This window comes from Mustela nigripes, chromosome 12 (genome assembly GCF_022355385.1).
Source record: "Mustela nigripes isolate SB6536 chromosome 12, MUSNIG.SB6536, whole genome shotgun sequence".
Taxonomy (NCBI): Eukaryota; Metazoa; Chordata; class Mammalia; order Carnivora; family Mustelidae; genus Mustela; species Mustela nigripes.
In genome coordinates this window covers 110,039,850-110,111,938 of record NC_081568.1, presented here as the reverse complement: position 1 = coordinate 110,111,938, position 72,089 = coordinate 110,039,850, and the positions used below count along the sequence as shown (strand labels likewise).

The window sequence follows — 72,089 nt, the reverse complement described above, 5'->3', positions numbered from 1 at the left end:
TCCCTTGCCTTTGGCGTTGTTCCTAGGAAGATGTTGCTGCGGCTGAGGTCAAAGAGGTTGCTGCCTGTGTTCTCCTCAAGGATTTTGATGGATTCCTTTCTCACATTGAGGTCCTTCATCCATTTTGAGTCTATTTTTGTGCGTGGTGTAAGGAAATGGTCCAATTTCATTTTTCTGCATGTGGCTGTCCAATTTTCTAGTCCAAAACAATTTCATATTAAGCGTCCTCCATGCTTAACAAATACTTGTTGGATGGAAGAATACAAAATTCATTCATTTACTGTGGTTGCTCATAAAAAAAGAGTGTTTTAAGATTTCTTGCTATTTTACTTAATTATACTATTACTAGGATGGGGACAAATATATTCAAAAGTCTCTTCTGAAGGCACAATCTTAAAAAAAATCTCATGATGCCACATATATTTCATAAAGAAAGAAAATGCCCTTGCTTAGAAATACTGGCCTACTGATTCTCCTCCAGCTTTTCTGTTAACCCTTTCTCTTTTTATGTGCCTCCTCTTCTTTCCATCTCTTACATGTAAAGGATAATGTTCATTTATTTTCCTTTAGTGAATTCATTGACTTTTACATGTCAAAAAGGAATTACATAATTTTTTAAATTTTTTAAAGTTACATAATTTTTTAAAGTTTTTAAACTTTTATTTTAAAGTTTTGTTTACTTAAGTTATCTCTACACCCACCATGGGGCTTGAACTTAACAACCCCAAGATGCATGCTCTTGTGACTGAGCCAGCCAGATGCTCCAAGAGTTACTTAAATGTTTATGTCTCCTTCTCTCACACACATGCACTCACCCAAACTGTATCACCAGTTCTGACCTTTATCCCATGCTCTGAGTCTGCAATTTCAGTTGCACAATGCTTCAAACATGTCAAAAGGCAAGTCCCAAATAGAATTCCAAAACAACTCCACTGTATTCTATAGAAATTATTATTTCTGTCAATGGTACCATTTTCTTAGTCTCTCAAGCTTAAAACCTTGTTATCTCCCTTATCTCCTTGATACATTTGGCATCCACCTACAATTAATCACTAAATCCCATTGGTTTAACTTCCTTAATCTCTTGAATTGGTCTCTTCTGTTCCATTCCCATGATCCCTTCTCTCATTATCTCTCAGCTGAATTATCATAATGGCCTCTTAATTGGTCTTCAGTCTTTCTCTACTCCAATTTTGTCTTCTGCTACAAATTAGTCTTCCTAATGCACAACTCTAAGCATATCACCTTGCTGCTCACAAAACCCAGTAGCTCCCATTTCTTAGAGGATTAAGTATGAACTATTTTGATTGGGATATATGATCTTTGTCTGAATCTTTCATAGCATATGCCCCAGTATCCAGCCAGAGTGAGTTATTTCCCACTTCCCAAGAGAACTCTAGGATTACCTGCCTCTATTTCTTTAGTTTCTCTCCATCTGGCAGGTTTCCATTCCACAGCCCATTTCTTATCTTTTTCCATAAAAATACCCTCAAAACACTGCACAATTGCTCTAGGCTTCTAGAAGACTTTTTATTCATGTTTTTATCATATTGCATTCTCTCTCTTTGCTGAATGTTTACTACACTTTAATTTCTTCTCTTAGAACAATTATCATATGTGACTTTATATTGTGATGATTTGTATACTTAACTGGATATCTCTGTTAGGAAAGAAGACAAGTTTTTAAATCTAGTCACATTCTTTTTTCCTTGCTCACAAGACATGGTATTGTATTTTGCATATTGTAAAGCCTTACAAGTATATGTTCAATCAACTTCAAGAGGTGTTTGTGGTAATTCTGAAAAATCAGCTATATTACTTCTACATTGAAAGAAACAGCACTGTTAAATTGGCGACTGTGCTGACATCAGCCAACAGTTACCCAGGACTGACTCAGAGAAGGGCAGTAAAATCAAAATGTACAGTAATGTTCACTAGGAAAACTTAAAAAACAGGAACTATGCTTTCTGCTTCCTTTTCCACTTCACATAGAAGCTAATACAATGTTAACCATACTGTGATTAATAATTCCTGATAATTTATATAAATGATAATGTTTGCTTCTAAACTTTTTCAGACAACAAACCTTCATTATTTTGAATCAACTGATCAAAGTCCTCAAATATCCAAATTTGATTTTCAATCCTCTAATGAGAATTACTAAAGTCATAACAAAAAAAAACCCTAATTTTAGCAATTAAATTGCTGTAAATAACCTCTAGGTAGTAGGTATACACAAAGCCAAATCTCTACCATTTTTCTGTTTACCATCTATTTGTCTTCTGCCATCCTGCTATGCATGAGGACTGTTGTGCATAATGACTATCCTGGGGGGCTGCCAGACCCTTCTTTATCAAAGACAGATTGATTCATAAAGCACATATGTAAGGCATTTATTTTATTTTACTTATTTTGAAGTAAACTCTACCCTCAATGTGGGGCTCAAACTCACAACCCAGCCCCACAACCCTGAGATCAAGAGTCACATGCTCTACTGACAGAGCCAGCCAGGCACCCCTACTTGACATATTTTAGATTTTTAAAAGCACACGTTCACACTAAAAAGTGTTTATAAATAATAGAGTCAAAGAGACACCACAAATCATCTCTGTAAGTTCAAATTACAATGACTTACCAAAAAATTAAAACTATAGCAAGCTCTAATTGAGAGCTTCTCACCATTTCAACCACAGTTGGAGTGGTAGGAAGCCTTAAAATTTTAAAAAAAACCTCTGTAGTTGTTTGGTGCCACCAAATGAATAGAAGTTATTGGGTAAAGCATCTTAGTTATTTGTAATGGTCCTAGGAATGGATGGATGTATAAATACTTATGACATGCTTAAGAATGACATATCTCAGGGGCACCTGGATGGCTCAGTAGGTTAAGTTTCTAACTCTTGGTTTTGGCTCAGGTCATGATCTTGGGGTCATGGGATTGAGCCCTGTGACAGGCTCCATCCTCAGCATGGATTCTGCCTGAGAATTCTCTCTCTCTTTCTCCCTCTGCCCCTCCCCTGCTGGTTCTCTCTCTTTCTCAAATAAATGAATAACTTTTTTTTTTTTTTTTTTTTTAATGGCATACTTCAGTTATAAAGCTGGGTAGGTAAAACTCCAGGTCTGTGGTGAGAAGGTTGAGCTCTTTCTCCTCCACTGGATATCTTGAGAAAGGAAGGATAATTGGATTAAACAAACATTGATGAAGTGTGACTTAGGGAAATAGAACAGGAAGAATTCTGCCCTTCTGCTGTCTCAGAAGAATTCATTTTCATTTCTGGTTTCACCCCTAACTAACTGGAAGTACACTGGCAAAACATCTAGATTCTGTGGGCCTCAGTTTCTTCTTACACTATACAAGGATGTTGAACTATGTGATCATCATGGGCTCTTTCTGCCTCCTTTTTAAGGAGAAACAGTCAATAAACTCATAATTAGGAATATAATTTCAGATAACTAATGCTGTGTAGAAAATAAAGGGGGTCAAAGGAGTGACTAGGAGTAAGGAGATGACCTTTAAGCTGAAGTGAGGCATATGAAAACGTGGGGGAAGCATGCTAGGGAGAACAGGAAATGCAAAAGGCCCGAGGCAGACAGAAGGCCACCATGGAGGCTGGGGTAGTAACGGGAAATGAGTTTGAGGAGGTAAGGTGGTAGAGTTTGAATTTGAGTGTACTACTATGGATAAAGGCACCCATTAAGGAGTTTGACGCTAGAAAGTGATCTGATCTAATGTAAGCTTTAAGATAATTACCTGAGGAGTTATGTGGGGAATAGACTGTAGAGAGGCAAGAGTGGGAGTAGGTAAGGGAGAAGCATGAAGATGGTCGTGTGGACTAGAGCTTCAGTAGTGAGCCAATGGTGAGGAGCAATTAGACCTAAAACTATGTTTAGGGGAGAGCAGACACAAGATTTGCTAATGGATTGGATGTGAGGAAAAAAGATGAATAAGGATGCCTAATTATTGGTGTGTCAAATACATGGTTTTATCTATAGTGATTAATTAGTAAATGGGCTTGTTGGTAACTTGTCACAATTCAGTTGTATATGTGGCTGGATTTCAGTGGTGATGTCAAGGTTGAAAATGGAGAGTTGGGAGACCTCAGCTTATAGATGGTACTTAAAACCATGGAACTGGATAAAATCTTCAATGCTTTCACATTCACCTTTTTATTATCTACCTGCAGAAAAATTGGATCAGGTACATTAAGTAATTCTTATTAAATTGCTTACCATGGTATTTTGAAGTTTTTTATGCTAATTTAATGAAGCGATACAGATAAGGAGAGAAGCTATGAAGTGTGCTTCTGAAAATACATGGTTTCAGTTGTAGCTTAATTTAAGACTTCACTGTTGGTGTTTTATAACCTCGCAGTATTTTCCAAGCATACCTTCACCTAATGTTTTCTTTATCCAACTGAAAGGGAAGACACCAGTTTTATCATCTAAATTTACTTTCATTGTATCCCATTACCATTTAGATTCTGATCTATCCAAAGCCAATTGATTTCCAATTAAGAACAAAGTTTTCTTTAATTTTCAATCCATTTAATTAATTGTTTTAATTCCAAACTTAACAGAGTTGCAGGAAAAAGCTTGGTTTAAAGTTTATTCTTAATGAAGAAAACAGAAGATTGCAGAAACTAGAAACACAAGCTTCAGTCGTTAACAATAAGGTCTTTCTCTTTTATAATAGAATCTTGAGTAGCACCCTTATTTCCCCCTTTTGTTAGGATTCTACGATAAACATTTAAGTCGGCTTTACATTAAAGGTACAAAAGACAAAGGTTAGTTCCTTAATAGACAAAGTCTTTATAAATCAGTAAATAAGTAAATAATGTTGCATAACCCAACAACAACAAAAATTAGACAAAGCATAGAATTAGAAAGTCCATATAAAAAGAGATGTCTAACTTCAATTGATGCCCACTGTACTTGGATCTTATTTTAGAATAATGAAGTCTAATTCAGAGAAACCTGACACATAATTCTTCAATCTTCTGTAACCGGTCATACATTTCACTTGCCTTAGTTCCCTTAACCATTTCTCTGAGTCTGCGTTGTCCTCCTCATTCATCTCTGGTTTTGATCATGATCAGCGGAATCACTTTAGATCTAAGCTGAAGGAAAGTAAGGCAGTAAAAGTAGGAAATATTGCTGGTCTTAATTATCAATCACCAATTCTGAGCTCTCTCCTGAACTTTTGACTTTTTTTTAGACATTTTCTAAATCTTCTCTATGCTATTATTTTCCCACTTTCTCATTACTTTTTGAAATTTGTTTTCAGTATTTATTCTTACTGTCCCTTCTGCGTCACTTTATATATATAAAAATGTTGAAGCCTTTCTTGAAATTTCCTAAAGGGATGGGTGCCTGAGTGGCTCAGTCAGTTAACCCTCTACCTTCGGCTTAGGCCATGATCCCAGAGTCCTAGGATGGAGCCCCAGAGTCTGGGACCCTGCTCAGTGGGGAGCCTGCTTTTCCCTTTCCCCCACTTGTGCCTTGCTTTCTCTCTCTCTCAAATAAATAAATAAATCTTAAAAAAAAATCCTACAGGGAAACCCAATTAAAATGACCACTGAACACTAATTAATATGTAAATATTTCCTTGAAAGGTGGAATAGAAATGTTTTTGAAAATTCATACCAAGGAAAGGACTTTCAAAAATGACATTATAGCATTGAAAACTGGCAGTTGTATTTAATACAGATATTGCTTCTAGCAGGTAACAGGAAAATTGCTCTTAGAATAAAAACATTTCTTTGGAGAACATCTTAAATTGCTCTTAAATATCCAGAAGCTAGATGTTAGAAGCTCAGAAGCTAAAAACTTATTTTTTCCTCAAAAGGGAACAATAGATTGATCAGAGTGAGCCTGCCAGTCAAACCAAGTCTAGTTTGAAGAGGGAAGTGAGGCAGTTTCTTGGTAGAAGACAAGGAGTTAAATGAGGCAGTTCTTTCTCTCTCCTCTTTACAAAGGCACTTAACTAAATTAAAAAAAAAATTTTGTTGTTGTTGTTGTTGTTGTTGTTAAGTTCTCCTTTGATGTCATTCTACTCTATCATAGTATCAGATCCAGTTTTGGGTATTTCTAACTTTTTAGCTATGTGGTGACTAACATATTTCTTTATTGGCTTACTAACCGGATTTAACAATCTCGAATAGATAGAGCAACCTATGGACAGAGACGTGTGGTAAGAACAAAAGGTTTTAGCAATAGCTGCTGCAATATTAGGTCCAAGGATGGTCTTCATGTGAACAATAACATTACAATATATTGGACCACATATCATTCTTCTTTTACACTAGAGGAACCAACATCTAAGACAGCTGATCAGCCATTACCTGGGACCCACTCTCTGACAGTGGTACAGTGCTGACTCGAGCCAGGATCCTGAATTGGCCACCTCACATGCAGTAGAGGCAGATGGACACCACAGTCCTTAGGTGAATGCTATACCTTTGAAGCAGAAGCCACCTTCCCATGAATCTAGCATTTACCCAACTGACAAATCCAGACACTGGCAGCTAGTCTGAAACTCTTGGAGATGTTTTCCTAAAAGGAGACAGAGACAGTTTGGCTTTGAAGGACCTACCCTATGTCTCTTCCCCTGAAACTCAGAGCCCAAACTCAATGCTGAGCTGGGTTCCCTTCTTGGCAAAAAACATTTTTTTTTTCCATTAAGCTCTCAACCTTTTATCCTTAGCCTTTATGTTTCATATTTGATTTTCCTTCCTTCAGAGTCATAAATTAGTGGCAGAATTAGCTAGGTTGATAATTATTGGTTAAAACACAGACTTTGCAAACTTGGGGTTGAAAAAGCATATCTTGATATACCAAACTTAAAAGCAACCAAAGCATGGCTTTCTTTTAGTGTGAAAAGAAATTATTTTTGGAGTTAAGAAACTATTAAACTGAATCTCTACCAACCCACTCTCAGATAATAACCCATCAGAAACAGCATTAGGAAAAAATGTAAAAGAATGTTGATGGAGTATGTGGGCTGAGGAAGACTTGGATAAAACACAAAATGTATCCATTTGATGCAAAATAGAAATAACTATTAATTTGAACCATTTTTTTAAAATCAAAAGCCAACTCTTCCATCAAAGTGCTTTCTACAGTAAAGATGGAAAAGTGGACTTATTTGAAATACTTGAGAAATTAAAAAGAAAACTCTGATTTCAAAGAATGCAACTTTTTCTTATAACTTTTTAACGTATTATGCACTTCTGTACCCCAAAATTTATATTCTTAGAAAGATACTCATTGAGGAAGGTGGTCCAAGATAGTGACATTGGAAGACCCTGATTTCATCTCCTCCCACAGACATTCTGAATCCACACCTACACACACAGCAATTCTTCCTGAAGAATTGAAGGCTGACTGAACAGGTTCTGTACAGCAAATGAAAGAGGGTCCACACAGAGAAGGGTGGAAGAGACGGAGAAATGATATTGATGGAAACCCCATCCCACACATACAAGGACAACTTTTGTTAAGAAGGGATATCATGAAGGGGCCCATGGAGATCTCACCTACTCTGGGGTACAGGGCAAAAAAAACCCAAAAAACAAAAAACCAACAAACAAAAAAAACCCCACAATGGTATAAAAGGCAACTAAACTATAAATGAAGGAGATCCATTTACTAATCATAGATCATCTGCCAAGTGGGCAGTGAACTGCTGGTACTCACCATGGTTGGAGGCGCTGGAGAGTGCCATCTTTTTTTACTTTCGCCTTCTACTTTGATGGGATATATGGGAACAGGGTGCAAGAGCTTGAGTCAGCCTGCTAGGGCCATATCAGTGCACCCCAGGTCCCTGGAATACACCAGCTCCAACCATTCCATCAAGGTTGTCCTGGCTTGGTGAGCTCCAGGCCCCACTGCCCATAACTACTGCAGGTCTAGCTAATGCAGTGAAGCAGCACTGGCATGGTATGCCCCATGATATCCTCAGCCCATGCCCACATTAGCTCCAGCCATGCCACTGGAGTCATCCTGACACAGAGCACCCTGGAGTCCCCCAGCCCAAGCCCACTCAAGCTTGGAGACCCTTGGTGTAGAATACCACAGGAACTCCCCATCCACAACCACTGCAGCTCCAACCATCCTGCCAAGGCGACCCTGGGATAGCACATCTTAGGATCCCAGATTCTGCCTGCACTAACTCCTTGGCCAACCAAGACAGCCTTAGTGAATGGCACCCTGGGACCCTCTAGCTCATGCCCACTTTAGCTTCAGCTGGTCCTTCAGGGCAGTTTTAAAGAGGAAAAAGGTTTTTACCGCATGGCAACAGGACAAAAAAGAAACTTAGGTCGTTTCTCCAAGGAAATTTCTTGGAAATAACATGTTCACTTAATTATGTGAATTTAAATGTAATCTAAGTGTTTTAGCATATAACCTGTAAGGCTGTGTGTGTGTGTGTGTGTGTGTGTGTGTGTGTGTGTGTGTAAGTATCCCCCTTACCCTAGGACATTTTTTTTGAAGATCAAAACAATGTCTAAGACATTGCCAGAAGAAACTATTTATTACATGAAAGAGAGTTATAATTATATGACACCTTAAAACCTCGTCTAATTATTAAAAATATATTTTTAAAAATCTGAAGATATGAGCCTTTTTTTAGATTTAACATTCTGGAGTATAATCTGTACAAAACAAAGTCTTAAAATCTCGGTGTTTATAGGGTTAAAGAATCATCTAGTCCTCTATTATGTTTGATCTATTCCACAAAATGTCTCATCAAGCTTGTTCAAGTTTCTGTTTAAACAAGTCCAGCGAACGTTCAAAACATGGATACCTGTATTCAGCTATGTGGTACTTGTTTCATTTTTAGTCTCTGAAAATACAGTCAGTTCTCATTATTTGTGGATTCTGTACTTTAAAATTTGCCTATGCACAAAAATTAATTTGTAACCTCAAAATCCATACTCATAGCATTTTCACAGCCATTCATGGACCTGCACAAAGGGGCAAAAATTTCTTAATTATAGGACATGCTCCCTCCCAGCTGAGGAGCAAAACAACACTCTGCCTTCTTGTTTTACCTCAATCTGTAAACAAGTGTTCTTTTTGGTGATCTATTTAGAACCATGCTTTGGGATTTTTGGTTATTTCATTTTCTTTCTTTTTTCTTTTCTTTCTTTCTTTCTTTCTTTTTTTTTTTTTTTTTTCATTTTTGTGGGGTTTTTGTTGGAGATTTCATTTAAAACAGCCCCCGGTCTTAATGTTAAACTGTGGTCAGGTGTTCCAAGCACAGGCTGTGCTGTACCTTATAAGAGAGAATATAACTGTTAGGAAAGCTTCATTTAGGCAAAATGTAGAGTGCTGTTGGCCAGGAGTTCAATATTAATGACTCAACAGTATATATTTAATATGGCAACTTTAAACAGAAACACATAATACAAAGTTATTATTGATCCGCTGACAAAAAGTTGTAAACAGTGACTCATAGGAACCTAACCCTATATTTGTCATAGTAACAAAGATTCAATATTCACTATGGAACGTTCAGTTTTTGTGGCAACAATTATAGAACATTCACATACTGTGACTCCTGAGAATGGACTGCACAAAAAAAGCATATCACAAATAGCCAGTATAGGAATGAGTACTGAACTTTCCTTTGTGTATCTTAGTAGATTCAAATTACAGTGTAGAACTTTAGATTCTCACTGCTGAAAGAATGCATTTTATGGTATCACTTATAATTTCTAATGGGAAAAAAAATTACAAATCATATTACCTATGATTATTATTCCTGTCAATAAGACTTCTACTGTGCTTTTTTTCTGTCAATAATTCTTTTTTGCAAAAATAGCCATAAATTATAGCCCACTGAAGTGAGTTCATAATCAACCCCCATGGAAGTGATATAGAAACAGCAAAACCATATTAACCCTGGCTAGAAAATGAGTAGTGACATGATAGAGAAATATGACAAGAAGACTACTTTTAAATCATCGCTGAAATTTGTAATTTGTAATGTTTTTCTAGCATGAGAACAATGGCAGTTCTTCAGAAATAACCTTCACAACCCTCTTTATTCATTTTATTCTGAATGTACATATAGAGTATTCTGGGTCAGAGACAGATTTATAGTAAATTCTTCACAGTAAATAATAAGTATATTGGGCCGCATTTGCTCTAGTCCTTACCTTTAGAGTAGTACAATGAGAGACATGTCAATTGTCTTATGTGAGTGGCCAGACACCCACGGCTGAGATGAGAAAAATTTATTTTTCTCTGCTTATAAAAAGGAAGAAGGCATTGGTCCCCCTCCCCTTTTGTAAATAAAATCTCTCCAGGAGCCATATAGCCCCTGCATGTCTCAACTTGTAAAAATTATCTACCTAGAGAAGTCTTCAAGTTTTGGAGCTTCATCCCTTTTTGACATGTAAATCCCTACTGAGATGGCCCTCCAGATTTCCAGGCACTTTGGGGTCTAAGCTCGGGACCTAGTCCAAGCTCTGATCAGTTGATTTTCTTGGAAGATAGGAGAAGTTTTAGTATTCTTTCAAATTAGAGAAATTAAGTAGACAAATGATTACAAAACTAATTTTCATGGTATGTGAGGTGCTTTTTATGTTCTAAAGAGAAATGAGAACAAACATTCTCTGATTTTATAGTTTTTAAGCTTCTGTGGTCTAAGAGCTAGAGCAGGAGCATTGAGAAATCCAGGGAAGTTTTATTTCCCCACACTTATGGTCCCGCCTTATAATACAGGTCTCACCTGAATAATAAAAGAGTTAAGAGTTAGACTAATTTGGCTAAAGAAGAGTTTACTTAAATAAAAATAGAAATGATGAGCCTGAAAAGGTAGCCTGCATATATATGCTTCTGAGAACTAAGAATGTCAGGTCAAGGATACCCTATTATATTCATCCAGAAGTATTATAATGACTTTCAAGGCCTTGTTATTCAAAGATGTCTATATATCCACTGCAGATTTCTTTTTTTTTCTATTTATTTTATTTTATTATGTAATGTTAGCCATCGTACAATGCTTCATTAGTTTTTGATGTAGTATTCCATGATTTAGTGTTTGTATATAACCCCAGTTATAACTCCATGCAATAAGTGCCCTTCCTAATCACCAGGTCAACCCATCTCCCCAACCCACTCCCCTCTGAAACCCTCAGTTTGTTTCCTAGAGTCCATAGTCTCTCACAATTTGCCTCACACTCTGATTCCCCCCTTCATTTTTCTCTTCCTTCTCCTAATGTCCTCCACGCTCTTCCGTATGTTCTACATATAAGTGAAACCATATGATAATTGACTTTCTCTGCTTGACTTACTTCACTTAGCATAACCCCCTCCAGTTCCATCCATGTCAATGCAAATGGGGGGTATTTATCCTTTCTGATGGCTGAGTAATCCACTGGAGATTTCTAACAAGTGTCTGGTATATTCAAATGTGAGAGAGGCTCAAAGCAGTAGTAAGTCTCTAGCTAAAAAAAAAGAACTCACCTGTTATAAATTCTGAAAAAGCCATGGTCTTTAGAAAAGGCTGGGGACTCTTACTCCTTGAAGTCTGATACAAATTTAGTATAATAACTTAAAGTAATTTAACCACATGGACCTAGCCCAGAATGTGTCCAAAGGGGACAAACATCTCCTCAGGCTTGGCTTCTGCTGTCACCTTCACCACACTTTTCTCTTGCAATGACCTCTAGGAGTTGTCATTCAAACAAACTGTAAATTGGACTTGGTATCAAAAGGAACAAGTGAAATTTCAAGTTTTTTTTCCTTTAAAGGTTAAAATAAAACTCTCAAATTTAGGTTATGTTCTTATTCCATTAAATGAAGTTAAATGGAGATCTAAATATCAGCTATAAAATTTTTCCAAATGTAAATTCTAATCCAAATTTCAAGAGGGATGTGAGATTCTCTTGAGGGACCAGGGTTTTATGAATATAAATTTTTGGTATACTGTGTGCCAAAGCTTCCTTCTTCTGTAAACAGAAAGACTAGCAGAATATAACATAAGAAAACATGAATTTATCCAAGGCTTTAATCTTTTCTTCTTGAATTTAGTTCATAAACACAAAGACACGGTGATCTGCTTTTGCCTTGAGATTAGACTTGCTGATGGGAAGAAAAAAAAAGTTGCTCTCTAATAAAATCCATATCCTCAAAATATTGAGGTAAAGAGGAAAGTGGTCCAAGATGGTAGTGTAGGAAGAGCCTGAACTCACCTCCTCCTAGGGACACACCAAATCTATAGCTATATAGGGAATAATTCCTGGTGAAAAAGAACTGAAAACTATCCACAACAAAGGATCCACAAAAGGGTCACATTGAGATGAATAGGAGAGGCAGAGACCAAACCCCCCTGCCCGAGTAGAGCAAACCACAATAGAGATTGACCTCACAGTTCTAGAGATTTTTCCTGTGCAGTGAGATGTTTTCACCCCAAATCAGGCAATCCAACCCTTGGGACTTGTATTGGAAAAGACAGGGCTCTAAAAATGTCTGACCTTAGAAAACAATACGACTGGGGGTGATAGGGAAGATGGTGGACAGGTGGCAGACTGAAATGACATCAGATCCTAGGAGTTCAGCTCCATAGGTATCAAACCATTCTGAGCACCAACAAACTCAATAGGAGATAGAAGAGAAAAAGAGCAGATAAACAGAATTAAAAAACCTTTTCCTAGGCCCAATAAGAAAAAAGAGAGAAGGCTCACATAAAATCAGAAATGAAGACAAAGAAATCACAAATGATATCGCAAAAATATAAAGGATTATGAGACTAATATGAGCAATTATATAGTAACAAATGAGAAAATACAGAAAAAAATAGACAAATCCCTAGAAACGTACAATTTTCTAAGCTGAATCTTGAAGAAATAGAAAATCTAAATAGACTGATAACTAGTTGGGCGAATGAATCAGAATTCAAAAATCTTCCAAGAAACAAAAGTCCAGACCAGATAGCTTCACTGATGAATTCTATCAAATATTCAAAGATTTAATACCTATCCTTCTCCAAATATCCCAAAAAACTTAAGTGGAGGAACTGCTGCTATGTTCTTTTTATGGGGCCAACATTACCTTGACACTAAAACTAGACAAGGACACCACACACACACATACTCACACACACGTTACAGGCCTGTATCTATCCAATATATATGTAAAAATTGTCCACAAAATATTAGTAAACTGAATTCAATAAACATTAAAAGTATCATGCATCATGATTGAGTGGAATTTATTCCAGGGATGCAAAGATGGTTCAACATCTGCAAATCAATCAGTGTGACATACCACATTACCAAAATGAGAGCTAAAAACCATATGATCATCTTAGTAAGTACAGAAAAAGAATGTGATAAAGTTCAACATCTGTTTATAATAAAACTCTTAACAAAATGGTGTAGAGACTGTACCTCAACATACTATATTGACAAACCCACAGCTAACATCATACTCAATAGTAGGAACTTAAAAGCTTTTCCTCTAAGATAAGGAAAAAAAGAAGGATGCCCACTTTTACCACTTTGATTCATCATACTATTAGCAGTCCAGGCAGAGCACTTAGGCAAGAAAAATTTAAAAAGGCATCCGAATTGGAAATGATGACGATATTATATATAGAAAACCATAAAGACTTCACAGAAAAACTATTGGAACTATAAATTAATTCAGTAAAGTTGCAGGATACAAGACCAGAAATCTGTTGTGTATCAATACACTAAAAATGAACATCAGAAATAAACATAAAAACAACCAACCATATTTATAATTGCATCCAAACAAATAAAATACCTAGGAGTAGATTTAACCAAGGAGGTAAAAGACCTGAACTGAAAGCTGTAACAGTGATGAAAAAATTGAATAAGACACAGATAAATGAAAAGGTAATCTATATTTAAGGATTGAAAGAAACAATATTGTTAAAATGTCCACACTACACAAAGAAAGCTATAGATTAAACATAAGCCCTGTCAAATACCATGGCATTTTTTACAGAACTAGAAAAAATAATCTGAAATTTTATGGAACCACAAAGTATACCAAGTAGTCAAAGCAATCTTAAGAAAGAAGAACAGAGCTGGAGATATCATACTCCCTGATTTCAAATTATGCTACAAATCTACACTAATCAAAAAAGCATGGAATTGGCATTAAAGCAGACACATAGATCAATGGAACATAATAGAGACCCCCCCACCACCACCAAAAGCCCATATACATATGGCCAACTAATTTACAATAAAGGAGCCAAGAACATACAATGGGGAAAGAACAGTCTTTTCAATAAATGGTGCTGAGAAAACTAGACAGCCATATATAAAAAAGAATAAAACTAAGCTAAGATCTTATACCATACACAAAAATCAACTTAAGAGGTATTAAAGAGGGGCGCCTGGGTGGCTCAGTGGGTTAAGCCTCTGCCTTCGGCTCAGGTCATGATCATGGGGTCCTGGCATCGAGCCCCACATCGGGCTCTCTGCTCAACGGGGAGCCTGCTTCCCCCCCCCTCTGCCTGCCTCTCTGCCTACTTGTGATCTCTGTCTGTCAAATTAAAAAAAAAAGAAAAATCTTTAAAAAAAAAAAAGATGTTTTAAAGACATGAATGTAAGACCTGAAACCACATAACTCCTAGACGAAAACTTAGGCAATAAAGTCCTTGATATTGCTCCTTGCTTTCAATTTTTGTATTTGACTCCCAAAGCAGAGGCAACAAAAGCAAAAATTCACAAGTGGGAATACATGAAACTAAAAGCAGTGGAAACAGCAAAGGGAGTCATAAACAAAACGAAAAGGTAACCTACTGCATAAGAGAAAATATTTGCAAATCATATATCTGATAAAAGATTAATACCCCAAACACATAAAGAATTCAGACAACTTAACTGCAACAAGGAAACAAGTAATCTGATTTTAAAATGGGTAGAGAATCTAAACAGATATTTTCCAAAGACATACAGATATTCAACAGGCCCATGAAATAATGTTTAGCATCACTCATCATCACAGAATGGCAAGTGAAAACCACAATGAGATATTACCTCTCATCTGTTAGAATGATTATTATCAAAAAGACAAGAAATAACAAGTATTGGAGAGGATGTGGAGCAAAGGGAACACTTGTGCAAGTTGATGGGAATGTAAATTGCTGCAGCCACTGTGGTAAACAATACAGAGGTTCCTCAAAAAATTAAAAATATGGGGCACCTGGGTAGCTTAGTTGGTTAACAGTGTCCAACTCTTGATTTTGGCTCAGGTCATGATCTTAGGATCCTGGAACTGAGCCCCACACTGGGCTCTGTGCTCACCTCAGAGTCTGCTTGTCCCTTTCCCTCTCTCTCTGCTCCTCCCACGTTCTCTCTCTCAAACAAATGCACAAAAATCTTTAAAAATAAAAAAATAAAAAAAAATAAAACTACTATATGATTCAGCTGTATTACCTTTGGGTACATACTAGAACAAAATGAAAACACTAACTTGAAACCATACATGCACTCCTATGCTAACTGCAGCATTATTTACAATAGCCAAGACCTGGAAAGAACCTTAGTGCCCATCAATGGATGAGTGGTTAAAGAAGATATGATAAACACACACACACACACACACACACAGAGGAATACTATTTAGCCATAAAAAGAAAATCTTGCCATTTTGTGACAAAATGGAAGAATCTTAAGGGTACCATGCTAAGTGAAGCAAGTCAGACAAAGACAAATACTGTATTATTTCACTTTCATGTGAATCTAAAAAACAAGCAAACAAAGAAAACAAAATTTATAGAGACAGAGAATAGATTGCTGGTTATCAGAGGGGGAGGAGATTGGAGAGTGAACAAAAAGCATGAAGGGGGTTAAAATGGATGGTCATGGAGGATAACTAGACTTACTGTGATGATCACAAATATCTAATTATTATATTTTACACTGGAAATGTATATGTTATATACCAATTTTTACTGCAATAAAAAATTGAGGTAAAGAAATAGTGACTGTATTTGTTATGTCAATTGCTCATATGGTTATAGCAGTTCACATGATATTTGTTTTATCCTCACCTGTAATGTAGTTTGACATCTGGGAATGAATATCTGAAGCATGCCTAGTTATAATTTTCTAGCTCTTAATAGTGTGTAATTAAAGTGTTTATAGGCATTGTGAATTTAATTGACATGTAAACAATATGCTTGTAGACGATAAGCACATACTAATTTTCATATCAAGTATTGAAAGTAAATAAGAAACTTTCTTCCTTGTAATTCTTTTGACAGAGCCTCTTTCAATGGTTTAACTTATTTTCTTTTCTCATAATTATGTTTTTCAGTAGTGTTGGCTCAAAATTTGAGAATTTATTTTAGCCTTGATAAGGATCCAAATGCGAAGTGACATGTTGAAAACTGAATTAAAGGCAAACTTAAATAATTTAGAAGACAAAAACATAGAGAAATGAGTGAGAACTAGAGGGCACGGAGGCATACAAAAAAAGTTATTTACATAGGAAATACTTTGGAGGGGAAAATAAGTGACCCTACAGCTTCCTTCCTCGCCTCCCCAACAGTATGTAGTGGTTTAGAGGTTCTGTGACATGAGACACACATGAATTTAAATGTCCATATGTCTGCCATTTAATCGGAACATGTCCTTGGACACACCACTCTCTTAGCTGTAGGTTCTTAATTTGAAAAGAGAGCATCTTCTCTCTTTCTCTCACTCCTTAACCGTTAATTTAACACCTAAGAATCCTTCGTTAAGAAATCCTACTTGCTCTAGCTTGAAATACGTCCACGTTGCTCCAAGTCCCCATTATCCCTCATCTAAATATCACAACATGCTTCTCCTTTGCCTCCCGCTTCCAATCTTGCTCCTTTCTGTCCTTAATGCAGCAGCCACAGTGAACCTTTGAAAACTGAAGTCAAATTGTGTCACTGCTCCTCTAAACCTTCAGTGACTTCCCTTCTCAGCCAGAGTAAAGCCAAGGTTCTTATAAAGGCTTATAAGCCCTCACTCACCCTGTCCACAGCGACTTCTCTCTAACTAGGCTCTCTCCTTGCTATGCTCCTGCCACTCTGAAGTTTTTGCTATTCTTTGAATCCAACAGGCACCTGCCTTAGGAATATTCTTCCCCTAGATATCTCAAATTTTTGCTGAAATGTTAACTCCTCAATGAGACTCTTTGATCACATTAAAATTATGACTTACCACTTCCTGCCCTACTCACTATTCCTCTTTCTCAGTTCATTTTTTTCCCATAGCACTCTAATGTCTAAGATACTATATAATTTGCTTGCTATGCTTATTGTTTATTATCTCTCTTCCCCCTTTAGGATATAAACTTAACAAAAGAGGGATTTTTTTGTTTTGTTCACTGATGTGTATCAAGTTCCTGGAGCAGTGGATTGAAACTAGTAGGTGCTCAATAAATATTTGTTAAATGAACGAATGAATAAGTACCTATGCCAATAAGGGTTGTTTTGGAGGTTAAATAGTTTAATAGTGCTACTATATTTTTGCCTAGATATTTTTTAAGCTTTTCTGTTTATAAAATATCATCAGTTATCCTCATATTCTCAATTGGAACAGAATTAAACATAAAAAGACACAATGTAACAAGTTTTAAAAAGACTACAATGAGCTATATATATATTTTTGCTTCATTAATATGCTTCCTTGCTTTGAGGCTGAGGGCCCTGGGCCACTGACACATTCATAGCTTTATTAGATGTATTCTAGCTAATCCTACTGCTAACAGAACACCCTGAAGAGATTAAACCTCTGTGGAAACAGTAAATACACACACACACACATTCTGAAATAATAGCCAGTTTTAAGATCAAGTGACTGAAGGAAACTCCCAGCAATAGCACTAAGAGGTGACAAAACATACTGATATCTAAATGTTTCCATCTCAGTTAACACATAACCAGCTTAGTTAACTATATGACAAGCACAGAAAAAAAAGAGAAATATTAATACCTCCTTGAATTGTGGTAAAACATGCATTATATAATGTGAGAAGGTTCCCAAATACAGCACTTATTCCTCAATAAACAGTTGATTTTGAATATTAAAAAAGGTATACTGCACTATATAGTTTGATGTCAAAATTGTTTCATGTTTTTTAAATTTTATTTTCTCTGATTATAACAAGCAAAGCATACTTTTTATATTAATTTCCCCAATAAATCACCCTCTTGAGATAATAATAATAATAATCTGTGCAGATTATGCATACACTAATATACTGTCATTCTCATTCATGACCCATTCTTCTGTGATTTTGATTACCCCACACAAATAAAATAACAAAATTGAATGTTTAAACCTGATGTCTAGTCTCTGGACCCATGCAAACTCCTCACAAACACAGCCTGAAATGGCCCACTAGTCTGTCTCTACCATATCCCAAAGGTAATTACAATCTGTCAGTAAGTTTCAGGACACAGTCTCCTTTAGGAGATTCTCTATGGACTCAAGAGATAAAAAAATAGATTTTTTAAATTCGTTCTCTTGAAATGATTGGTGTGTGTGTGTGTGTGTGTGTGTGTGTGTGTGCATATGCGCACGTGCACACACACACTAAAAGGTTAGGGTCACCTGGTGGCTCAGCTGGTTGAGTGCCCGACTCTAGATTTCAGTTCAGGTCATAATGTTGGGTTCAAAGGCTCCAGGGCCACTGTGGGGCTCCGTTCTCAGTGGGGAGTCTGCTTCTCTGCCTCTCTCTGTCCCTCTTTGAATTTGTGCTCTCTCTCTCTCTCAAATAAATAAATCTTTTTTTCTTTTTAAAGCAAATTAAAAGGTCAAAAGTCTGAAGTATCTGCCTAAAAATCCTTGAGGGCCACACAAATGAATATATTGAGTTCTAGGAACATAGCAATTAAATGAAAACTTTAACACATGCTGTCATAAACTGTTTCTAAATCTGTCAACCCTTGCTACCATCCTTTTTAGCAACCATTTTTGTGTCTCACAGGTTATATTTTAAAAGCTGCATTTTAGCCTTTTTAAGTTATCTTAACATGTTATTTTAGTTTGTTGCTTGGAAAGGTTTTTCACATTTGCAAAGTGATGATTGATTTGACTCCAGGGCGCTGAGATTCAAAGTTTTGTCTTAGTGGAGATTCCTCTTAACAATGTGATCTTTTGCAACAGTGTGATATTTTGGAGTCAGTCTATCATGATTACTTACAAACTATACAAAAGAAGTTGTCAAAATAACCAAAATTTAGTAGCTTAATGCTCCATATTTTCAGATTTATTTTTCATACTTAAGTAATATCACTCTCTGCAGTGCTTGAACCACTTGAACCACAGATAAATAAAATATTTACCATAAGCATTAAAAAGGAATGCTTAAGGAATTTCCTGTAAATTAATTTATCTGTGCAATTCAACAATGTATGTCCCTGTATAAATGTATGTGTATAACTTTGATCTGTAATATATATGTTAATATATGTTTTAGATCAGTATGACATATCCTCTTCCCCTCATCTCTCTGATCTCAAGTTCTACCCATCCCTCAAGACCCAAACTCCATAAAACTGTCTCAGATTGGGGTGCCTGGGTGGCTCAGTGGGCTAAGCCTCTGCCTTCAGCTGAGGTCATGATCTCAGGGTCCTGGGATTGAGCCCCACATCTGCCTCTCTGCTCAGCGGGGAGCCTGCTTCCCCCTCTCTCTCTGCCTGCTGCTCTGCCTCCTTGTTTGTGATCTCTCCCTCTCTGCCAAATAAATAAACAAAATCTTTAAAAAACCACAAAACTGTCTCAGATATACCAGGTACCCAACCTCCCCACGCTCTCATAGCCTTTCTGAACCTCTTTTCCAGCACTTATCCTAGCCTAACTGTACTCCATTTATGTGTGTAAGCATCTGTCTTTCTTCCAGGTTTCTGCCCTCCTGAAAGATGGGAAATACCATCTTTTGGAATGTTGGAAATACCAACTTTTCACTGTGTTTCTCTCTGAGACCACTACAGTAACTTAAAACATAGGATTTAAGTAGATATTAAATGAAATGAATGTCTTTGCCAAGCAACTCCTTGGACAGGGCACACAATGTTCTGCTTGATGGAATAGTGACATCCTATGTACATATGCAAATGAGGCTGCTTCTACTTTAGAGTTCACATTCATCTTATTAAATATTAAAATGAGCTCTCTGTAGAGTACTACTTCTTACTGTCACTTGATTAACTGCACTATAAAGTTATTTTATAATGTCAGAGAAAGTGCTAAGTATTCAAGACATCAAAAGACTTTATTTTACCACAGGTCTTGGAATGTAGGGGCCTTAAGATTTTAAGACTAGAATTAAATTAGCAGTAGAGACAAAAAAGTCAAGATACTCTTCACATTGGCTGGCCTCTTGAAGAATTTCCTATTCTCATTTCTTTTTTGAGTCACAGTAAAACCAGTTTTTGCATTTTCCACAATTTAATACAATCACTAAATAATCTAATAAAGTGCACAGACACTGTAAGCCTGTTATGGAAAAAAGACAATTAGGGGCAACAAGAAACAGTACTTTCTTGCATTTCATTTCCAAATATCTCATAGTGAGTACGCCGCTACCCTGCCACTTTTAATGTTCTAACCCTGACTGACCCTCATATTCCCATACTCAGGTTACCTCTTCCTGGTTATTCTTCTTTCCCAGTTTCTTTACTTATTAGGCTATCAGGCAGGTAGTTGCAAATTAATATTTCTCTTGTCACCCAAATGTTCAGAATTGTAAGTGGTTGTAGCCCACCATCAATCCTAGATCTTAAGTTGTCACATTCGTCCCCCACCCACCAATCCTGTCCCACCATGACCTTAGCTGTACCACACTTACCAGGCTAGTCTCATCTTAAGGTAACCTTGTCAGTAAGGCCAAGGGTCTCTTCATTCCCAGAAGTCTTACTTATTCTCATATATTCAGCTATATTTGTGTTCTTCTGTATACTTTAAATACTCTTCAGTTTATTCACTTCCACAAACATTAACTGAGTACTTACTTGCTTACCAGAGACTGGGCTAGGTACTAGGGACACAAAAATGTAAATATGCAGCAGGTGCCTTGAAGGATATTTCATTCTTTTTCTTTGTCAATCCTTTTAGTCTTTTCTGTGCATGTTTCTTAAGATACTTCTGAGAAAAAAAAATTCTTATTAGTCTGACCTGATGCTGCTCATTCTCTCAGTCCATAGATTTTTTTTTTTTTTTTAAGATTTTATTTATTTATTTATTTGTTAGGGAGAGAGAGCATGCAAACACACAAGCAGGCAGAGTGGCAGGAAGAGGCGGAGAGAGAAGCAGGCTCGTTGCCAAACAAGGGGTCTGATGCAGCACTCGATCCTAGGACTCTAGGATCATGACCCGAGCCGAAGGCAGCAGCTTAACCAACTGAGCCACCCAGGCGTCCCTCACTCCATACATTCTCTTACTCCGTATTCCATAGCTCTTCTTCAGCTTTGTTATGTCATCTGTAACTTCTTGTCTTGGGTCAGGTTCTCTCTGGGATATGTTTTGAAAATACTAGAAGTTATAATAATGTTCATGTTTCCTAAGATAATTTAACAGGTCATTTAATAGGAACATCTAAAGCATCCTTCTGCTCTGAAACTTTTATACATAAAAATTACGTATCCTGTGGAGTTGTAGAAGAGACAAATCTATAGTGAAAATAATCAAAAAGACATGTTGCTTCTGGGAGATGGGGACAAGGATTGATTGGGAAGGGTAGCAGGGAACTTTTTACACTTAAGCTTTGCATTAAATAGGGGCATGTATCCATCTAAATTCATCAAATAGCCACTAATATTTCATCCTTTTCACTGTATGTAAATTTTACTTCTTTAAGCCTTTGTTTTATGTTTGTTTCTGAGCTGTTTTATGCCTTTCCCTTGGTTCCCTTATTAAATTTTTGGCAAATCTATCCTTTTTTAAGGCATCTTGTAACTCCAAAGATCATTGTTGGTTTTTTCCTCTATTTTTTTCCTGTTTGGTCAGCTTTTGTTTCACACCCCCTAACCCTCCCTAACTCCTGTACTAAGTTTTTGAATTTTTATTATTTATTTTAACATATATTATTTGCCCCAGGGGTATAGGTCTATGAATCATAAGACTTACACACTTCACAGCACTCACCATAGCATATACCCACCCCAATGTCCATAACCCAGTTTTTGAATTTTTAATTTAAAGTGTCTTTTCTTCAGTATTTGCAAATGTTTAAAGATATTTTATTCAAATTGGATGTGTTAAGATTTCTTCTGCTTCAAGGATGGTTTTTATTGTGGAACTGTCATCAGTTGAAATGAAATTTTATGAATCTAAATATCTTATAGTAACTTTGTATGAGCTGGCATATGCAATTCACTTTGAAATATTGTTTTCCTGTACTAGTAATATAATTTACATAGCCAGAGAGAGTCTGAGGAGGCTAACTAGGTTTCTTAATTCAAAGGAATTCTTTTCTTTCGATGTGGTGAAATATTACTGTTTCTTTACCCAAGATCTCACTTGTTTCAGTGAGAGACGGCTTATTTTGTCTACTGTTTTTATGACTCTCTCTCTCTCTCCTTTTTTATAAGAACTTTAATTTTCCCCTTATGACTCTCCCCCTCCCTTTTTTTTTTGAAACAAAAGACTTAATTTATCCCTCTTGCTTCCTTTTCCTCATCCACCAGCAAGCCTCTAAAGGTGCATTTTCCTGCCACTTGCATTTACTCAGAAGTGATGCCATTCCAAAATTCCTACCTCGGGTTCTGCTCATTCTGAAGTCCCTTCCTTTTATTTGCACAATATCCAGTGCTCCAATTTACAAGATCTCAAGCGGATGCTCAGTGTTTTCCTACTCTGAGTACATGTTGTTTCTCAGAGTGATTTTATCTGTACCCCAACATCCCCAGTATCCTTACCTCTTCTCCTCCTCCATAGCTCCTCTACCCGCCTACCCCATCTCTGTTTAAGTGTCCTCTGGGGTAGAGGCTGTCAACATAATGTTGCTGCTCCTAACGCTTATTTTTCTGCTTATAGGTAAGTTAAAATCTGCCTTAGTCTTGTGGTTCCTGGACCCAATAGCTCAATTCTGACACTATCTACCTGAAGGTAGTTATCAGATTCCACACATAAAGGGCTCACTTAGTCCCACAAGGCCACCCACCAGTTCAGAGGTCAATTGCAAGCCCAGGTTGTTACCTGTGCTCTGACTCACTGGCTATAAATCAGAGGTTCCCACAAACCTCTCCTTAGGTTCAAATAATTTGCTAGAAAGGCTCACAAAACCCAGGAAACTCATTTATTCACTAGGTTACGGCCATATTGCAAACGATATTAAAAGATCCAAATCAACAGCCAGATGGAGATACCTAGGGCAAGTTCCCAAACGAAGGAGCTTCTGTCTTCATGGGACTTGGGGCCTGGCACTGTGGCACATGGAAGCATTCTGATGAAGCTCTTTGAACTCCCTCCTTTGGGGTTTTTATGAAGGCTTTATTACAGAAGCATGATTGATTAACTCACTGGCTATTGGTGATTGATTCAACTCCTAGCCCTCTCCTCTCCCTGCAAGGTAGGGAATGAGATAGAAATTTCCAACCCTCTTACTTAATGTTGTTTCTCCTGGCAACCAGCCTGCATCTTTAGGTGCTTTCCAAAGTTCCCTCCTTTAACATAAATCCTGTTGTGATGGAAAGGGACTAATGAATAACAACACACCCATTTCCTTCATGGCTCTGAAGCATTTTGGGGAACTGAGGGCAAGAGACCAAATATTATAGCAAAAGATGCTCCCATTTCTCTTATCTCAGGAAATTCCAGGGTTTTGAGATCTGTGAGCCAGGAACTGTGAATGAATACTAAATATATAGGAGGAACATATTTTGGTCATCTAAATGACCAAATATATGCATTTCTTATAAATCACTGTATCAAACTTATAGTAAAGTCATAGATTGTGGGTGTATTAATCTTCCCTGCTGATCAGTAAGGGTTTTGGGAGGACATGAAGGGAATTTAGATTTAGAAGGTGTCTTAATCCCTTCAGGCTGCTATATCAGAGTATCACTGGTGTTTTATAAATAACAGAGGTTTATTTCTCACAGTTTTGGTGGCTGGGAAGTCCAATATCAAAGTGCTGACAGATTCAGTGTCTGGTGAGAGCCTGCTTCCTGGTTTATACAGATCAGTGTCTTCTTCTTGTGTCTTCACAGGGCAGAAAGAAGTGAGGGAGCTCTTAGGGGTGTCTTTTTTTTTTTTTTTTTTAGGGGTGTCTCTTAAAAGGGCAATAACTCCATTCATGACTACTTCAATATCATGATCTAATCACTTCCCATAGGCCCCACCTGCAAATATCATCCCACAGGGGATTAGTTTTCAACGTATGAATTCTTGGAGGACACATACATTCAGTCCATAGGAGGAATTTCCCTCTTTTTTCCTATGACAACAAAAATATTTAGAATTCTCTTTCTAAAATTCAGAGAATTTTTTTCAGACAATTTATATTAAATCCCATAAGGGAAAAAATTGCAAGCCAGATTCTTGCTGTAAACTCATCCTACTGATGAGGAGAAAAAAGGCAAAAGAAATATAGATAAAATTAAATTTCTTTACTATTTACAGCCCATTGATAAACACCTGAGACAGTGATAAACACCTGAGACATCCCTCAAGGAACTCACAATTGCCTTAACGTGAATGCTTTGCTAGAGGCAAAAAGCAACCTTAACTTGACAATAGCCAGATCTCCAGGATCCTGGAAGTCTTTTTAACTTATGAAAATCCCTTTAGAAACTTCCTTTATCTCTACCCCCCCAATTTAAAAGTATATAATCTATCACTCCTCACAATCACAGCACAGCTCTTTCTGCCCATGGGTCCTGTCCTCTTGCTTTAAAAAACAACTTGCCTTTTTTCACCAAAAATCTCTCTTGACGGTTCATTTTCCACATCACATCACTACTGTGTGCATGAGAAAGTATTTTTTTGTACTGTAATGGGAGCAATGTCCCTGAGAGCTCAGACTGTTAAGGAAAAAGCAGCATTTGAGAATTCTAGATTATCCTGTTTATTTTAATTGGTAATGAAATAATGATAGTATAACATATATAACATATATATATTATATTACGGGGATAAAAAAATATACTCAAGTTAAACAGTTTCAGTTCTGCTATACTGCATGCAGACAAACCATTTAATCTCTGGTTTTGGGGAAAATCCACGGCTTCCTTCTTATATATGGAGAGAAGAAATGCCATGAGAGGTCCAGGAATTAAAGAGGGAAACCATGACCATTGACCAACCAGAAATTGCCATTTTCTGGGTCAAAATGTGAAACATTGGTAATTTTATATGGTTCAGCTTAATATATACTGTCTGGGGAATGTGCGACGGATTTTGATAGTTAGCATGAGAGCTAGAGCATGAATAGAGATTTCTCACTAGTCTATATGTAGAACTGCACTGAGAAAAGCTCTTAGAACATCATGTATGGGAAGTTTTTATATTAATTAGAGCAAATCAGGGTTAAGATATTTAACTGATCATCTCATCTCAGTAGGCATCAGGAGAGAATTTCCTAGACTAGCTCCTCATATACTTGGGAAATGTTATTAAATTCAATTAATGTTCATCTTACCTCCACCTTTCTCAATATATATGTTGAAACTTAGTATTTACCAAGCATGGTCCTAAGTTTTGGAATCCACCAAAGAAAACATAAAAAGCTTGCTCTAGAGTCCTGTTAAAATACTGAATTATTCACTATCAGTTATTGTGTATCTGCCTTTTGTCGTATCTGGGGAAACTGGGAGAGGACAGTGAATTTTAGTAGGAATAATCTGAAAAACTCAAATTTGAGATAATTGTGCAGGAATACTACAGAGTTGTACTGTTTTCCAATGTACAAAGTAAAATGATGATGACTAGATTAGGGAACAAATGTGCTCTGGCATGATGCTGTGTCTACCTGGAAGAAGAGATTAATTTTTAGAAAGATAGATGTCCAATGGGTAAGCGAGGTCCATTAGAATGAGAGATAAGATGGAAATGCCTAGCTGGTAGTTACTCAAAATTGTAGCTCAGAAGGCAACTTGAAAGCCAAAAGCTATTTACCTCCATCATTCTTGCTCCTGTCCACATATGGGAACACATATGGTAAGTACTAAAGAGATTTTTCCTTACTAACCTAGTCAGGCTTTTGTGTAGTACCCATATTTGCAATTGTACATACAATTCACCTCATAAAGATTTATTTATTTATTTATTTATTTATTTATTTATTTGAGAAAGAGAAAGAGTGAGCCAGCTTTCAAGGTCATACGAAGTACAAAGTATTACACTGAGGGTAGGCCAAATTTTGCTGTAGGGAACAATCCTAACCCCAGAGGCTTGAAATAATGCAACATTCTATACATTAGACAAATGGTTGCACTCTCTGGTCTCAGCAACTCAGGCTAATGGAGGCTCTCTCCCTGTAACATGAGGAAGGGAACTTGATGAATTGTTCAGTCTTTTTTAAGCTTCCATGACGAAGTAACAGATCACTTCTGCTGCTATTTTCATTTGTCAAAGCAAAGGAGACAGAGTTCAATCCTGCCATGCACATAGAACTGGCATGCTTACAAAAACCCTAATGACTACTATACTGGGTTAGGGAAAGACCGAACAGCTCGTACCCATAATCAAATAAGAATTCAATTAAGCCCGTCCAAAATCAACTATAAATTATTTGGATTATATGTTCACTAAAAAAATCTTAATTGTATTAATGCTAAACATATAGAGAGTAGCTTTATGTTCCTCTGATCCATAAAATTTCAGTAGCTGGGAGAACAAAATATTTCGTAGTGGATTAAAATTGTCCTTAAAGATTTTATTTATTTGAGAGTGAGCACAAGCCAGGGGAGATGCGGGGGTGTGGGGGGGGGAATCCCTACTGAGCAGAAAGCCCAATGTGGGGCTTGATCCCAGGGCCCTAGAATCATGACCTGAGCCGAAGGAAGATGCTTAACCAACTGAGCCACCCAAGCACCCCAACAGTGTTTTATTTATTTATTTTAAGGATTTTAGCTATTTATTTGAGGGAGAGACTGCTTGAGATGGGTGAGGGTCAAAAGGAGTACCAGACTCCCTGCTGAGCAGGCAGCCCAATGTGGGACTAGATCCTGCTGAGACTGTGAGATCATGACCTGAGCCCAAGACAGGTGCTTAACCAATTGAACCATCCAGGTGCCCCAAAAGTTTTGTAAAAGTTTTGATGAGGCAGAGTATAAACCATGTAAAAGCTTCCACTATTTACTATAGAGAAATTATTTTCTACTTAAAAGAGATAGAAAAAATAACCCACAATACTATTTCTCCTCTCTTCTATAATGACCTGAACTGGTTATAATCTATAAAGACTTTTACTTATTGGATACACTAAAATAAAAAGCTTATTACATTTTGACATTTGGGTCCTTTTCTCAGTATACAGATCTTCCTTATGATGGGGTTACATCCTGATACACCCATATTAAGTATAAAATATCATTAAATTAAAAAATGCATTTCATACATCTAACCCACTGAACATCATAGGGGAGCCTCACATACTTCAAACACACTCAGTAGGCATTAGCCTACACTGGGCAAAATCATCTTAACATAAAGAATTTTTTTTATAATAGTGTTGAATAATATCTCATGTTGTTTAATGAATATTGTACTGAAGTGAACAACAGTATGGTCCTTATAAGTTTATTGTGTGGTTGATTGGGAATAGTGGCTAACTCCTGCTGCCCAGCATCACAAGATAGTATCCTACTGCTTATCACTAGTCCAAAAGATCAAAATTCAAAACTTTAAGTATTCTAGTTTCTACTGAATTCCTATCACTTTCCACAACCACAACAAAACAAAACAAAACAAAAACTTAAGTCAAACATTCTAAGTTGGAACCTGTACTATACAGAATAATTGCAGCAGGCACTCTTTCAATCACTAATAGCTACTTTCTTTTCCCTTTTTAGTAGAAAACATAAGTGTTTCAGTGTCCATCCTTCACACAGAAGACATCAGAGCAAGTCTTAACTGCTCAAATCTAGTAACTATGGTGCCAGCCGTTCCCCTTGCTAGTGTTGTAGTTAGTAAAGAATACATGGCCCTTGTATCCAGTGAGTGGTGGGTTTCTAGACAATCTTTCTTAACTCTTAAAAATAACTTGAAACTGCATTTTTCTTGTTGGATATTGTAAAATCTGTATGGGATGGTTGGAACTATGGCAGCCATCATGTGACAAAGAGATTAGGAACAACAGACCGAGTAAGGTAGAAGACCCTTAAGTCCACTCAGATCTTTTTATTGTGAGGTAAAAGTATACATTTCCTAATTCCCAAAATACTGGTCTGAAAGATTCATGGCTAGAATTTAAGTCAACACACTTACTTTCATCAGCTTGTCTTAGATGCACTGCTCACATTGCATAGATGGACTAAGCAGTGTGGGCTGTGATGTAGTTCAATTACATTTTGGTACAAACTGCAGTAACTGGATTATTTCAATATACATTTGGTTGGAAAAATCAGCTCAGCAAGTATTGGGGAAAAACTCATTTTTATCCAGAAAACACTGTAATATATACCATTTTGGTGTGTAGATTAGGCCTGGAATTTGCTCTTTTTAAGTAGTTCTATCATTCTTGACTTCCATTCGATAAATGTCCATTGACCACTCACTAAATTATACATGCAGGATACATGAATAAGTAATAGTCTTTCTGGTCTCAGATCATATGCCGGTATGAGCTAGGGAAGGAAATCAGTTACACGCTGATGTAATTATAAAGCTGGTTATAAGGTATTAGAGACTTACGTGTAATGTGTTCAAGCTAATGGGGAGGAATCAGCAGGAGAAAGCTTTACAGAAAACATGGCATGTGAACTAAGACTTGGCTGGAGCTCTACGTTCAGGATAAGGTTGAAAATTCCAGGGAAATGACTAATGACATGCTAAGGAGCTGGAATTTTACTGACGCTGACAGCTTACTATATGCATCCAGGCATTTCTGGACATGGTAAGGTTGAAATACCTGCTGGAGACCCATTTAGAACTATAGCTCATGTAGTTGAATGCACCAACCTGTAATGCAGAATGGCTTTGGAATCAACTTCAACAGTTTTAACAATGTCCACTTTATTTCCTCCACCTCACTTTTAAGTACTCTACACTAGGAGCCTAACAAACTGCCTAAATTGACATCTACTTCCACTTTTAATCTTCACAACTCGATACTCTTGATACAACAGGAACTGAGACAGTCTACTGCTAGAAGAGAATACATGATCAAAGCCTGGCTTGGAATCCAGGCAAGTTTTAGTCCTAATCCTGTAACAGTTCTGCCTCTGTAGCAAAATATGGGTATTTTCCCTTCCTTCAGGGTAGTCAAAGCTTAATTATGGAAGAATCGTGGTTCTTCTTAAAAACAAATCCTGAGTTCTAGCCTCCTGCCAAAATCTATTCAGGTCTTCTGTAAACAAGGAAGCCATCTGTGTAAGGTACTTCACTTGGACTGGCTCAATTGCAAGCAGGATGTACAGGTCCATCCAGTTTAAATTTTCCAAGAGAATCTGGATTTTTTTCAAAAATTCAACCCAACACATTAAATATTACACTAGATGAAGCTGCATGCTTGTATGAAATTGTCATGGTTACTTTTTAAGAAGATTTTATCCACTTGTCAGAGAAAGAGCACAAGCAGGCTCCCTGCTGAACAGGGAGCCCAACCTGGGACTGGAGCCCAGGACCATGGGATCATGACCTGAGCCAAAGGCAGAAGCTTAACCAACTGAGCCACCCAGACATCCCCGTCACAGTTAGTTTAATGTCAACCTGACTGAATCTTACGATATTTGGTCAAACCTTTTCCTGTGTATTTCTGTAAGGGTTTTTTTGAGAGATAACATTTAAACTGAAGGAGTTTCAGTAAAGCTTATTATTCTCTATAAGGTGGGTTACCCTCATGCAATCAGCTGAAGACCTTAACAGAAAAAGACTAACTTCCCTGGAAGAGGACTTTTTTTTTTCTTTTAAAGATTTCCTTTTTAAGTAATCTCTACACCCAACATGGGCTCAAATTTATAATCCTAAAATCAAGAGTTGCATTCACACAGTACTGAGCCAGCCAGGTGCCCGAGAGGAAATTCTGCTAACAAGACAGCTTTGGCAGAGAATGGAACAGCAATTCTTCCCTGGCTCTCCAGCCTTCAGCACTACCCCCATCACATTTTGTACCTGTCTCACCTCCACAATCACATGAGCTAATTCCTTAAAACAAATCTTGTCTATATACTTATCTGGTTGGTGGTTAATCTGGAGAACCCAAATACAGAAACTGAACAGTTTCTGCCTCTGCCACTCAATGTACTCATGCACTAAGACCCAGCTAGCTGAAACCTTTTTATGATGGGGCAATCTGTGCTCCTCTCCCAGGAGAGGAAAGGGTTTTTTCTCCTCATTCATATAAAATCCTCAAATACTTAACCGAGGAAGACAAATTTAATAAATCAGTTATTTTCTACCTAGACCTTGCTGCTAACGGTAACATGTCATTTGTGATGTATTTTATTTCAGAAAAAAAATCATTTAAGACTTGCCAGGAGCCAAAATGTTTTTAGCTTACTGAATCTGAAAACAATACACAAGGTTCTATTCCCATTTCCTCCAAAAAAAATGAAGAGAGTTAAGTTTATAATTTATAGCAGAGATTTGAACCAAGGATTTGAAATCATTTTATGAACACTGAACTCCTGTTTTCACCTTCCCGAAGGCAGAAAGCCTTAATTTGCATAAACACAGGATAATATCTAATTCATCAATGGATAAACAACAAAACAAAACAACAAAACAAAAAACAATGAAATGCAAGTACAGGGAATAAGCTGCCCAGTCATAAAGATTTAATTATATATCCATACTTAAGCAGTTATTGCATGGTTATTGAAGAGTGTCAAGATAGGCCCTGTCACATAAACTTAGAGGAAGAAAGTTCTTTAAGGTTCCAGCAAATCAACAGTTTAACATTAAGGTTATACAGGACATCTAACCTTATGGTGAGGACTAATTTAGGCAGTGGCTTTGTTCTATGAAAGGATATAGAACCACCCACAGCAATTTTTCAAGAATCCATACTTTCTTGTAACCATTCTAGTTTTTAAAATATTGGTTTAAAAAGTACAGCACACCTAATCACAAAAAGGCCAGTACTCAAACGCACCACCAGTTTACAACCTCTAATTTACAGCATTCTTCTAATACCAGAGTGGTATTCCAAAAATGACCCAACTAGGACTAAAACATTCAGCCACTATCTTTTCTCTGCCCCAATTCAAAGCCCTAGGAACGAAGTCATTACATTTTATGTGGCTAGCAGCATTTCACTATCCATAATATAAATTTGATTCACTGATTCAACTACTAATCAGAGCCATCTTTTAGTCCAATCCCACTAAAATTCCAGAATAAAGGAATATTTCCATATTCCATCTTAAATGCTGTTACATTTCATTTCATATGTTCTTTTATTTTAGTCTAAACAAAACCAGTATTGGTCAACAGCAAACTTATCAAGGCCAAATTTTTGTTTTAGATCACAGTTCTGAAGTACAAAAATAACCTCTTGGATTTCACTGTGTATACACTACTGGTTTTCCTCATGATGAAAACCAATTTTACTGCTTTAAAGTAAGGAAAACTAAAAGTGCACTTCTTCCTTTTTTAATTAAAAAAATTACCAACAAGGTCCAGACCTAGTAATCAAAAATTAAACCCTTAAAATCTAAAAACAAGAAAGAGGCTAAATAACACACATATTTTGACGAAACTAATCCTGGACTATTTCTCAAATAAAAAAGTAAGCACAATTATTATATTCCATGTTTCAGAGACGAGGCATTAAGGATTCATGCTATAAGTTTATTTACAAACATATTGAGTATGTTGAATTCAAGAGTTTGATCCATTTTTCAAAGAGACTGCACCTCTTAAAATGTTCCTTTCCACATCTGCAAATAAAGACAAAAAGTTATTTGCATTAAAATGTCAGTCATTAAAAAGAAATGAGTTTCATTAACGTATTGTTTATCAGTTCATGACTGGTACATCAGAAAGCGTTTACAGTATCATGACTTTATTCATACTGATTTGCTTCATCACATGCACCAAAGTCTTTCTATTGTAGATCGCTTGGGTAAATCAATTTCCTTACAAATGAAGACAAATGAAGTCTTTTCTTCTCAAAGATATTTTTTGGAATTTATCTTAATCAGCGCACAGAGCTGCCCATAATGTCGCTTTGAGGAAAATTCTGATTACAATCAATAATAAAAGAAATAAATCTTTTCCTCTCACACAAAGTAACCACTAACTTTCCAACACACAAGACTGGTTTCGGCATATATTGCCCTCAAGATCATCTAACCAGAACTTTAGGTGGTTAGAAGTGTGAACTCTGGAACAAGATGGTAAAAATCCTGGTCCACCATTGCTAGCTATGAGGTATTGGGCAACTTAACATCTTCATGTCTGAGATTGGGTTAAGCCATCCACCTCACAGGCTTGATAGGTAACAAAATGAGATTATTAATATAAAGCCTGCCTGACAAACAGTAGTATCCAATAAAAAACTGGTTTTGAGAGAAAGAAACATCTGTTTATTTATAGGTTTATCAACCCGTCTCCACCGATGTCACGTCAATCAGCCCTACACTGTGTGTGAGATTGGGGTTGTGGGGAGGGGAGTAAGAAACAAATATAAGGGAAAACATTGCTTTGGGATGATTAGAAATCCATTAATTACCTGTTTGATGGATCAATTAAAACATCCTTACTTCTTAAGCAGTTGATGTCTTACTATTAAAAAAGGTGCAGCAAATCCAGATCCAAAGTACAAAGTCATCATAACTAGTAATCGCCACTTGTTTTCCACTGAAAATGGCAAATTCTGTTGGGGAAAGGGAGCAAGCAACAAAAATAGAACTTCAAATCATCTGATGCTAGATTTTTTTTTTTTAAATGTAATCAGGTTATGTATGCCTTATATCATGCCATCTTTTTTTTTTTTTTTTTTTTTACAGATTTTATTCATATATTTGACAGAGATCACAAGTAGGCAGAGAGGCAGGCAGAGAGAGAGGAGGAAGCAGGCTCCCTGCTGAGCAGAGAGCCCGATGCGGGGCTGGAAGCCAGGACCCTGGGATCATGACCTGAGCTGAAGGCAGAGGCTTTAAACCACTGAGCCATCCAGGCGCCCCCAATCTTTTTAAACATTACTATATTCTACATCCCATGATCTTCATCACACTTAACACTATACGGTAAAAAACAACTGGCTTTACTGAGCACCAAGCTGTGGTCTTAGTAGGTTAGGTGTAACACAGTGCTAAGTTTTATTTTAGAAAATCGAAAAATCCTTTTCTTCAAGGGAGTTATTTTATAAATAGAATGCATTGTTCTAGCTTCCTATTTGCTAGAAACTAGCCACGTGGTAAAGGCACAGGCCATGTTAACTGCATCATGAAGTTTTGACTTTTTCACAACCAAGAAGCCCCTGCCTTGTACACGTTTTCCCAGCCCTTTACTACTAGGCCTCGATCACTGGAGTATTTACTTCTAATTACTCGATTTAATCTATTTACACCTGAAGCTCAACCCAACCTGAACTAAAGAGGTTTAATACTTCTAATTTAGTCAAGTGCTTAGGTAAGACTGGACCCACAGCTCTAGGCCGCACATCCTCATTGTTTCCAATGACCTTCACTACGAGTCCGGTGACCTCTAGCTCAGCTTTAAGCCACACAAGTACCTGCAGCCCTGGCCTCAAGGACCCTCCAGCTCCTGGAGGGCCCAGAGGAGAGCACCAGGGCGAGGCAGGGTCTACGGCTCTTCCTACTCATTCTTTTCCACCGTGACGGAGCGCAGCGAGAGTCCTGTGCTTTGGCCTGGTTCCAGGGGAAAGTGGAATGCTACTCGACAACCCAGCTCACATTTTCAGTTCCCGCCTCCCTTTCCACAGTCCACAGGAGGCCTTGGGGTTCGGCTAGTCGCAGCCAGGTACCCCCTCCCCCAACGAAGCTGGGCCCCTTACACACTAACCTTCCCTGGGCCCTCCTCATAGTGGCTCCTACGGACCACAGAGGTTGTGAACCTCCGGACGCTCTGTCCCAACATAGCGCCGTTGGAGGTTCTGCGAAAAGCGCAGAGCCTGAGACGGTACAAATGGCAGCAACCCCGACGTCCTCCTCTCTTCACGACCTTGCTCCTCAGCGCGTAGGAGCCGAAAGGGAAGATGGGAAACGGGGAGCGACCGCAGAAAATGAGACAAGATGGTGGGATCCAAGGATGGTGGGAATTGTAGTTTAGAACATAGTACCGCCTTATCGGCTCTAAAGGATTATGGGAAATGTAGTCTGACGCGCAAGCCGGACAGCGAGGGGGATTGTGAGGGCAATGGTTGCGGGGCGGGGGTGTGTTGGCATCTCTGGAAGGACAAGAACCTACTGCGTTTCTTATTCTCAATGATTTATTAAAACCTGAGTTCCTGTCAGGATTTTTGGAATCGGATTCCAGAACGATTTTACTGAATCGAGTGACGCAGTTTCTCCTAGTTTATGGAACACAAAAATAAACCAATAAACCTTTCCCTTTTCTCTTTTGGTGATTTTTAATTTAATTTTTTAAAATTCTTTTTAAAAATATGCTTGGTACTTGTAATTTGCAGTACTCTGCCAGCGCTGAGAGAGATGTTTGCTGTGATCTTACCGAGGAAACAAAGTGTAAACACAAGTAACCAAATATTAAGCAGTACAAAAAAATGTCAGGAAACCGAGTTGCAGTGCTAAGGGAAGGATTCCTGAAAATATAGGTCACTGAATAGATGAGAATTAAGACAGGGCAGAGCAAACTGAAGGCCGGTATGGGATGGGTATGCCATATTCGGAGCATGAAAGAGAAAAGCAGCCCCTCACATCTGGAGTTAGCCTCGACTGGGAATTGGTGTCGTGAATGTAAACAATTTCACAGAACATCAGCATCAGACAAAGTTACTCTGTTCACAGTGGTTCAAGAGAAAAGGGTAAGGTCACTCCTTTATCGTGTTTGACCATAGATAAAAATGAACATTGTTCAAGTAACAAAAATGACCAAACATCACCATATCCAGTCTAATACAATGAGTTCTGCCTCTTTACCAATTACCACCTTAACCTTGGATTAGTCTTTCTTCCAAGTGAAATTTAGTAAGGTAGACAAAGTAACAGAAAACAAGCCCAAATCTTTTAAGTCTTGACATCTTTTTTTTTTTTTTTTTTTTTTTTTTTTGCTGGGATGCCCACGTTTCCTCCCAGTATTCTGTCTCCCTTACTGCAGTGAGTAATAAGCCCAGCTTGTTTAATTTTAAGTGTGTTCCTGGTGATCTTTTGACCGGTGGGAATCAGGAAGAAAGCAGTGATGCATAAGGCTGGAAAGTGGTATTAAATGAGATTTGTGAAGGGCCCTGCTAACCTAAGGTTTATGTTACTCATCTGTGGGAGAGCATATATTGCCTCAGATGGCTCATTTATACAGCAATAGTAAACGAAGTCTTGCTTTGAAAAGTGGGTATAAAATATATGCTTTCGTCTTATTTAACTTTCGAAAGAGAAAAGTCATGCTTCTCCATCCCCAACCCACTTAAAAAAATTAGAAAGTTTCATTAATATGAGTAACTTCTGATTAAGTAGAGATGCGTGTAATACTGCATTATAATTGGTGTCCTCCTAATAGAGGTTATAGGACATTAAGTTTTCTTAAATGTCTCTCAAGGCTTTCATATAGTAAAGGATTTTGATTTAACTATAATTGGGAAACATTTTCACGTTTAGTATTTCTGGATTGTCCTTTTCAGTCTAATGTAAATAATATTTTTTGTAAGATTGCAGGGTTCTTATCTCATGGAGTCAAAGAATGAATCTCAAGGACACAAAAGGGTGAAGTGAAGTGAAAGCTTAGTAAATTAAGGTGAGAACAGAAAGTGAAAGCTGTTGGTCCCAAATGGGATGCCACTGAGGGATTTTAGGGCCAGTCTTTTATTGAAAACGTGACCCTGAAGCTTGTTGCCTTAAGATTCTTATGCTGTCTTGCTTTGAGTAAGGACTACTGATAACACCCTTAATGACTTACTTCTTTCGTCTGGTCATTTTTTGTGATAACAGTGTAGCCTCCAAAGAAAAATATTCCCTAACATCCAGGGCCAGGTAGTCTGGTCTATTCCTTTATCTCTTGTTCATTCTGTCTTAGTGCTTCCTCCTGCCAGGGATAGTTTCAGAGTCTAGGCAGCAACAACCCCCACCCACCATCTCTCCTTGCCTATACTTATCTTAACCCTTTCCTTACTCAATGTCTTCTATATATTTGTTTCATTGTAACTTCTAGTTCATACTATTTGAGTCTCCATTGTGTATCTGGCTTTCAGCTAACTCCAAAGGGAACTTCAGGGTAAACTCTTGTATGTGACTTCAGAACTGTCAGTCTTCCCATGGGCCCTGTGACAAAGATAGCTGCAAATCCTTTCATCAAGACAAAGTCTATGCCTTCTCTCACCAAATGTAGGTGGACTCTCAGTGTTTTTGTTTTTAAGATTTTATTTTACAGAGAGAGACAAGAGAGACACAGTGAGAGAGGGAATATAAGCAGGGGGAGTGGGAGGGGAAAAGCAGGCTTCTGACCCAATAGGGAGCCAGATGCGGGGCTTGATCCCATAGGAGCATGACCTGAGCTGAAGGCAGACACTTAACGACTGAGCCACCCAGGCACCCTGGACTCTGACCAAGAGAATGTGTTGTAAGTGACTCTGTGCCAGTGTCCTGCCCATGTCTTATACTGGCAGCTTCCTTTCCTATCTTTTGGAGCATCTGCCCTTGTAACCCTGAGTATTCATGTAAGATGTTTGACTACTCTGCTGGAGAGGCTTCTGGAGAGTCTCCAGGAGTGCACCAAAAGGAGGTAGAGGGCAGGTCAGGTGTCAGGCATGTGAGTGAAGCTAGCCTGGACCCTCCAGCTCAGTCCAGCTGCCAGCTGAGTATCAGTGAGCGGCCCCAGTCAATGCTACTTAGAGTCTGGGTAGCAGAGTGGTTCCCTTGATGGTGAAGTAGCAGCAGGCCTGATTCAGGGAGTGCTAAATATCCTCAGAAATGCATTCTGTGGCTTTCGGATGCTCCTGCTAACTTAGAAGGTAAATTGGAATGTGACTGAAAGTTGATGAGAAAGGCACATAGATGGCTCAGTCGCTTAAGCATCTGACTTGGGCTCAGGTTATAATCTCACAATCCTGGGAACAGAAAAGAAAGTTGCAGAGATCTCTTATTCCCTCCATGATTACCTACCTTTTTATTAATGGCTAGATACCACCTGCAGAACACATTGTCTTAAAAGTGTTTTTGTTAGAAAGCAAACTGAACATTAGGGGAAACTTCATATTAGTTTCCATATTATTTTTCTTAATTGCTAACTAATAACTAATAAATTAGTTAAATAACTAACGTACCCCAAGTTTAGTGGTTTTAAATTAATCTCAATCTCTTAAAATTCGCTATGGAGTGAAGAAAAGTTTAAAGAAATTTGGCAATCTTCTATTTTTGAACAGGTACTGTGGTAAATTAAAGATGGTCATAATATCTTTGTAACTCTTCCTGTGAGAGGTGCAATCTAAGTCCCCTCTTCTTGACTTTAGTGACCTGCTTGACCAATAGAATGCAACAGAGTAACCTCCTGAGACTTCTGAGGCTGGCTTATCAAAAGCCTTGCACTTTCCATTCAGACAAATTGGAATGTCTTCTTGAGAGGTCAGTCACCATGTTAAGAAGTTTAACTACCAGCAGAATATTAGGACTATAAGGGTGCCCAAGCTAACCATTTAGAGAAGCCACATGGGGGAAAGGCAGAGAAGATGAAGGGAAAAAATAGGCCAGATCATCTCCTAGCTCTTCTTGCCATCCCTCAGCCTGGGCACCAGCCTGGGCACTCCTTCTTTACCAGGAGTAAAGAAGCCTTCAGATGACTCCAGCTATGGTTATGATTTGCCTACAGTTTTATGAGTTACATTAAACAAGAATTACCCAGCTGAACCCATCAGTCTCCAGAACTATAAGAGAAAATAATAAATGATTGTTTTAAGCTGCTAAATTTTGGGGTAGGTTGTTATACAGAAATACAAACCTGGAACTGGTATCATATCATACATAGTTTCTTATACATGTAGCCTAACAATCTGAATCCAGTCATAATACTTGGCAAGAAAAATGTGAATCATCCTAGAGAAACTTTTGATTCAGTATGATACTCTTCTGCTATAAAATGAATTTCAAGAGAAATGAGACATTTCACATATTGGTACAAAATAGAAAACATCTTTAGGGACATGAGGTTTACTCCAAAGTTATATTTTAAAAATAAAATCCAATTATTTTAAGTAGTGAGTAGGGTGTATATCACAGAGTGAGCAATGTACTTTCTAGACCCACACGAGTCTTTGGAGACTGAAATTACATTATATAGAACAGTATTTCTAAAAATTAAAGTACAATATTTGTCATTTCTCTCAACAGCTACTATATAGGGTTTTAAGAACTAGGGTAGAGTTTATTTAGAAATAGATTGTTTAGTGAAGAAATTATGTTTCTGTCCTACATTGAAAAACTCAAGTTAATATGTTTCTTTTGGTCTCAAGTTTTTAGAATTTCTCATGCTGCAGAATTAAAGTCAGAACTCTGTGTTAGCTTTTATTTGAAATTTTACATTTGTAGGGAGATAAAAAAAAAAACACCTGGTTTTAGGAAAAGACAAAATGTAATTCCCGTGTGTCAACAAGGGTTGGAAAATATTCTGCCAACCTTCTGAATGATTTAGTGATGACCAACCAGATGAAAAGTTCTGCCAAAAAAAGGCTTACTCGATCAATCTGTATATTTTACTCTTCCGTTTGTTTCATTACTTTTGAATGCCATTTTTTCCCCTTAAAAGTCTTTCATGTTTCTTATTCCAATTTTATTGTAGGTTTAAAAACGATTCATTTTTTGGGATAGATTCACTCATAGTGGGTAAGGGACAGTCAAGGGTAGGTGGAGAGAGACAGGTAGGGGGCGACATGACTAAGGTCATGCAGTGGGCTAAGTAACCGGGATCACTGAAATCCCAGATGTGGAGAAATGTTATAGGCAAATCCAGCTTGTTTGCTCTAAATATGGATGAGATATTTTCATATTTACAAATCCACTTTGTTTGTCTTAAACATTATAGACAAGATATTTACCAAGTTCCCTGGTCAGTTTTCTATAAAAGACTGACCATAAAAGCCTTCAATGGCAACCCATTTGGGACTCCTTCCCACTTTAGTAGAACTCCTTTTCTTTCCTTTCTGTTCTCTCCTTCACTTACTAAACTTTCCCTTCACCCTTTTGTTGGCGAGATTTATTCTTCAACTCTGTGAGACAAGCACCCTACTACCCTTCACTGAGAATCGCTAAGTATATGTAGGTACATTTTTACAAAATGAATGCAGAAACTAACATTTCTTAATTTGAAAATCACTGATTCTAATTATATTTATGTTCCATCTCCATCCTGACTTAACTTGCACTGGAACTTGTTATTGCCTTGAACAGTTTTCTTTAAATTCCTCCATGGCATCTCCTGGTTGTTTCTCTAACTGGGATACTAAGTGATTAAATCATTTTATTTACTTATTTTAGGGAAACATAATTTAAATGAGAAAGGGGATTATGAAAATCAATTTGATGCATCATCCTAAAAAGAAATTCTTTTTTTGCTAGAGTAGAAGAAAAACAGGAGATACATGATAGTACAACCAACTTTATTACATTACATGTTTTGATTGTAAAAAATTTTGCAAATAAGAACCACCTGGAAATCTTGATTTATGACCAGGCCCATTACTACTGATCATTGCATATAAGCTGCTACTCTGTTTTGACCATTCAGGTGAGACTGAAGGAATCAGACCAAAGGCACTCTGTTCCTCTACACAATGGGCTGGCAACTATATGGTTAATATAATCCATCAAGGTATATTTGCTTATGCTGTGAGAGTTTTTGTATTTGGCTTTTCAGTCTGAATTTACAATTAAGAAACATGTGTATTTCTTGAGCATATTTATGCAATTTGAGTAAATTATTACCAAACTCACCAAATGATTCTTTTAAACATTTCAACTAATTATAAAATTACAACACAAAATGGGTTAGGCTTAAATTTCCAGTTCTCTTTACATCTCTGAATTTAAGTTAGACCCTCACGGAGCAGCGTTCTAAAACCGTATCATTGCATGTGAGTTGTGCTCAACATCATCTTAATACTTTGTACTAAGGGATTTTATAAATGATCAGACTCATGAATTTCATTGCAGGGTTTACTGTGGAGATTTTTTTTTCCTTTGAGGATGTGTTTCAATATATTTCACATTGTCATTTTTATGAGGGCCCACAGGACAAATTTTTCTCCGGTCTTAGAACTAGAATAAACATGCTTGTCCTAGGTAGCTGATTTGCTTTTGCCTTATGAGTACTGTGAATAACAGACTTCATTGTAATTTTCTTCTTATGCTATGTTCCTAGGATGCCTAGAGCCAAATGTGTGACCACCTTTAGTGGAGACGATGGATCTCTTATGTTTACTTCACTCCCAGCTCCATCTGCTTTTCTAAATGTATTTTCCCTTGTTTCACTTTCCTCCCCAATTTTAAATTTATTTTACCTTGTTATACAGTATGTGCCTTTGTTCTATACCTCAAATGTCTTCTGGAGCATGAAAATAACCTAATAAATCATACATTTTTTTCCCCACATAGCAAGTTGTTGTAAAATTACTTACTTTATCAGTCTTTCTCTTCTTTGCTTTATGGAGCCTGGGCTAGATAAGGTAATTAAAGCTAGCTAACATAACAAATGATCCCAAAATTTTAATGGCTTACTACGATAAAGATTTTTTTTTTTCTCACTCTATGACAATCTGAATCAGATGTTCAGCATGTGATCTTCCACATGGTAATTCAAGAGTCATCATCCTTCGGTGCTCCACTCAGTCCTCTGGACTGACCCTGCTTGCCACCATGCGAAGAAAGAGAAAGTAGAGGCTCACACACAATTGTTCGGTAGGTCAGAAGCACTGCTTATACCCAAATGCTATTTTCCGAATCAGTCATGTGCTACCACCTAGATGCAGGGGCTCTGAGGACTCGAGATGTCTGTGTGTCCTAGAGGAAATCAGAAGTGGTTTGGCTGCACATATAACGGCCTCTCTGTGGAGACCTAGATTCTTGCTGAAATCCGAGAGAGTGCCTCCATAAGAATTCAATTCCAGGGGTTATATATACTCTCAGAACTTTGCTAAAGTGGTTGTAAATTATCATAATTGTTCTAGAATTTCTGTTCTTGCACATGTCCTCAGAGGTCCACACTCCAGGCAATATATTACCCAGAATCAGACTGATATGGATTCAAATTCACAATCTACCCTAATTATTTAGCTTTGGGCAAGCTGCATGACTTTTTCTCATCTTTCAAATGGGGCAATATAGTTACCTACTTTATGTGGCTACAAGAAGGGTTAACTGAAATATTTGTTGCCTCAAAGTGTTACATTAGCAAATCCCTGTGACTCTCCATATGTCACTTTTTAATTAAGTTTTTTCAACGGTCTGGAGTATGTAGGTCTGAAATACAACGAAGTTAATGCTCTACTAGAATGTAAGCTCTCTGAGGGCAGCAAATTTTGTTTTTTTCTTATCCCTTATGTATCTATCCTAAGAATCCTTCATAGAGACACTCCTTGAAGTGTCGGCTGAAAACAATGGACACATTATGTCGCAGTTTCAATTTAAATACAAATACTATGTTTTGAGTGTGAGATTACGATTTAGTTTTTAAAATCCACATAACTGAAGCATTAGTAATGTGCAATAAAACATGTCTATTTTGAGCAGACTGTTTAATGAGTTTGATCACTATATACACTTGTTAACCAACGCCACAATTAAGATATAGAACTTCTCAGTCACCCATAATTTACTTTTAGCAATGAAATAATTCTTTAAGAGGATTGACTTGTTAATTGCCTCTGAGCACCCTGACCTTTGATGCCTGGATATTCTTATTTAAAACCAAAACAGCACTCAGTCCCATTAATTTGGCTCTTCTGCAAAGTTTTTTCAACAGGGGACCACTTACATTATGGGCTAGATAATTTTTTGTTGAGGGTAATGTCCTGCATTAGAGGATGCTTAGCTACATTTCTGCCATCTACCCACTAGATTCTAGTAGCCCTTCCCCTCCCAAGTTGTGATGACCAAATTTGTCCGCAGATGTTACCAAAGGTGCTGGCAAAATTGTTCCAGTTGAAAACCCTGTTCTATGGCTAACATAGACTTGGTGTGAGCCAATCCTTCTGCACTCACTGAGATCCACCTGCAGAACTGCAATGACTCACCCTTCTCAACGAGGGAAAGGCCAACTGCCTTAGGATTGTGTGGTCTGCTGGCAGACTGCCCACTCTCTTTTTTTGTCAACAGAGTGTGCTACCTACTGCCTGTAGTGTTGAACATTTATAAGCTTCCATTGATCCTCCCCTCTGCTCCACACTGCGTGGAGGGCAGATGGGAAGTGATATTAACACTTGCTTTTGTTTTATTCCTGTCTTGTGAATCTGTGTTCTCTGAGAGCCACTCATTTAGAAGGTAATGAACCCATCCTTAGTTCTACCTTTAAAATAGACAATTAGTTTTTAATTAAATGAACATGTGTTCTTAGCACTGTATCTGGCAAGTAGCAATGCTCAATACATAGCAGATATTATCATTACTTCCATACCACTGTTTGTCTGTGCTATTTCCCCTCTTGTGGGATCACTCCTACCTTCCTCATACTTGCTGCACTGTCTCTGTTTGTATCATCAGCTTTGGTATTAAGGTTGCAAAATTTGTGCTCATATGTCCCAGCGATAACCTTGTCAAGCCACCCACGTCATCAAGGCACTCCTACCCTCCTGGCCTCTTGGGTCACTGATCACACATTTCCCAGCTCTTCATGGAACATTTTAGAAAATCAGTTCCTTAGGGAATTCTATCATCATTTGACTGGGAAGGAAGTTCTTTCTTGACTGGTGCCATGAGGAAGACCATCCTCTGAAGGAAAAACCCCAGACATTCTATCTCTAATAGTTTCCTAGTTTTCTCACTGTTCTTGTCTGGAAGAGCTACAGAGTTCTGTTATCAGGCCTCATGCACTTTTTGACTAACAAGGGTAAACAGAGCATCAGATTAAAAACATCTACTACAGTTCATTACAGACAACATAACTGTTAAAAAGAAAATATAAACTTAAAATGTGAGAGAGAATACCTCTCTTACCAAATGAGGACATCAGAATATCATTCATTTATCGTGAGGAGAAGAACCTGAATCATGCAGGAAACCTTGAGTGAGAGGACTACTGAAGTGTAGGTTATTATTATTATTACTGTATTATCTGTAGATGTATAGGTTATTACCAATTTGGGAAAGTTTTGAAGTCATTGCTGAACAAGTCTGAATTTTATATTGTCATGCCATAGCTATCAGCATTAACATGTCTTTTGACACTCAGTATTCAGGGATGCAAGATCTAAAATCCTTAGTACTCAACCTATTGTATCACCTGGTATTTTCCAAAGTCTTCTCAGAAACTCATGAGTTGAATGGAGGTGGTTTTTTTTTTTTTTTTTCCCTCTTTCTCTTTGCATTCCTGCTATAGAAATCCTACCATGAAGGAAAGAAACGATGGGAGAGAGCAGAGTTAAAGGTAATTTATGTTAAAATAAAACAGGGGATGAATTAAAAGTTATTTTCCCAGGACACAGTTTTTTACTATGTGAAGTGAAATAACTGATGTGAATTATATCTGTTGTACCTGAGTTTTTGCGTCCGAGAGACCACCAAGGAGCCGACACCGAAGCAATCACTTGAGGGTTTATCTGACAAGCTTAAGCTTGGGCCCAAGTATACCCGATGCAGTGGAGTAGGGACTTGGACCCTGAGCTTAGTCAAGGCAGGGGTATTTATGGGTTCTTGTTACTATCGCAGGGTGGGGGTCCTTAGACCTAAAGTAGGGTGGGGCTTCCTGGAGCTAAAGTAAAGTAGGGTAAAGTCCAGCCCTTGGGCAGAGGGGTCTGAGATGGCTGTACTTATGCTAAAGGCTAAACATGAGGTGGGGTGGCCTTGATTTTTCTCTGTCTCCACAAAATCCACTTCTCAGAGCAATCCTGTGCATATATTGGGGAAGCAGACAAACCTGACTACAGTGGAATAAAAAAAATCCCAGTACTTTCCCATCATTCTCAAAAGGATAGTAAAATTTTTGTTTCTAAACTTAGAGACAAAGGCTTAGATACACATATAGAACAGATGTAAGAATTTGACTTAAATTCACAATCCAAGAACTTTCTAGAAGGCAAGATTACCTAGGAAAGGTTGGGGGAGGGCAGTGTTGATTCCTGGAAGCAGCAAGGGATTAAAGAGAATGGTTAGATCAACAGGCAAGATGTTATCAAACATATACCTAACTGCATAATTTTGTTCCGTACAAGATTTTTCCCTCTCTCTCTCTTTCATGGGAACTGTGAGAATTTGGTGGAAATATACAGATCCAATGTTAAAATCATTTTGCAACTTTAAATGACTTGTAATTCTAGGAAAGGAATGACAGAACCAGGAGTTAAAGATTAAGGACACCAAATTAAAATATATCAGGAAAATAAGATGCTAGATTCCAAAGTCTGAATCATAAAAACGAAAAAGGTCTAACAAGGTCATTTGATAATGATACTAAGAGACAAAGTTCGCATTCCTTTCCCTCTTACATGCCAAACTGGTCATCTTCTGTACCCAACCTGATTTCTGTCAATGCTGCCATCATTGAAGATGGCAATAGGCTCCCCTATGAAGTCATAAAAGCACTACGGACAGTGTGTGTAAAAGTGAAGGTGTTAAGTTGGCACAACTCCTTCCCGCACCACAAATCTACTCTTCCTCCCAATTTTCTTTTCATTGATGTCATTTCATTTGCTAGTCATCCCAGTCCAGAATCTGAGACTTGTCTTTGAACTTCTTTTTCTCTCTTTTCAAGGGGCTTGGCATTTAACAGGATAGGGTGAAAAGAAATAAAAACCCAGAATGTTTTAAATATGTACAAGCAGGACGGGTCTAGACACCGAGGTGAAAACTTTTTCCCTCCTCCATGCACGCAGAGCTGCTCAGTGTTGCAGTGCTGATTGTTTTACGTGAGTATCTCAGGGATGACAATAGCTGGTTATTTCTCTCTAAGTGGAAGGATGAAAGAAAAATGCGCCCTCTGCATTGCTCTATGAAAGTTAAAAAGCTTACACTTGACTTTCTAGCCTCTGATTTCAAGGTCACACCTGGTTCTATATGCGCACAGCATCTACATTAAATACAACTCTTAGGTAGAAAAATGGTGCCCTTAGTTAAGTTTTTTTAAAAGATTTTATTTATTAATTTGAGACAGTGAATGAGAGAGAGAGAACAAGGCTGGGGTGGGAAGTGCAGAGGGAGTGGGAGAAACAGACATCCCACTGAGAGGGGAGCCCCACATGGGGCTTGATCCTGGGGCTCCAAGACCATGACACGAGCCAAAGGCTGACACTTAACCTCCTGAGCCACTCAGGTGTCCCAGTCTTTTAATTTCTGCTCTACTCCTGTTCCTACCACAGTCTGATTCTTCCCTTCTGCATGTTCTTCTCCAGTACTCAAGAAACACACTCTCTCTGGGAAAAATGGGCTTTCATGAGATCTAAAATTATTATCTTTTGAAAAATAAACACTTGACATTATATGGGAATGCTAATGTCTCGAAGACTTTGCAAGTTAGCAAGAATCAAAGCCTAACCAAAAAGAAATGATGCTTCTACAGAGAATTTCAGACAACAGGAAGAAGAGGAAGATTGTTTGTTTTGTTTAATTAGGACAGGCTATTATGGATGAAATTTAAGATATTCAGGTGATTTCTGTACCATGTACATTTTATGAAGTCATGGAAGTTTCTAGATAAGTTTCTTTCCTAGGCATGTGTGCAACTATATAATTTACATATTATATCTTAGATTACAATTTTTCTTGGTATTTGAAATTTGCATATTCAGGAATAATTTTTAAGTAACAGTTTCAATTCTTCCATATTGGTAGAAAGGTATGTTCAACTTGAAAATATAAGAAAACATGCTCTATTGTATTAATTTTTCTTGGCAATATTAACTCCTTTTTATCCCTTTCAAGCATATTAATGTACAAATATAATTTCAAAGAGAAATTTAAGGTGTTAGTGATTCTATTTGTGCATGTAGTACATAATGTTAGATGGTATATGATTTTATTAATGTGGCAATTAAGATCATAAATAATGCAAGGAAAATTTGGATATGTTAGAAAAAACAGATGCAAAAATTTTAAAATCAATTTTTCAAGAAAATGCTATATCATATCTTTAATAATGTGTGTATATTAAGCTTGGTTATAGTATACAAGATGATTTTAAGGAAATAATCTTCAAATATCAAAAAGTAACCACAAGTCTTTTCCTTGTGAAATATTCAGATAACTGACACAAGGAAATAGATTGTGGCACAAGCCTTAATGCTCCATTTGACTTCACTTTGGTGCTTGTAGCGATAAGCATATTATGAATTTTTAAAAGAATTTACAGGGACATCTGGGTGGCTCAGGTCATGATCCCAGGGTTCTGGGTTGGAGTACCACACTGGGCTCCTTGCTCAGCAGAGAGCCTGCTTCTTCCTCTGCCTGCCTCTCTCCCTGCTTGTGAGCTCACTGTCTCTCTGGTATATAAATAAATAGAATCTTTAGAAAAGAAGATAATTTACAAAATAATGAACAAAAATTAAATCTAAAAACTCATTTCGAAAGAGGAAGTGATCAAACAATGCAAAACAGTAGATTTTTCTTAAATAGGATACAATAATTTGAGACATTTACTCATAACTAGGTATTTGTAAAATAGGAGTATATGGCACTTACCTTTTAGCATTACCTAAAATTTCAGGTAAGCATTACCTAATTTTCAGGTATGGCTTTTCTTTGAAAAACAATTGGTCTATCAGAAACCAGTGCTACAGGTTTTAAGTTTGTTGATTTTCAGTTGCTAATAAAAAAAGGATATGTTGCTTAAACTTGTTTGCCCCTTCTTAAATTTTATTAACAAAAATTTAAAAAGTTTTAATAAAGAACAGATGTAAGAATTTGACTTAAATTCGCAATCCAAGAACTTTCTAGAAGGCAAGATTACCTAGGAAAGTTTTTGTTACCTAGGACGTGTTTTGTGTACTTGAAAATAAGATAGGCTGACAGGTGCTTCAGTACCACAAAAGAATAAAGTATGAAATTTTATCTTATTTATTAGCCTCATATTTTGTTTATTTAAAACAAACATTTATTTCCTTAAGTATGAGTAACTTTTTTTAAAAGGAAGAGATGGATTAAGTTATTAAAACGTGAGTGGACTAAAGAAAAATTTCCCAAATTGTGTATATTTAAAAAATCAATTCCATTATGTTCATTAAATGTATACTGGTTTTAGGCAACACAGGGAGAACAGAGGTAATTTCAGGGCTTCTTTGAAGTTTATTCTTTTGCAGCAGAAGGTAGAAGAGAATGTTTTGTAAGATGTTCAACATTTAATTACTAAATTCTGATTTTTACTAATCAATACTTTCAGCCAATTGAATTAAAATGCTTATTTTATATTGTATAGTACACGGAACATGTCCGAACTAATAAAAAATGTAAATGAAGCAAAGAAAATAGCTAATATTACCTTAGCATTCTCATTCTTTTTTTTTTTTTAAGATTTTATTTATTTATTTGACATACAGAGATCACAAGTAGGCAGAGAGGCAGGCAGAGAGAGAGGAGGAAGCAGGCTCCCCGCTGAGCAGAGAGCCTGATACAGGGCTCCATCCCAGGATCCTAGGATCATGACCTGAGCCGAAGGCAGAGGCTTTAACCCACTGAGCCACCCAGGTGCCCTTCTCCTTCTTTTTTTTTTTTTACTAGCACATTAAAAAATGCCCAATTTGCTGTCTGGGAATATTCTTGCCTATGTATGCAAAAATGGTACCAGAAATCATAAAGAATGATGGATGTTTTATTGGATTTTAATTACAGCTGTGTGTAACTTTGAACTATAAAATAATCTAGAGAGTTTAAGCAAAAAATTAACTACAGGAAGAAAAGCAGAATTTTTGTTAGTAGGAACATGTTTTATCTGCCAGCAATGCAGATTTCAGATTTTCTTGCTGATTATTAAATTCTGTATTATAAGGATAAAAGAGAAATGGATGTGAAGATACAAGCTTCAGCCAAAAGGAACTTCCAAATTGGTGAGACCACTAGTCCTCCCAGCCCAGTAGTCTGTCCCCGATAATGAAACCCAATCACTCTGTAGGAAGGCACGAATGTGGTTTTTAAACATCAGGGTCTGCACGGATGTCATAATGAAATTTTATTCTGGGGTACATCTAACTTCTCTGGGTATAATGAAACAGTTGTTTATTGTTTGGGATTTTTTTTTTATGTATCAATATCTCACTGGAACAGAATTTGGTATTTGGAAGTGAGGTGCTGCCATTGCTTTTGGGATCAGGCAGTGCCTTCCTGCGTGTATTTCTGTTGTCACATGGCATTCTTCCTCTGTGTGTGGGTGTGTACCCAAATTTCCCTCTTTTTAAAAAAATATTTTTATTTATTTATTTGAAAGAGAGAATGGGAGAGAGAGAGCATGAGAGGGCAGAGAGTCAGAGGAAGAAGCAGACTCCCTGCCGAGCAGGGAGCCCGATAGGGGACTTGATCCCTGGACTCCAGGATCATGACCCGAGCTGAAGGTAGTCACCCAACAAACTGAGCCACGCAGGGACCCAAATTTCCCTCTTTTTAAAAGGAAATCAGTTGTAGTAGTCTCAGCCTAATGGCCTCATCTTAACTTGACTACACCTGCAAAGACCTTATTTCCAAATAAGGTCATATTCACAGGTACCGGGATGTCAATCTATTTGGGAGGCACAGTTTAAGCCATAAAAATGGAACACCAGGAAAGTGGAGGGGATCTGGCCAGGGCACCAACAGCACTGACTTCAACAGGTGTCTAAATTCTCAGTTTCCTCCTGCCTTTGGTTTTTAGATATACCAAGTTACTGACATACTAAACCATTTTCAGATTCCAATCTTCATGTCTTTGCCTATTGTTGCCTAAACCATGTATGTCCCTGGCATCCACTCCTTAGTAAAAGTGTCCTCACTTTAAGAAACACTGTTGTATCCTGACAGCAGCCTTCCTTAACCTCCCAGCGTCTATACCGATCACTCATTCCATTCCAGATGAGCTTGTTCATTAATTCATTCAAAACATTTTAATGCATATAATGTGGTACAGTGCTAGATATAGTGCTAGGTATAGCTATCTGCTAGATACAGATACAGACCTAGGCTTGGAGGTAGTGTACAGCCAGGTAGAGTACACAAAATATAAATAATTATAACAAAGTTCAATAAGTGATAAGGTAATCATAACATGCTGTGGTTACCAAAAGAAAGAACATCAAGCCTCAGCAGCGCTGAGATAAAAGGTATGACACTAGGCAGAAAGATCTTGACACAAGAAAGATTTACATTTTAAATGGAAAAAAAAGTTCCAAATCAGTCTTTTAATAAAACACCTATGTTGGACTCTATAAATGTTCTCTACTAGTTGTTTAATTATTTTGTTAATTCAGTCATTGAATCATTCTTTAAATTCTACAGTTATTTCTGGAACGAGGCACTGAGTTAAGTTCTGCTACACGTATGTCTGAGCTGTTTTAAAACAAACAGTAAGTATAGATAATGGAATAAAACATACTTACTGTCTTTAAAGTTAGTGTAGCTACTTTGTATTTTGAATTGTTGATAGACCTGTATTTATCTACAATTGATTAGTTCCCTAGAAAAAATTTTGTAAATCTGTAATTTATATATCTTAGAGTAGTCCATAAATACACTAGAGGTAATTTCCCTAAACAGACATTTTAGAATGCCTGCAATTAGAGTTACAAGTGATGACTGTCTGCAATAGTAATTTTCTTGTCTTAATGGCAATAAGCTGCTCATTATTTTTAAAAAAGTGTGCCAACCATTATTCCTGTTTAGAATGCTGCCTTTTCTCCAGAAGATTAAACACTCTACTTCCCACTGACAGTGCAGTAAAATGAGAGGGAAGATGCCAGCCTTCAAAGACTGACATTCCACACTGAATTTTGATGGATTTATTTTAATATTATTTCCTTAAAATAACAATTTTAGGGGTAAAATGCTTTACTTTTATATCTGTCCGTCATTCTGTTTTAAAGTAATCTCTATATCCAATGTGGGGCTCAAACTCACAACGCCAAGATCAAGTTGCAAGTTCTGTCAAATGAACTAGCCGGACACACCTCCAATCATATTATTAATACAAATGGAGACATAGTATTTCACCGGGACATCCAATCTCTTGTACCCATAATCATATAAAAGAGTAACATCAGTTGAATTCTTTTTACTATATCCCTGCCTTACATTTACGGAATACAATAGTGAGGATGAAACAGAAATATCACATTGTTTAACAGGAGCCTTAGCTTTTCCTTTTTTAATAGATCTAGAACAGGGTTTAGTCAAGTGTTTTTTTTTTTTTTTTTTTTTTTTTTTTGGGTCAAGTATCTTTATAGCCACATTAAATAAAAGAAACTGATACACAGTATTTTTTCTTTATTTTTTAAGATGACTTTTCAGAACCCTGAAATGCATAGAGGTGAGACATCAGAAATGAAAAGATTTTCAGCTAGGCTTTTCTGAAAAAGTTATTCTGCTAAAAATGGTTTTAGTTTTTTGACAGTCCATTAAACCTCTTTATGACAGTATCAACACTGACTCATTTTGGACATGTGAGAAGTCAGTGGTAACTGCTCAGGGCCTGTATATTAGTGGTAACTTCTTAAAAAACAATAACAAAGGGGCACCTGGGTGGCTCAGTGGGTTAAAGCCTCTGCCTTCAGCTCAGGTCATGATCCCAGGGTCCTGGGATCGAGCCCTGCATCGGGCTCTCTGCTCAGCGGGGAGCCTGCTTCCCCCTCTCTCTCTCTGCCTGCCTCTCTGCCTACTTGTGATCTGTCTGTCAAATAAATAAATAAAAATCTTAAAAAAAAAAACAATAACAAAGACAGTACTACTGCGCACTTACCTGCTTCAACAGTGTATGCTACGGATAGGCCTTAGCTGTCTCATACAGCGTGTTTTCACTTGAAATCTAAATGCTTTCCTCTTCCTCTACATTGTTTTTCTTTCTTTGTCCTTTTCCTTAAAATTCTTTTTGTGCACATTATTATCGGGAATTCATTTGTAGTGTGGCTTAACTGTATTCAGGTCATCAGATTGTGAGACTGCTTCCCTGAAACATTTTTGTACTATTGTTTTAAAAATAATAATTAAAAAAAACATTTTTGTACTATTGTTTTAAAAATAATAATTAAAAAAAAACAGTTGGCATTAATAAAAAAAAATGTGAAATTGAAAAAAAAAATGGTTCTGTTATTCAAAGAACACTGATATTTCCAGAACCCTGATTGCTTAAAATTATTCTGCTCCTAAGTGGCAGAGCCGACATGAGTTTTGAACTCAGTTTAACTCCAGAGTCTGGGCTTTTAAATAAAAACCTACGGAACTTGCAATTTTATAGGTAGAAGAACTTCAGTACTTCTTTCATTGTTTTATTATAATAATTTCACTATTTCATTTCTTTACCCACCCTTTGGAGCTGCCTCTAGGACTCCACTGCTTTTACTTTCATATTCTGGTACAATTTTATGGCAGAATCTTGTGTATATTGGGGATACAACTCTTGGGGCGCCTGGGTGGCTCGGTAGGTTAAGCATCTGTCTTGGGCTCAGTTCGTGATCCTAGGGTCCTGGGATCGAGCCCCGCTCAGCAGGGAGTCTGCTTCTTCCTCCGCCCCTCTCCCTCCGCTCTTGCTTGCTTTCTCTCTCTCTCACAAAAATAAATAAAATCTTAAAAAAAGAAAAAAAAAGGAATACAACTCTTTTGCCCAGTATCTGAGAAAATTTGGTCACTGGACACTCCATTAAGCTAATACGAATTGTCTCTCACTTTGTTATTGATATAGTTCAGAAGGATCAATACAGTTGGGTATTACTAGTGCTCAAATGATGCAGGAAAGAGAAGTTGCAGCAGTCTATAATCTGGTAGAGTTCTACAACGACCACTCTCTAATGCCTTTCATATAGAGTTCTTTTTTTTTTTTTTTTTAAGATTTTATTTATTACTTCAGAGATAGAGAGGGAGAGAGTGGGGGAGGGATAGTGGACGAGGACGAAGAGAATCTCAAGCAGACTCCACACTGAGCACAGAATCCGACATGGGGCATGATCTCACAGCCCTGAGCTGAAACCGAGAGTTAGAACCACCGACTCAGCCACCCGGGTACCCCTGATTTAGAGTTCTTAATGAAGATACACATCATATAGCTGGATACCTTACAATCTTCAGCCCTAGGGTGTAGGGAGGGGGCATGGTGGGAAAACATTACTCCAGTTACTTAATTGCCTTAAGTAAGATGCCAATCTTGTCCATAGGGTCAAAGTTTTTGGATGAAGACGTTCTGTGAGCCCCAGATTTTATCTAAAAATGTCTTCCAGGGCACCTGGGTGGCTCAGTGAGTTAAGCCTCTGCCTTCAGCTCGGGTCATGATCTCAGGGTCCTGGGATCAAGCCCCGCATCAGGCTGTCTGCTCAGTGGGGAGCCCGCTTCCCTCTCTTTCTCTGCCTGCCCCTCTGCTTACTTGTGATCTCTGTCCGTCAAGTAAATAAAATAAAAATCTTTGAAAAAATTAAAAAAATAGAAGTGTCTTCCTCTCAAAAAACAGAAACCTACCCTTTTTGGTTCTTTTTGGTTTTGTCCTACGGGGGCATGATGGCTCCCTCAGCATACAAATATTTTCTGTGACCTTGCATCCTAGGAAATTCCTCCTTTGATTCAATAGTTCAGAGTTAAAACTGCGCTCTTTTTCTGCTTCAGTCCATTAATTCCTTAAAACCATTGTCTTCACATAGTATGTCTACTTCCTCATCTCACTGCAGTCTGGTTTGCATCTCTACCACTACACTGAAGCTGATCTCTCTTATCAAATCGCCAAAGTCCTACTTTTTGTTAATTCTTCTGTTCACTTTTCTCTGGTCATTTATCATTTTATTTGATAGTAGTACAAGATATATTTGATGGTTCCCTTTGACCCAAGGTCATTTTTTTGGTCTTAAAAATATTTCTGGCTGTTGCGTGAGGAACTGCTAGGATAGAGCCAAAATGACTTCTGGGAGACTGGTGGGAAGGCTGTTAGTGATAGTAGAATTTGATGACAGATAATAATAGATTGGACTGGGAAGCTCTCAATGGAGACAAAATGAATAAGAGAAAAATACTTAGAAGGTAGAAATGGAAACTGACAAATCTTGGTTCAGTTTTGGATATGTTGAAATTGAGGCACTCTTGAGATGTCTAAATAGAGAAATAGAGTAGACATTACCCTTGGTAGATATGGACCTCAGAGAAGAATTCTGAGATAAAACTAATTTAGAACATCATCAATTTAGAATTGATTGAGGCCATCGGCTTGGAGGTGATCACTTAAGGACAGAAGAGTAAATTGAAAGAGAGGTCTTAGAAAGAAACATGCTATAGACTGTAATGTATTCTGGCTCTTCATTCACTTAAAAGAATGGTTATAGAGTAAGTCTCAATATATAGGAAGTGACAAGATAATAACCCTTGGAGTTGTTCTTTTTATTCTTTATCCCGTGTGATACATTTTTGTTTCAGTTTGTGATGAGACTTAATGTAGTTGAAAGCACACCAGCAGTAGATTTTGTCACACCTGTCACTCTACTTTTAATAATACATTTCAGTCATAGCAAAGTCTTTCATGATGTATAAAGTCAATATTCAGTATAGTAATGCTGTATTTGATTATGATGATGAAGTTTCATATAAATACGTTTTCTCTATTTTAAGAGAAAAGTTTTGCTACTGCTATGAAATGCATTAAGCGCTTTGTTGTTGCTCGGGAATATTATATCCATTTCTTTTTCTTTAGCTGCCTTCGAAATCCTTTAGTTTTAATAGTTGAGGTTGTAGGAAATAATAGTGTTTCTTTGTACCCTAACCAAACAGATTAAAAAAAAAAAAAGTCTCAGTAAACATATAGATCCAAGGTGAATAATTAAATAACAAATGTATATCTCACATCAGGTAAAAGCAATATATGCATATAAAAAGCATGCTAGCTTTAATACACTTACAATAAGAGAATTAGAAAATGAAAAGTATTCATTGTCAAAAAAGCTGCCATATGCACTGGTATCTTTTTACTATCCAATGGTGCTAATTTATGTGGACCATTAAGCTGTATAACTTCCTTTGGAATATTCTTTTTTTAAAAGACTTTATTCATCGGAGAGACAGTACACACACACACACACACACACACACACACACACACTAGTGGGGAGGGGGAGCGGCAGAGGGAAAAGGGGGAGGGAGAAAGAATCTGAAGCAGAGGCCATATTGAGTGCAGATCCCATGTGGGGCTAGATCCTACAACCAGGAGATCATTACCTGAGTCAAAACAAGGAGCTGGATGCTCAACTGACTGCACCAGTCAGGCACCCCTGGAATATTCTTTCTCTATGTGGAGAAAATAAGTGTGTAAAAAAAGCAAATAAACAGGAAACATCTTAGTAACCTCAAATGTAAGAAACTACTTAATTACCCTGAAATTATTCTTCTGCTTGAGTATCATCATCACTAACATACATTAATCATTTTTGTGAACAAAAAGGAAAGAAGTGATTGTATCTGTTTAAGTCTTTGATATTTAAGTAGGAAGAAGAAAAGGGTCGCCATTGGTCCTTTAAAATTAATTTATATTTTCAAAGCATTCTCAATAACCAGATTTTCCAACGTAGCTTTTTTGAGAAAATGATAAATAAAGTACAGGGTGATTGATGATGAAAGCTCTTTAATTTGGAATTCATTGTGGTTAAACTCAAAATGCTATACCATACAAACAGCACATCATTTCTGATAGATACAGTCTGGGGTGAAGAATTTCTCTGGAAATCTAAAAATATATTAGGAAATCTATTTTGCAAAAATGTTGCTAGAAATTCATTTATTGCATACCATAGATAAATCTGTATTAAGCTGAAATCAGCTTATTCAACATATATAAATTTCATAACATCTAAGACATCATAGCTTTTCTATTATTAATGAAATAATTTTACAAAACAACTTTAAATTTTATGAAAACATAAAAGACAAATATTATTCTTCTCCAAATGATGCTATTTCTCACATTTTTTTTCTTCTAATGACTTAGTTTCCTTAAATTACCTCCTGAATGCACAATACTTCAACCTGAACTTCCACACTGATAAATCTGTCATTACCGCAAACTCTGTGACTCTAGAACCATCCTGATTTGGACCCCACCCCCATCCCTACCCTTACCAGGAAGTTGCTCAGGGAATGGACAGTTCAGGGATGATTTTGCTGACCTAGGCTCCTGATTGTAATTTTCCCACTCAACACACCAAATCTTTACTTTCTGGTTATGCTCTCTACCTGGAAATGTATACTGCTACAGAAAATACGTATTTATTTCAAATGTGTTACAAAGCTAGACTAAAAATCCAACTAGGTTTGTTATATAGTATATTTCTTTCCTTTTGGTTTATCTGAGATTATTTTTTCATTAATCTTGAGCTTGGAGAGATACCTGGTTATAATAGAAAGTAACTTTGATGCCTTGGTAGAAGGCTTACTTCCCTTCCCTTCAGGTTAGAACTAGATGAACATGATCATTTAGTTGAACTGAGACAGAAATCATGGCATTGTTCAAAAATGACTCCTATAATCAATTAAAAAGAAAAACATTGTCAGTCTGAGTTACAAAACTCTATATATCCTGGCTAGATTGCAGTTTTGTTTAGCTCTATAAACCACACTCCTCTCTGCTTAGCAGAGAGCCTGATGAGGGGCTTGATCCCAGGACCCTGAGATCATGACCTAAGCCGAAGGTAGAGACTTAACCCACTGAGCCACCCAGGCACCCATTTCATGGTATTTTTAAGTAGTTAGAAACTGGAAGATCCTGACTCTTAAACGAAGAGTTTGGGAATGGTGTTGTAAACTAACGTTTAGTATTTCAAAGAATTTCTGATTGAAGTAGTTTTTATTCTTAAGTGTGAATATTATATAAAATTGAAGAAAAGACAAACTCAAATGGTAGCTGTATGGACAAATCTGTGTGTCCAGTTTTCCATTTATAATGTGGAAAATTCATGTTTTTATTAATGAAATATTCTAAATATACAGGAAACAGAGTGTACCATACTGAACAGGGTGAATTAATGATGTCTACTGCCAACTTTTCTTCCTCTAAGAATTTCCTGCCAGCCTTTGCACATTCTTCTAATTGGTTATTTACTTTTTATTATTGATTGTTAGATTCTTCATAACTTTTATGTAATAATTCTTTGTCATGCATAATAATAGCAAATATCTTCTTCTAGAGTGTGATTTTCTTTTTTAGACAAAATTTTATTTACTTATTTATTTATAAAGATTATTTATTTGAGAGAGAGAGAGAATGAGCGAGAGAGCAGAAGCAAAAGGAGCAGCAGAGGGAGAGGGAGTAGCAGGCTCTCCACTGAGCAGGGAGCCCACATGGGGCTCCACCCCAGGACCTTGGGATCGTGACCTGAGCTGAAGGCAGCCGCTTAACCCTGGCAACTACCAATCTCTTATTCACCCCTTTAATTTTGTTATTTTGAGAATGTTATCTAAATGGCACCACACAATATGAGACCTTTTGAGATTAACTTTTATCATTCAACATCATCTTCTACAGAGACCACCATGTTTTCTAGAAACAGGCAGTTTCATTTCTTCCTTTCCCATCTATGTGTCGTGTTTTTTCTTGCTTTATATCACTGACCTAAAGTTCTCATACTACGTTTAATGGCAATGGAAAGGGTGGATATCATGACTTTTTCTGATTTTAGGGATAAGTATTAAGTCTTTCCTCATTGTGTATGATTCTGGCTACAAACTAAATTTGTAGATTTTTCTTATTAAGTTGAAGTTTTCTAATCCCCGTTTCCTGAGAGTTTTTTTTTTTTTTTTTTAAATCATGAATGGATGTTTCATTTTGTCAGCTGTGTTTTCTGCATGAATTGATATGATCATGTGATTTTCTTTTTAAACCTGTTAATATGGTGAATTATGTTATTTGCTTTCTGAATATTGAGCCAGTCTTGTACCTTGACCATTTGATCATGGAACATAATTCTTTCCATATATTGTTAAATTCTATTTGCTAATATCTCGTTAAAGATATTTATATCTATATTCATGAAGAATAATGGGCTATGGTTTCGTGTGTGTGTGTGTGTGTGTGTGTGTGTGTGTGAGTGTGCAGTTTTTGTCTGGGTTTGGTATCAGCATAATACTAACTTCATAAAAGGTAAGGTGATAGTGTAGATTACTGATTTGAAAATTTAAATTTTTCTAATGTAAAATTCTCTCTCAACCCTGCTTTAGCTGGGTGCCACAAATTTTTCTTTTTAATACATGAAATTATTAATTAATTACATTTACCAACATATTAACATATTTCAATCAATTTCTGTGTTCTCTTTAGTTTATTATGTTACATGTCTCTATCTCTGTTTTTTCTTGTTGGTGAAGTACATATTTAAATGTTATCTGGGTGCTTACTATCTTTTAGATACAGGCAAGGAGTTAATTTGGGAATGTAAGCAAACTGAAACCATAGGAGAAATGACCCATGAACATCTGCTTAAAATTTTAAAAGTGGAAGTCTGATAGTCAATCTCATTTGAAGGATTAGAGAACAGTCTTTTGCCTTTTTTTATCTACATGTGATTACTTTTTAAATATCTTTAATGTCTTCAGAATGCGTAATTTGGGAAATGTGTCATTTTGTATAATTATAGTTTTGCCATTCTATCACTGAAGATAAAAAAAATTGGAGAATGGACTTAATTATAGTCATTGTCTCTCAAAAACTGTGTATCATTGACATTCAAATTGTAAGCAAAAATTCTTTAGATTTATTTAGCCTTATTCCTACTTAACCATATTGTTGAGTCTGTGCATAGATAATTCAGCTTAAAAAATTAAAAAAAAAATCAGGACTGGTGAAAAGAAAAAAAAAAAAAAGACTGTAAGAATAAGAGAAATGTTTTTAGAGTTGGTTCAACTCCTTCCTGAATCAGATAAGCAATTTTCTTTTATGTTCACAAACAGCAGGACTTATATTGCTTTTGTCCTATCCAAAATAATAGATGTTAGATTTTCATCTTTGTTAGTTTTTATTGTGTGTGTTTATGCCAAAACAAGGTAGGAAGAAAAAGTTCACTTAGTCTAAATATATTTACATTTTTTTAAAAAACTCAGTTTGTGTGTTGAGATGGTACATCAGTTTCTTCAATTAAATTTAACACGTGTTTACCTTCTTACTATGTATAAAAACTCTGAAAGACACTGAGGTACAAAGACACAACACTATTCTCAGCCATTGGTCACCTCTAATAATTCCAGGTGCTCAAGAAATAAAAGAAGTAAACCTGGCTTCTTGGTTACCATATGCAGTTTAAGCATTGACAAGAAATTACGCTGATTCTGAAAGACGGAAATAAGGATTCTGTAGTTTTTCCTAAGTGGAAATCAGCCTAATTTCTAACAAAATGGCATTTTTCTGCTACTCAGCTACTCAGTGAGAATGATACACTGGTTTCTACAATGACTGTTCACAAGATAATGATTCTTATATTATTTTGCTAGGCAATAACCGTAAACAGATGGTGCTCTGTGTGGACAGATTGTTTCTTACAAATGTCAATTAAGCCTTAAGGCTCCATGCTCTCTCATGTATGAAGCCAGCTCCTAGATAACATGAAGAGATGCCTTTCATGCTTCCGAGTGCTGGCTGATCAGTTAATACGTACATTTTAGAATATCTTGGAAAGACTGTATATTAAACCTTGTTTCAAGAAGTGTAAGGCGTTTATATAGATTTGCCATACGAGTCTATAACAATAATAAACTATCACTCTTTGCAGTAGGCATCTTTGTTTATGGATCTTACCTCTTGTAAGGTATGAAAACTACAAAACAAATGCCATTTCCAAAATACGCAACCTTTGTCGGTAAGAAAAATCAGAGACAGTTTTTAAAAAATTAGGATTGGCATTCAATGTTCTGCCTAATATTCTAACATACCATGGTATTGAGATTGGAATATGATGCGGGGCTTGGCTTTTCATCTGAATCCAGAGTATCTTTTCCTTAAAAGACACTCAGTACAGCTTACTTAAAAATCAGAATGCTTCAAGCCATAGTTCACAGATGAGAGTTTCAATTTTTGTATGACATAATACCTTTATCTTTACCAGGCAGATCCAATTTTATTGTCATGACAACCTCTAAAATGCACATACTTAGGTGTGCTCACACACACAGTCACAAAAAATACAGTGCCCCCGATAATTTAGTCACCTTAAAGGATATGTATGTAGGATTTCACATGGCAAATGTCTGAGAAAAGAAATCCTAAGCGGGAGCAAATGATGGATATATTCTCAGATTATTCAGACCATGTAAATGATCTAGTTCAATTAATTCTGACTCTGATCTTAAGCATGAGGTCTGTGAAAGGGAGAAATTTACACTAGAACAGTTTGTTGGAAGGATATCTTAGAAAAGCATTCTAAAATATTCAGTCTCTTTTCTGTAGACACTGGGGACATGTTGGAGATGAAACAGAGTAGACTAACCTATTTAATCAGCTTAAGCTTTCTACTCTTAACTGGGTACCTCCAAAATTTCAGTGGTTTCACAAGTAAACACTTTCCTCCTGCTCACATCATAATTCAGCAGGTCAACAGGATGCTCTACTTCCTCCAGTCATTGAGGGATCAAGGGATCCTTTCACTAGCTCCTAAGGACCTCGGTGTTTTCCACTGAGTCCTCTGCACCTGATTTAATATATGGGAAGTATTTTTCTTTTGGTGGGCGGGAAGTACTGAAAGAGCATTTCTGTTCTGCCAACACTGTCTCAGAACTGATCTACACGATCCCACCTAATCTCAGGGAATGTAGACTAGGTGGTCTGGATGAAATGGAGCAAAGACATAATGTTCAAGAAGGAAAGGCCAATTAAAAGAGCAATTCGATGGTCCAGCGTAGAATAGTTAGGACCTGGTTATAAAGAGGGCTGGGGCAAAAACCCTTGACTCATATTTCTACATTATTGATTTATTTGTTTGTTTGTTTTAGAGAGGGAGGGGGAGGAGGGAAGGGATAGAGGGAAAGGGAGAGAGAGAATCTTATTAAGCAGGCTCCATGCCTAGCACAGGGCCCAACACAGGGCTCGATCCCAGGACCCTGAGATCATGACCTGAACAAAAATCAAGAGTTGGATGGTTAACCAACTGAGCCACCCAGGCGTCCCCTACACACATTTAAAAGTGATCACATTTCTAATACAGCAGTATTCTGATAATATTGTTTAAAATAGGGTTTGTGAAAATTATAAAGTAAGACACTCTTTATATTAGTAAAATATATGTATATATTTATAGCCTGACTTTACCTCTGTTAACCTCAGAAGATAATGACAGAGAGAAGAAAAGACTAAAAAGCAGCCACTGGGGACAAGAGTGAAATTTTCACTAATACCAAGAACCAGCTGTGAAGTCGGGGGGCTTTGAGTGTAGAAAACAAGTAATAGAGCCATGCCATGTACAGTTGTGGAGTAGAGAATCTCTATTTGAGCAGGCCAGTCCAATAGCTGGGACGATTCGGCTATTTTAATTTTATCACAATTACATGCAGTTGAAAGAATGAAAACACTGAGCAAGTTTAGAGATGGCTTTTATCTCCCAATGAGATGAGGAGCACACAACATGAACTTACTTGCCTACAAGCTCAGGAAGTTGTTTGGATCAGTCCTACCACTGGTATCAGTTTCAATTTTTAGAGAAACCTAAGAAATCCATAAACCAGAGTTGGGGTTCTTTACTACTCATACGATTACTTTTGCCTTTGGCTAATGTTGTAGACACAAAGACAATTATGTGAGGTCTTCCACTCTTGCCTTTTATCTGAGAATCTAAGAACTGGAGGTGGATATCAACAATGGTATTGTCTGAGATTATTCACTTATTTATTTGTTCACTGTGTGACTTGGACACAGAAGATTACGATAAGAAATAGAAGCTCATACAACTGTTAGAGCAGCTAAGGGAACAAATGTCAGCAAAGGTCTCAGCCTAAGATATCAAAGTGGGTAGTCCTTACTTACTGCTTTAATAGTCTAGAATCTCTGGGAAACTACAATTCTCTCAGCATGCATTTGTGAAATGGTAGTTTGCAAAAACTCACCAGGAAGCTTCTGTGAGTCTCAGATCTGTGCGTGGAGTTGACTACACTTACCTCAAGGAACCTGGATTCTCCTCTTCTGCTCTCAAAATCCTGTGCCAGCACCTCTCTTTGGAAATTCTGACCTAGAACCAAACAGTGAAGAGGATTCTGTGAAATGTAAACCCCGACTTCTCTCTGAGTCACAAAGATCCTGGAAGGGGGCAGGTCATAGCACCAGATGGACTACACGTTCCCCAGCATGCTGGCTCTTAGATCCGCTGACTTCCAACTGGGCTTTTGATATGGGCTCTGAAGCTTCCCCTTTGTATTGTCAATCTAGTCAGTGGGTCTCTGGGTTCCTGAAGAGACTATACAACATTTCCCAACTGATAGATCAAGGAGGTTCCCTGAGCATGAAGACAAAGGTAGTGAAGCTGAACTTTGGTTAGTTCTAAGTTTGGAATAACAGTCTTTGTGAATGGGAAAAAATATGTATACGGTAGTAACACAAAGGTGGTAATAGTTTAGTTTAGCCTTACTTGGCTAACTCTGGTTTTATGGTTGAGACAGAGTAAGAATCCAGATTGGTGCTCTTCCTATACTATTTATTAATCAATTGAACATATGCTTGCTTAGAGCCTTCCCTGCCCTATTACAGTGGAGATTCCTACACTCAGAGTACTCAGTTTTGTGGGGAGGACAGGTACTGTAGTAATTATGGAGGGAAAGACCAATTATTCTTTACACGGTATTTTGTTTTGCTTTTTCTCTACTAGACCGTGAACTACTTTAGGCTAGGCAGTAAAACTGGTTATCAATACATGGTGGTCCTGGCAAGCACATTTTTTATTCACCTTGATATCCTCGGCACCTACTGCATAATAGGTTCCTGCGTTCCCCTGACGCACATCTCAGTCTTTATTATTATTATTGTTGCTGTTATTTCAGAGCAAGCTTTCAACCCCCAGTTATCTTACAATTCTTTTTGTAACTTTTAACAACTCCTTAATAAAATATGTCCCATCTGTTTTTTTTTTTAACTTCATGTAAAGTGCATAGTGCTTTGCATTTAGTAAGTCTAACGGGTCTTGGTTGTTCGTTCACTGGAATGAGGTTTTATTTCCTTTTCACACACTTTTAAAGCATTTATTTTATTTTAAAGGTTTTTATTTATTTATTTGAGAGAGAGAGAGAATGAGACAGAGTTTGAGCTGAGAGTCCAATGCGGAACTCCATCCCAGGACTCCAAGATCATGACCTGAGCTGAAGGCAGCTCAACCAACTGGGCCACCCAGGTGCCCCTAAAGCTTTTATTTATCATTTTCCCCTTCCCCCTCCCAACATTGAGAACATTTGTATTATATGTAGTTATTATATTCATAGTCCACATTGCTGTCTGTGGAGTCTGTTAATGTAACATCAATAATACCTATTTCAGTTGGCATTCCTTCCCTGACAGCAACACCGGGGTGACTCAAAGAAAATAAGAAGCACAAGAATAAAAATAAGAGAGGGGAAAATAATTAAAATTTCCTCTTAAAGATGACAATAATCCATTCTTTTGGTAATTTAGCACAAGTTAAAATAATTTATATGTAATTAAGTATATTAAAAATATGCATTTATAATTGGTAAAAATGCTTAAGTAGTAATTTTTCCTATATAGTGTTTTTGTTCACTTGAATTGTTTTCACTAAGGGGAAATAAATATTTGGCCCTCCTTGTTCATGCTCATTTATGGCAATTATAGTTTGGCAATTTCATTGTTGAATATCCCAGATATCAATGTGAAATAATATCGTATATATAGATATGTATTTCTTATACTGTAATTGGTATATAAAAGGGCCAAATCACCATAAGGGTGATCTAATAAATGGGATCATAAGCCCTATTCCAATAGGGCTGGTGTAACTAAAAGAAGAAAAAGAGATGGGGCACCTGGTTAGCTCAGTTGGTAAAGTGGGCGACTACTGACCTCAGAGTTGTGAGTACAAGCCCCATGCTGGATGTGGAGATCACTTAAAAAAAAAAGAAAGAAAAAGGAAGAGACACTAGTTGTTCAGGTACATGGGCAACTACCTTCAAGCCAAGAAAGGAGGCTTCACGAGAAAACAACTCTGCCGGGAAACTTGATTTTGAAATTCCAGCCCCCAGAACTGTGACAAAAAAAATTGCTGTTGTTTAAGCCATTCCGACTGTGATATTTTGTAATGGCAGCCTTAGAAAACAAACACAGACACTGAGAGTAAGTATGATTTACATAGGAATGGAGGTTCTTGTTAAGCAATTGAGTTCAAATAAGAGGGTTTCTATTGCATTAGTATCTCAGTATGGTTGACTGTCAGTGCTTACCACCACTCCTTTTTAGGCAGGACATTCTCATTCCTGGATTTTATTCTTGTCCTTCAGAATGTCTTCAATTCGTATGGTCAGGAAATATAGCTGGGAAATGTTATCTGCACTCTTGCATATCCAATATCTTTCTCCTGCCTTCACACAAGAATTGACAGTCTTCCTGGAAATAGAATTCATGGATAACTTCTTCAAAGTTTGATAAATATTGTCTCACAGTCCCCTGGCATTTAGTGTTGCAGAGCAATCTGGGTCAATTGTATCTTATTTCTGTGCACATTATTATTTTTTTCCTAGATGGCTGTAAGATTATTTCTTTACCTTTTAACTGTGACAATTCCACTAGCTATGTTTTGATATTGTTTTCTTTTTATTGATTTCCTGAAATACAGCAGTTACTCTCAGATTTCAGATGATGTTTTATTAGATGAAGAAAGTTTCCCATTCTTTATTTGATTATTGATTTTCCCCCGTCTATTCTCATGTACTTTGATTAAACTTTGCCAATTTGTTTTCCATATAGCTTGTTTTCTTCTCATTTTAATTCTTTTATTCCTTCTATGTTTTAAAAGAATTTCTCATATTTTTCAACATCTTTACTTTGGTTTTCTGTAGTATCTAATATGCCTTATACATCATTATATGTAAAATTCACAGATCATAATTTAGAATTGAATAAAAAGTGTGCAGTTATTCTTTTTCATAACTTTCCATTTTACTGGTGATTTATTCTGGATATAAATGTGCAGTGCCTCTGTGTGAACATAAAGGAGATTATCTCAAATTTTTTGTGTTCTTGTAGTTTATTTATTTCAAAGAAAACTCATAATCTTTACAGAAGTAAGGAGAGCATCCTCTGAAATTCAGAATTTCTCCATAGCCTATGATGTTTCGGTTTTTACTCATTCCTACTGGGGACAACATATCCCAGCTCTGCCACTTACTAGCTGAGTGATATTTGACAGATTATCTTAACTCTTTGTACCTAAATGACCTTATCTATAAAACCAGGTTAGTAAGGATAGTGTTCATTTCACACAGTCATTTTAAAAATTGTTTTTTTATCAATATATTTTTAGCAATCTTCTTAGCTAAGAAGAGTGCTTGGCATACAGTAGAAAGTCAGTAACCATTACAATGAAATGAAAGAACAAAGTAAGTGGGTTTCCAGGAGAAAACATTATTCTTTCTATCCATCACTCCGTGTAACTTGCTCTCTGGAGGTAGTACTTTTCCATCACTGCAGATCCTGTGACTTTTCTGGTCACTCTATGATAGTTAAAATAATTCTCTGGCCATTTTAATTGCAGAATCTCATTGTCAGATCTAAGATGGTTATAAAGGCGTTGAGAGTGAAAGTTTCTCCTTTCTCCTGGTTTGAGCCTGCCTCAGGCTTGATGTCCACTGTGGGTAAGGTAGTGTTGTCAACATCTTTCATATCTCCCAAGCCTTGTGCTCTTCCTACCCCGTCCTTACTTACTGGCTCAATTTCTGATCCTTCTAGCTTGGGACTGTGGAGGGTGAGTGAGGAGAACTAACATGCAGAAGAGACCTTTACTCACTGGTTTATCCTAACATGACCTGGTACCAGAGTTTTCTGGGCAGACAGATGTTCAAAGCTAACTTAATTTTTTGGAAAGCATTTTGGGGTCCTTTCAAGGCTGCCCATGGGAACTGCTGTGCCACCAGTTTCACCAGCTTGGATGTGGAACACACTCTAACCCTCTCTGGACCTCCCCTCCACCCCCTTAGAACCTGGAGCTTGCTAGGGTCCCCATACTTTGTCACTTCAGAACCATTTAGAGTCAGTGGACCTTTAAGACCATTCAAGGTGTGTGACCTTCCAATGCTTCCTGGAAACTCCCTATCCTTGCCTTGCCAAGCAGGGCAGGAGAGAAGGTTTCAGGGTCTATAGTAAGGGCATTATAACAATCTGCCCCCATCCTCCAGCCCTCTTCCTGTCTGAGAAGAGAGAGGGTTTTAATAACTGGCAACTGTCTGAGACCCCTAAAAACAAACAAACAAACAAAAAAACCAAAAAACAAAGAGAAGTAGTCTTTTCCTTTGTATCAGGGCCACTGTGAAGCTTCGGCATCTTCTGCTCTCCGGCCCTTCAGTGGGAGCACCTTACAGGAGACGATGCTGTCTGGGAGAAGATGGTGAAGTTTCTGTACTTGATCTTGAAATCATCAGCCCTTAGCAGACAGAAGATGAACAGCAATTATACCTGGAGAAAAAGGAGTGTGCAGGGTGGAAGCAGTTGAATTCAGCTGCTGTGGTCATCAGAGAGGCAATGATGTGTGAAAAATGCAGGGGTGACAGAGGGTAGTAGTGGCACTATGCCTGAGAGGCTACAACGCCCAACAAAGGCAGAGCATTAAATGGACACTACACTAGTTCTGAGAATAGTTTAGTTACCCTCAGGGACTTCTATGTTTATTTTGTGAAATCGCTATATATTCACATTTGTTCAGCTGACCCAGCTACCCTAAGTGAGTCATTAATATCATTATTTTTTAAAGAGTTTATTTATTTAGTTAGCTAGTTATTTATCTGTTAGAGAGAGAGAGCACAAGCAGGGGAGAGGGCAGATAGAGAGAGAAGCAGGCTCCCCACTGAGCAAGGAGCTGGATGGGGACTGGGTCCCAGGACCCTGGGATCGTGACCTGAGCCAAAGGCAGATGCTTAACCCACTGAGCCACCAAGGTGTCCTTGGGTTTCTGAAGATCCTTATAAGGATCTTCAGAAACACGGGTTATATGTGTATTTCAGTAACCCTTGAATAATACAGAGAGTAAATAATGGCATGCTAAAAAGTCAAATACTATCACAATTTAGGCTGAGACAGAGATTCTAGCTAATTTCAAAATAGATGCTTTAGGAAGTTGTCTTAGTTTTCAGAATTCCAAGCTACTGCTTCATAATTTTGTCAAGGAGACAAAGTTTTAGTATAAATTCCACATTTTCTCAATTTTCAAAATATAGCTTAAGAAATTACTTAGTGATTGCTACAATTTTAAATTCTAAACACAGACACAAAAATTTCTCTGCATTTCTCAACAAGAAGCATAATATCATTTTTTTAAAACTACGATTGGAAGTCATTTATATTCTAACATTTTTAGAACTTGAAAATGATATATTGTTACAATAAGAAATTTTTACTGAAAGTTAAGAAGGTCATGTTTCTTAGGTCAATTCTTCTGGTATCTGAATTACTCATTTGTTTTTTTAAAAATCTCTCCTATTTTTAAAAATTCCTCCCATGTGGATTGCTCTCTTCAGAGCAATCCATTAAAATCAAAATCATACCAAGCCATTAAAGCCAGATTCATATTCTCTTCACTGATAAATCTTCTCTTGACCACATTAGCCAGAAATACATTCTCCTTGGCTCCGATAACATGACTGGAGTCTCCAACTGTGTGATATATTTTATTTTGAAGTGTTTATTGCAGACTGCTTTGCGGTATAGATGTTTCCATACCTCTCTTAGCTCTATTACCAAACTTGAGCATTTTCTATTCCCCACGGCGTCTGCCTAGCACTGGGCATTGTAGACAGCTACAGTGTCAGCAACAGGACTCAATATGTAGCCTCACTAAACATTAAAAGTCTGCAAGTAAAAGTTTAGATTTTTTCATTTGTTAGAAGAAAGGCAACACAACAGGGAAATAGACAAAGGCTGGACCTAAGAATTTCATAAAAGAAAAAAAAATCCAAATGACCATTTACAAAAAGATACCAAACCCACTGAGAGTTTCAGAAAGTAAGAATGGAAGTTACGAGAGATTCCTGCTGTGGTAAAACTAGGACAGTGATAGCGCCACCTCTGTCATGGGCAAAATGAGACTTCCTGACTTGCTGTGGGAAAGGTGAGTTTGAATGTCTTCTGGATAACATAGTAAGAATAGAAAAACACATATACATTTTGACCCAGCAAGTCCACTTCTGGAAATGTATCCTACAGACAAAAAGAGCAAAATTACTTCAAAACTGATTATCATGGTATCTCTGTAGTGGGAAACACAGGAAATAAAGTAAGTGCTCCTTAATAGGGAAATGGATAAATGTATTTCAATATTATCACTTGAAATTAACCTGCCATAGGTCTGTAACAATCGGCTTGCAAAATAGTGTTCAAAATTACACGAAGAAAGTCTCCCTCGGGCCAGAGATGAGACTATAAAGATTACCCCTGATCACCTGACAGCACTGAGCTCTCACCTTCCCTAAGCTTTTCTAGTTAGTACATGTCTGTATCATCTAGTGTTTGATGACATGCTTCCTTATATCTCTAGCTAGCTATTTTTTTCTAGCTATTTTAATGTATATATCTTGTCTCCTTAGTTCCCTGAAGTTTTATGTCTTCACTTTACAATGTAAAGGCTTTATCTGGTGCATAGTAGGCAGACAGAAAATCTTTTTTGACTGATCAGTTGTTTTCCTGAGTGAAACTTGTTAACAGATGACAGGCTCCTAAGCCTTGGTGTTTGTCAGTAAAACTGCTTCCTATCCTTGTCCTTTGTATACTCAGGGATATAGCTACTCTATTCAATTATTCAATCATTTTGCTGAAAACTCGGAGAGTCTATTTGTTACAGAACATAATAAAAATGTAAAGCCATTGCCATTAATAAATAACATAACATACGTGTCTGTTTCCTAGCAGCAAGCAGACTTTAAGTGAGTATTCATGTTGTTCAAGATTAAGTAAATCACCACAGACAAGGAAAATTACGCCATAGCTTATGTGATCAGATCAAAACAACAGTCATTTTCTCCACCAGTGATTCCTATTAAATGAATTGTATGCTAACAGTTTCCAATAATGAGTTCGGTTTAATAAATTATGTACTCTTCATAACTTTTTAATGTACATTCTTCCAAGACTGGCCTGTCCCCAGAAGGGAATTTATCAAATGGCTTCTGCACATCAGAAATAAAAGCAAAATGAATGAAATTGGAGTGGCTGAAGCATAACTAGTGGTAATGGGATTGGTTTTGCTTCACTTTCTCTGTCACCCACCAGACATGAAAAATCTCCCACGGGTGGTTCAGTGTTATCTTTTCTCCCTGTTTTACCCATAAGTATCAGATATTGGCTACAGACAACAACAGGATACTGTTTGTGATTGATCTGTGTACTGCTCTGTCACACCAAAAACTTTATTTCTAAAATACAGTATGTAAAATGAGGCTGCTGAGAATATCCAAACACAGACACACACACAGACTCCCTAAAGATATGTAGAAGAAACCATAGCTTATTCAACAATTCCTTTTAATCTTGAATCTTCATAGTGTAGTAAAGAAACATGAAAAGTAAAACAAATCAGAAGTGGTACTAAAGATACTTTTTAGGTTTTGACAAACCACCCAGAGAAAGTAAGTTCCTATGACTAGGATTCACTGAATAAATAAACATAACATTCACTTTTGTATTCTAAACCAAATTTTGAAAGTCACTCTTTTTTATTATCTACCTTATCAAATCCTCAGTCTGACTGAATAGATTTCTTTCTATTCAAAAATAAACTTGATCTTTGGGAAGATACTCTATATTAACCCTACCCACTTTGTATCACTTTCCAGTATGTAGACAGGCTATCCCTAATTTTAACTGGAGTAGGAAGAAGAATTCTTTGTGGACTATATATGAGTGGAAAATTTATCTTTCAAAGCAGGATCCTTCTTTTTTTTTTTTTTTTCTTTAAGAAAGCTCTACTGCCCAGTGTGGGGCTTGAACTCATGACCCTGTGATCAAGAGTTGCATGCTCCACTCCCTGAGCCAGTCAGGCGCTCCACCAAAGCATGATACTCTTAAGGTAGAGCACTTTTTAGTTGATTAGGTAGTACGGCAGATGATTTTTGTGTTTACTACCCCACATGATTAAGACAACATTGATTTTTTAAAAAAAATTGTTAATCATATAATTGTTAAAGAAAAATGAAAAATAATACTATGTGTATGCCAGACCTATTTCCTCTTCCTCATGGATTAAATACATTTCCCAAGTGACTAGGTGGGGTTACAGGACAGAGGCCTGGTATGGAATGTATCTCTTTGTTTCCTCGTTACCTCTTTTTTTTCATTATGTGCCTGCATATAAAAGTGGAACCACACAGGGCAATGGATGGCCACATGAAACACAGATCTCTGCTGACTCAAAAGTGACTGTGAGCAAGAAACACATTTCTATTGGCTTAAGCCACTGAAATCTTGGGTGTCTGTTATTGCAATTAGCTCTTCCAAGTAATACATTATTTACCATACATTATGTTTCAGATGTAATGCAAATCCCAACTTAAAGTGACCTAAGTGATAAGGACATCTACAGTATCACAAAACAAGAAGTCTAAAGTTGATTAAATTCCAGTGTGATAAATTCAGCGACTTGATAAAATCATGAAGGATCCAGATTTTTCCATTTTTTACTCTGCAGCTTCTTAGGCTGGCTCACCTTTTGGTCACAGAACAGCTCCTGCAGTTCCCGAATCACACAGAGATGATAATGGCCAGAAGTGGTAAAAAGACATTCCCCCTCTTGTCTCTTTTGTAAGAACAAAGAAACCTTTCCCACAAGCCTTCCTGCAGACTTTTTCTTATGTCTCATTTCCCAGAACTGAGTCAGTCACATGCTTTTTTCTAAACCAATCACTTGAAAGGGCAATGGTGTGGACTAATCAAGACACAGCCTTGGGAACTTGTCTTTTCGAAATACATGGCCAGTATTATCCGAATGAGCAGCAGAATTCTTTTAGTAAAGAAAAGAGGGACAGCTTTTAGGCAACCACCAGTATATATTCAGATCATTTAAGGTTTATTAGAGCCAAATACTGCAGATATTCTCAAACTATCCTTCTTAGATAGGTAATATAACAATGTGCTAGTTTAAGGGAGGTGCTTAAATAATAAATAGAATTGACCATCTAGATATTTCATATATTCAAAGTCAGGTGGTATTCAACTTCTATAGTACTAAAGGTACATATTTAATCTTATCAGAGGGTTGTAGGTGCTATTGCTAGCAACTTTGACATTGTGTAAAGACATGATAGCTAAGCATTTTTTAAAAATTGTGGATAGATGTGAAAAACATGACAACTGTATTTGTTCAAATCTTCTTATTCAGAAAGCCATAGGGATGAACGTATTTACTCACTTTTGGTTATGACTGCATAAACAACATATATTATATATTTTAATCATAGGAATTCAATGAACCCAGAGGTCAAGAAGGCAATTTAGAACTGTTGATCTCAATACCTATCACAGACAAGGAACCTGAATTCTGTCATAATGAAGTGACTTGTACCAGGTCATATAAAAAAGCCCAGTCCCTGGCAACACAAGAACCAGAATAGAAATTCACCTCCATTCAGTCTGGGGTTCCTTCTAATGTAGGACAGCACTCCTAATGCACAGCTATCACTTAGGAAAGTAGCACTTAAAAGAGGAATCCATTACACATGTGCAAAGCAGCATACTACACAATTCTTAAAATAATGATGATAGTTAAATGTACTGAGCTTTCCCTGGACTCTGCAATAAATTTTCTACATTGCATTAGTAAATTTATTTGTAACAAAACCCCTACGATGGAAGTATTATTAATGCCCCATTTCTTATGTAAGACGACATTTCAGAGAAGGTAAATCTATTTTATCATTCAGGATCCATCTCCCATTTTTTGTTGCAATGGACCTTTGAGTTAACAACTAGTAGGGTAATTTGAAACAAGACAAAGACTAATCAGGCAGATGTCGTCTGACTTTTTATCTTTGTGTGGAATTGGAGCCAGAGAGCGACAGGCAGCCCGGCACCTCAACCCAGTCTTTTTATTTTTTTTTAATTGATTTAAAAAATGTATTTTATTTACTTTTTTAAGTAAGCTCTATGCCCAGAATGGGTATTAAACTCATGACCCTGAGATCAAGTCACATGCTCTACCAACTGAGCCAGCAAGGCACCTCCAAGCTAGGTTTTATTATTTTTTTTTTAATTTAAAATTTTTTTTTATTTTAACTTTTTTTTTAATTTCTTTCAGTGTTCCAGAGTTCATTCTTTATGCACCACACCCAGTGCTCCATGACATATGTGCCCTCCATAATACCCACCACCAGGCTCACCCAACCAGCTCCCCCA

The 72,089-nt window shown here is 37.1% G+C and overlaps 1 protein-coding gene and 1 non-coding gene across 2 annotated transcripts; both read right to left on the bottom strand.

Moving 5' to 3' along the window:
- Positions 1 to 31,902: 31,902 nt before the first annotated feature.
- Positions 31,903 to 34,296, bottom strand: LOC132028787 (cytochrome c oxidase subunit 7C, mitochondrial). The gene is made up of 3 exons (XM_059418198.1): positions 34,095 to 34,296; positions 32,800 to 32,943; positions 31,903 to 32,005 (listed from the first exon to the last, which is right to left on the bottom strand). Exons 1-2 carry the CDS (start codon positions 34,167 to 34,169, stop codon positions 32,827 to 32,829), a joined length of 192 nt encoding a protein of 63 aa, XP_059274181.1. The 5' UTR covers positions 34,170 to 34,296; the 3' UTR covers positions 31,903 to 32,005; positions 32,800 to 32,826.
- On the bottom strand, positions 32,100 to 32,162 carry LOC132029017 (small nucleolar RNA Z39). Its single transcript, XR_009407655.1, has one exon. It is a non-coding gene; the product is annotated as a small nucleolar RNA Z39 (small nucleolar RNA).
- Positions 34,297 to 72,089: the final 37,793 nt, after the last annotated feature.

What these genes read in the sequence shown, in the direction of transcription:
- LOC132028787 (XM_059418198.1), bottom strand. Translation starts at nt 34,169, where the DNA reads ATGTTGGGACAGAGCGTCCGGAGGTTCACAACCTCTGTGGTCCGTAGG. An exon ending in ATGAGGAGGGCCCAGGGAAG is followed by an intron (nt 32,944 to 34,094) that starts GTTAGTGTGTAA and finishes TTTCCCCAACAG; the next exon opens with AATTTGCCATTTTCAGTGGA.